Source organism: Benincasa hispida, chromosome 4 (genome assembly GCF_009727055.1).
Source record: "Benincasa hispida cultivar B227 chromosome 4, ASM972705v1, whole genome shotgun sequence".
Classification (NCBI taxonomy): domain Eukaryota; kingdom Viridiplantae; phylum Streptophyta; class Magnoliopsida; order Cucurbitales; family Cucurbitaceae; genus Benincasa; species Benincasa hispida.
The window spans coordinates 10292838-10364926 of NC_052352.1; the positions used below are offsets into that span (position 1 = coordinate 10292838).

The 72089-nt window shown below is 35.7% G+C and overlaps 3 protein-coding genes across 3 annotated transcripts; 1 reads left to right on the forward strand and 2 right to left on the reverse strand.

The window, feature by feature from the left end:
- Positions 1-15329: 15329 nt before the first annotated feature.
- Positions 15330-18761, reverse strand: LOC120076342 (probable LRR receptor-like serine/threonine-protein kinase At3g47570). Its single transcript, XM_039030151.1, has 2 exons — positions 16048-18761; positions 15330-15934 (listed from the first exon to the last, which is right to left on the reverse strand). Exons 1-2 carry the CDS (start codon positions 18695-18697, stop codon positions 15546-15548), a joined length of 3039 nt encoding a protein of 1012 aa, XP_038886079.1. The 5' UTR covers positions 18698-18761; the 3' UTR covers positions 15330-15545.
- Positions 18762-23598: 4837 nt separating this feature from the next.
- LOC120075143 (cytochrome P450 81Q32-like) lies at positions 23599-25680 on the forward strand. Its single transcript, XM_039028317.1, has 2 exons — positions 23599-24789; positions 24894-25680. The coding sequence occupies exons 1-2, from the start codon at positions 23854-23856 to the stop codon at positions 25509-25511; spliced, it is 1554 nt and encodes a 517-aa protein (XP_038884245.1). The 5' UTR covers positions 23599-23853; the 3' UTR covers positions 25512-25680.
- A 5176-nt stretch (positions 25681-30856) lies between these two features.
- Positions 30857-31386, reverse strand: LOC120076307 (peamaclein-like). The gene is made up of 2 exons (XM_039030070.1): positions 31180-31386; positions 30857-31102 (listed from the first exon to the last, which is right to left on the reverse strand). The coding sequence occupies exons 1-2, from the start codon at positions 31271-31273 to the stop codon at positions 30918-30920; spliced, it is 279 nt and encodes a 92-aa protein (XP_038885998.1). The 5' UTR covers positions 31274-31386; the 3' UTR covers positions 30857-30917.
- Positions 31387-72089: the final 40703 nt, after the last annotated feature.

Below are 72089 nucleotides of genomic sequence, written 5' to 3' on the forward strand. Positions count from 1 at the left end.
CTCCCAAAACCGAACTAATCTCTCAAATTTTACTCTATTCGGAGGTATATTGTAGTATGAATGAGATTTCTTGAAGGCTGACTACGAGCATCTTATTTATAGGTTTCGTGCAGCATCGCAATGCTTGGAAATAGCGTTGTAATGTTGCAGCACACATTGGAAAGCGTCAAGAAGGCGTTGCAACGGTGCCTCTATCGCTGGGTTGCATTACGCATTGCACCAAATTCCGTCAATCGTCGTAGTGTCGCAACGCTCTGAAGAAGCATTGCAATGCTGAGTGTTCTGTCCTCAGGTGTTGGAGTGAAGCGTTAGGCTGCATTGCAACGGTGGCGAGGTTGACCATTTAGAGCATCGTGACGCTTGGGGCAGCATTGCAACGCTGAGTATTCTGTCAGAAACTCGCTACTCGATGCTCGATGACTCGATACTCGATGCTCAATGCTCAATAGCATTTTACTTGATTACTCGATAGCCTTTTACTCGATGGTAATTGATGACGCTCGATGGCTGATCATACTCGGTGGAACTGATGGTATTCTGGTAATTTCAACTCCTTTAAAGTCCAGATGTTCAAATCAACTCCAAATTTCTTCAAATTAACTCTGTTCTTCACCAAATGATTAATTCTACCTCTTGATTGTTTGGTACCTACAAAATAGGGAAATAAACACGTAAAATTTGATAATGAGTCCGAATTAATCTAGGAATAATACACTTTTTGAGAGCTATCAAACACCCCCAACTTAAGACTTGATCATCTCGAGCAAGATTGTAACACTCAATCATGGAAATTGATAAGAAAATCGTTCACTCCATTCATCGAATCCTTTCTTTAATCTCTACAGTCTTAAGGGTCACATCACATATCAAAATCAAACAATCACTCAATTGAGACTTGTTATAAAAGGTCATTTTTCAATCAAAGCCATGTATGAATGAAACACTAAGACATGAAACTTTTTCGTAAATCGAAAAGTACCCGAAAAAATTTTATCCTACTCCCATTTCATCTTCCCTCTACTCTAGCTCGGTCATCAGCTCGAGGCATACTGTTATTGCATATCAAAGAGCAACACTATCTAGGAGTGCCCAACATCTACGCACACAAAACATAGAGCATCGGTTTTACCTAGAGGGCTTAGCTTTCATACTCAATTGTCGGGAACTTATCACTCTTTTCTCGCGGGCCCTAAATAGACACGACGGAGGTAGCTCTTTTCACCTCTATCCTTGAACACACACACACTTTTTTTCTTTTTTCTTTTTTTTTTTTTGTAGGCACACTGTTTATGCCTCATTTTTATATGCATTTTGTTTCTTTTTTTTTTAGAAGAGAAAAGCAACTAATATAATTCTCTCTTCTTTTTTTTTTTTCTCACACGCAAGGCTTCTATTTTTTCACTAACTAGTTTTACTCTCAGACACTAAAAATTGCTCCCAAGCTAATAAGGAGCTTTCGAGGTGACAACAAAAATCCGAGATGGATAATCCGTTTCTAAGACTTTAAGGGATTTAAAATAGAAAAATTTTCAACCTAGGTTCATTTTACATAGTTCTCGTCAATTTTTTTTTTTTTTTGAATAAAAAACTCAAAATTGTGAAAATTACTCATTTTTAAGAACAAGTAACCCATTGAGTGTATCATCAAATTTTCATTGGAAAGAAATGTCAAAACTAAAGTCTACAAAAGTAATAACATTATTTACGCCATATAAGCCACCAAAGTCATTGTTTTTACTTCATCTATGTTACAAAAGTTAATTATATCCTCTCGTAGGACACAACTCTTTCGATTGATGCCAAAAAGTCCAATTGGAAGTTATAAAGAAATACTAGACTCTTTGGCCATCACCTTCTCAGCATATCTAAGAATGGATTTCAAAGATACTGGAAGAACCGATGTTAAGTCACTAACTTCTTTTTTCTTAGTCATTTTCACTGAAGATTTCTCCTAATGCAGCAAAATCATAGCAACAAAAGTATATAAAGCAGAAAAATTAGACATTTGATGAACTTAATTGATTTTATTAGTATCACTTACCTTAAATATTTTAAATCTTTTGCATTGCAATTTACATTCACCTTTATCTTGTCTCTTGTTTTTCTGGAGACTTAATCTCCTCCACCTTAATCATCTCTTTCTGTTTCTTTTCATATGCAGTTTTCATCTTGTCCTTTTGTTTATCTTGAAATTCGATCTCATCTGCTAAAAATTGCCTAGAGCAACTTCCACGTCCAAAAAATGTTGTAAAAGATGACATTTGAAGACGAGCTTCTAATGCTCTAACACGCTGACGAAGTGTTTCATTCTCACTTACAATTTCCTTGTTTTCATCCTTCCCATGTTTTGATTTTCGTTTCATTGCATGAAAGTAAGCCGTTGGAGTAACAAAACCACCAACCCCATGCACACGCCTGTGCCTTTCTTGAGTACCTAAAGATTGTGTTAAGACATCATTGGGAGAGTGATGTTTGTGGCATAATGGATCTGTATTATTTTGATATTTCATCCTAAAAAGAAATGAAATTTAATATAATTAAGTTATATGTCACATACTTCATGTAAATTTAATATTTGTCTTACTATTCGATTGACGACTTCTTGAACATCTTTATTGTCATATGCTCCTTTCTTATTGACTCGAGCCTTCTCCAACAGGTTAGCTCAATCGAAATCACTTTCATTTGAAGATACTTTCTTCTACATCCAAATGAAAAAAAAAATAAATATTGTGATAAATTTAGGAATTGTGAGAATATATACTAAATTCTTACCATCTCCTCAACAAGGTTAACATAACCTTTCCTTGAAATTCGATGATTGTACTTATTCTTAGATTGATGTTCTTGTTGCAAGCGTATTTTTCCCTATACAAACGTAATGATTATTAGTAGGAATGACATAACAAATATTTAAAAATAAAATGAAAATTATTCATACCTGAAACTTTACACACAATCTCGATCTTACAAACTCTTCCCAATGACTTTGATCAATAAATGAATACTTTTCTGGTAGAATTATTAAAAGTTAAGGTTCATCTTTAAATGACATAATGTATTTTGTTGTTAACCAATTCTTAAACTGACGAAAAGCTATGCATGCAGTTTTCATAATGTTCTTCCTAGAACTTGTATCAATTACAAAGGCGGCCTAAACATCGAAAAGTTAGTGAAAACATTACATATACATCTACAATATTATCAAGATAAAAATGTTGAATATATATATACCTCAACTGTACCATATATCTTATCTTTCAACTCAGTAGGCATACGTTTCCAAGATGTATATATAATAGGTATATGATAATGCGTAGAGGACCCAATGAAGGACTTTAACTTAGCTCCATTTTCACCAATGGGCACACCATTCATTGTATTCTACAAATTTCTTTTCTCCTACATTCCTAATACGTGTTACATCAAATATAATAGTAGCTCCCCATTCTATCTTCTTTTGATTGGTAGTTTCATTTGACCTAACAACTACTATTTCTTTGTCACCAAGCTCTAAATCTTCGTCACCCACTGTACTATGCTCCATGTGGTGTATAAATTAAAAACTGCAATCAAAATTAAGAAACAATTAGAATTGTATACATATTAAGCAAACAAAAAATCAAATGTGATTGATAAAAATTATAAATTAAAAAGATAATTATAATATTACACAATATAGAACCTACCCATAGAATGTTATGTAGGTATCCATGTGCCTTCACAATTCGATCGTATACATGTTGACATGTTCTCATCCAAGTCATTATTTACATCAACATTCGACATATCATTGGATATTTCTTGATAGTGTAATATTGTATCTCCAAGTTCGTCATCATTATATCTATCTTCAAAGTCCCTTTGTGGTGGGATAAGCACAATTGACCATCTAACATCACTTGGGTTCTCAACATAAAATACTTGTCTTGCTTGGGTTGCTAGTATAAAAGAATCAGACTTCTAACCTATTCTATTTAAATCAAATAAAACAAAACCGAGCTCATCGATTTTGATACCACTATTGTTCTCAACCCAATCACATCTAAACATAGAAACATTAAACGTATGATAATTTAGTTCCCATATCTCTTGTATCACTCCATAAAAAGATATATCTCCAATGATGGGATTTTTATCTTTTGAACTAGACACTTGCATCGTTTTTGTAACTAAACTAACTCCACTATTTTGTACACTTTGATCCTTATCACAAAATTTTGTGTGATAGCGACATCCATTAATTACGTAACTGCCATACGCAATCACAAAAGCATGAGGACTATGAGCAATCCACCTCAAGTTATCTAAAACTTCAATATTTCCCATTTCAAGCTCATTTGCAACCTACCATGAGAATTTCTATTCTAACTCAAGAATTAAAATGTGTATGTAAAATAATAGGTTGAACATTTTACCTCTTCTCGTAGCCAAGATATAAAAGTCCAATTATGTTCCTCTTGAATCCATTTTTTATTTTTGGACTTATTTCGATGTTGCAATTGCAAAGTCATCATATGTTTTCTTTGAAGTGAACATTGAAACATTGTATAGTTAGATTTATATCATAAAACTAAATGAAAAAATAAAACCAAAATCATTGAAAAACTTACTCTGAATATGGTTGCACATCAGTTGCATTTTCCAAAACATACTGATGAGCTTGATATAAAAGTTCTTGTTCAGGTTTGAAAGAAACTCCTTTGGACAATGGTCTACCAATATTTGAATTGTTTAAATAGTCTTGTGAATTACGAGTGCCAACCCCAATAGGATCTACTCCAGATAGGAAATCAGAATAAAATTCAATAGCTTCTTATACTATAAAACTTTCAACAATACAACCTTCTGGACGTTATCTATTTCTCATGGAGTTTTTAATGACTTTCATGAAGCTTTCAAAGGGATACACCCATTGTAGATATATAGACCCACAAAATTTGACTTCCCTAATTATGTGTACTGTGAGATGCACCATAATTGTGAAAAAAAATGAAGGAAGAAAATACTTCTCCAATAAACATAATATAAGCACAATATCTTCTTCCAACTTTTCTAATTGTTGCACATCTAGGACCTTGTTGCATTTCAAATTGAAAAATGTGAAGATCGAGTTATGGCATACCGAAAATGTTTTGGTAGCACTAATCTTATCACAATATGAAATAATTGTTGTAAGAAAATATGACAATTGTAAGATTTTAAACTATTAAGCTTTCAATCTGTCATTGACACAAGGTTTTTAACATTCGAAGAGTAACCTTCAGGAACCTTTATTCCTAACAACGTCATTAAAACACAACATTTTTCTTCCTTTGTAAGAGTATAACACGTGGGAGGAATGAAGATTTTTTTTGTCACCGATAACAGGTGCAAGCTTTGGTCGAATTTTTAAATGAAATAAATCATGTCTAGCATTCAATCCATCCTTACTTTTCCCTAGAATATCAAGAAGCGTACCTATGATATTCATGCAAACATTTTTTTTTCAATGTGCATCACATCTAAACAATGTCTGATGAAGAAAATTAATCTCAAGTGAAGCCAACAGCTAGTTTCTTTCACAATTTTTATAATAGAAATGTATACAAATATAAATAGTAGTTACATTTACATACTATGATGTACTTTACATTTTCTAAGAACAAGCTTGTAAAAGAAAATTATCTCTGTATAATCTTCAAGAAATAAACATCACCCCTTCCCGTGGATGTAGGCCCTGTGTTAGGCCGAACCACGTACATGCTCGTGTTCCTCTTCTCTTCTTCTTTCTTCTCATCAAATTGCATGCTTGATTTTCTCCTTTGATCTCTGCAAATCACAAATTTGAAACAATGAAGGCAAGGGTTTTCGAGAGAGATTTTTTTTTTTTTTTGTTTAGAAAAGAAAAGAAAGTTTGAAGAATACCATCGAAAATATTGGGTCGAGTTAGTGGAGTTTCCCACATGTTGCACAGCCAGCTGAGAGGTGTGGCACTTTATGTGCCTTTCATTTCACCTACAAAGTTGAATTGGGCTGGTCTTCTTCCTCCTCGTGGGCCTGAAGTCAAAAAGTTAACCCAACAATCTGATATCAGAGCAAAAGACATTCAAGACTTCAATTCTTGTAGCATCAAGATTACAAGATTCATTCAAGATGGCAGTAGCAAGGTATGAAGTTGAGAAATTCGATGGTAAAGGGGACTTTGGCCTCTGGAAGGCAAAAATAAGAGCAATTCTCAGTTAGCAAAAGGCTCACAAGGCCCTAGTGGATCCATCTACTCTCCCAAATACTATGGCAGCTCAAGAAAAAGAAGATTGAGAGCTGGCAGCATATGGTACGTTAGTCCTAAACCTTAGTGATAATGTTTTAAGGCAAGTTATTGATCAAGAGACTTCCTATAGGATTTGGATAAAGCTGGAAGACCTATATGCCACTAAGGATCTTACTAATAAAATATATCTTAGGGAGAAGTTTTTTACTTCTAAAATGGATTCTTCAAAAACTATTTTTGATAACCTAGATGAGTTTAAAAAGATTGTTGCTGAATTTAAAAATCTAGGGGAGAAAATAGGAGATGAGAATGAAGCATATGTTCTTTTAAATTCCCTACTTGAATCCTATAGGAGATTAAAAATGCCTTGAAGTATGGAAGGGATAGCATAACCACTGATGCAATAGTTTCTGCCTTAAGAACTAGGGAACTAGAGTTGCAAGTAGTCAAGAAGAAACAATCTAATGGAGAAGAATTGTTTGTAAAAGGAAATTTTAAACCAAATCAAACTAAAGACAGAAAGCAATCTCAAACAGATGAAAACAAACCTAAGCATAAAGTCAAGTATAAGTATTGCAAAAATAAAGGGCATTTAATCAAAGATTGTTTCATACTTAAAAGGCAAAATCAAAAGAAAGAAAAGGAATCAAAAGGTAAGTAACCTGAAGCTTCTGTAGTAGAAAGCTCCTATATCTACTCAGATGCCTTAGCCTCAACTCTTGATAAGGTTACCCATGTCAACCCCCTTGGTAAACATGATTGGGTTTTGGACTCTGGATGTACTTACCATATGACACCTATAAGACCCTGGTTTAATTTATACAAAGAAATAGATGGAGAGATGGTTTACATGGAGAATAACCAAGGTTGTAAAATTGAAGGTATTGGGTCAGTCTCCATGAAACTAAAAGATTGGACTATCAAACTTCTAAGGAATATGAGACATGTCCCATTTCTTAAAAGAAACCTAATCTCCCTTGGTATGCTAGATGCAGTGGGGTGTGAATACAAGGGCAAGGGTGGAACTCTAGAGGTTCTTAAAGATTCTAAGGTAGTCCTTGTTGGGGAAAAGGTAAATGACTTGTTTGTAGTTAGAGGTGTAGAAATGATAAAAGGGGCATATGTTGCCACACCTAATGATCTAATAAAAGCTGATGTATGGCATAAAAGACTGTCTCACATAAGTGCCAAGGGGCTGGAAGTTTTGTCTAAATAGGGAATTCTACCAAAAGGAATCTCAGACAAGCTAACTTTATGTGAACATTGTGTTTTGGGAAAAGCAACTAGACACAGCTTCACCAAAGCACACCATTCAACTAAGTCAATCTTAGATTACATTCACTCAAACCTTTGGGGTCTAGTTCAAACTCCTAGCTTAAGTGGTTCTAGGTATCTACTTTCCTTCATTGACGACTTCTCAAGAAAAAGCTGGGTTTTCTTTCTTAAATCTAAAGACCAAGTGTTTGATAAATTTATAGAATGGAAACTCATGATTGAGAAGCAAACCTCTAAGGAAATTAAATATCTAAGGATAGATAATGGGTTAGAGTCTTATAGTGAAGAATTTAATAATTTCTGTATGGAATCCGACATAACTAGGCATAGGACAGTCAAATATACTCCCCAACAAAATGGGGTAGCTGAGAGACTTAATAGAACCATTATGGAAAGGGTTAGGTGCTTACTCTTAGATGCTATGCTCAGTGAGAAGTATTGGGTTGAAGCTACTAACTATACAGTTTACACCTTAAATAGGTGCCCTCATACATCCCTAAACTTTATGACTCCTGAAGAAAAATGGACAAAACATCCTCCTAACTCGGATAACCTAAGAGTTTTTGGATGTGTTGGTTATATACATCAAAATCAGGGGAAGTTAAAGTCTAAGGTTGTGAAATGCATGTTTGTTGGGTTTACTGAAGGTGTAAAGGGCTTTAAGATGTGGAACCCAACTGAGAAAAGGTTTGTAGACAGTAGGGATGTTACCTTTAGAGAAAGGGAAATATTCATGCAAAAGGAGAAGACTACAATAGAGGTTCCTAAAAGCCCTTTAACTAGGATTGAGGTGGAGGCCCAAAAGGACAAGTCAATAGACCATAATTCCCCTAATGAATCAGAAGAATAAGGTGTTATTGAAGATCAACAAGAAGAAATCATTGAAGCACAACCTGATTTGAGTCAGTACTCTCTAACTAGGGATAGACAGAAAAGAGTGATTGTTCCACCAGCTAGGTATACAGAAACAAACTACATGAACCTAGTTTTAAATGCAACCATAGCTCCTAATGACTAGGAACCCACCAATTTTGAGGAGGCTGTGAGCTGCCCTGAGGCTTGGAACTGGATTGAAGCTATGTGTGAAGAAATGCAATCACTAAGTGTATATGACACTTGGACTCTAGCACCACTTCTTAAAAGGTGCAAAGCAATATCTTCTAAGTGGATCTACAAACTAAAGGAAGGATCCTCTAAGGATGAGAAGCCAAGGTTCAAAGCTAGGTTAGTGGCCAAAGGCTAAACTCAGAGGGAAGGCATTGACTACTCTGAAATTTTCTCACCAGTGGTCAAGCAAACATCTATTAGACTACTACTATCACTGGTTGCTCAGTATAATCTTGAACTCGATCAACTAGATGTTAAAACAGCTTTCTTACATGGTTATTTAGATGAGGTCATTTACATGGTTCAGCCTAAAGGTTTTTTTGAAAAGGGCAAAGAGGATCTATATTGTCTGCTAAATAAGTCCATTTATGGGCTTAAACAGTCTCCTAAATATTGGTATAGGTGGTTCAAGGACTACATTGAAAGTATTGGTTTTCAGAAAAGCACTTATGACATCTGCACCTATATTAACTCTACCTCTTATAAGAATAAGGTATATCTTCTCCTTTATGTGGATGACATGCTGCTAGCTGGGACCACAAAAGAAGATCTAAATCATGTCAAAAATCTCCTAAAGAGAGAATTTGACATGAAAGATATGGGTCAGTCTAAAAAGATCCTTGGGATTGAAATAAACAAAGACAAGGGATCCTTTATCCTAAGCATTAGCTAAGCAAACTATTGTGAGAAAGTAATCAGAAGATTTAATTTGTCTAATGCTAAACCAGTGACTATTCCTATTGTTGAACACTTTATGTTGTCCTCAGATAATTCACCTAAAGAAACTGACATAGAACACTTAAGCATATGCAATTGGTGCCCTATAGTCAGGCTGTAGGAAGTCTAATGTACCTCATGATTTCTACTAGGCCTGACCTATCCTATTGTGCAAGTCTTGTTAGCAGCTTTATGTCAAACCCAGGGAAAAGACATTGGGAAGCTACTAAGTGGATCCTTAGGTATCTAATTTGGTCTAAGCAGTCTAAACTAATCTATAGAAGTGTTAAACAAATAGAACTTGAGCTCTATGGATATGTAGACTTTGATTTTGCTGGTGATCAAGATAAAAGAAGGTCTTTAACAGGGTATCTTTTCTTATATGGCCCAAATTTACTAAGCTAGAAAACTAACCTACAATCTATAACAGCCCTATCCACTATCGAAGCTAAATACATGGCTCACTCAGAAGCAATAAAAGAGACATTGTGGTTAAAGGGCTTGATGGAAGACTTTGGTATCAATCAAACAGTAGTTAAGACCTACTTTGATGGAAGACTTTGGTATCAATCAAACAATAGTTAAGATCTACTGTGATAACCAAAGTGCAATCCATCTTTCCAAAAACCCACAATATCACTCAAGGACAAAACATATCGACATTAAATACCATTTTGTTAGAGACAGAATTGAAAAAGGGCAAATTGAAGTTTTAAAGGTCCATACCTCAGAAAATGCTGCAGACATGCTTACCAAGCCGGTTTCAAAGCTCAAGCTCAGCAAGTGCCTTGACCTTATCAGCTTTGTTCTACGTGAAAAAGGTTAATCAGAGGTCAAATTCGAAAGGGAGAAGATTTACAAAGCTGAGATTAAGGTGGAATTTAAAGAAAATTAATCTCAAGTGAAGCCAACGGCTAGTTTCTTGAACAGTTTTTATAACATAAATGTATACAAATATAAATAGTAGTTACATTTGCATACTATGATGTACTTTACATTTTCTAAGAACAAGCTTGTAAAAGAAACTTATCTCTGTATAATCTTCAAGAAATAAACATCCCCCCTTCCTGTGGACGTAGGCTCTGTGTTAGGCCGAACCACGTACATGCTCGTGTTCCTCTTCTCTTCTTCTTTCTTCTCATCAAATTGCATGCTTGATTTTCTCCATTGATCTCTGCAAATCACAAATTCGAAACAGTGAAGGCAAGGGTTTTCGAGAGAGAATTTTTTTTTTTTTTTGTTTAGAAAAGAAAAGAAAGTTTGAAGAATACCATCGAAAAGATTGAGTCGGCTTCATCTCTCCCACTGAATCGAGTTAATGGAGTTTCCCACGTGTTGCACAGCCAGCTGAGAGGTGTGGCACNATCACAAATTCGAAACAGTGAAGGCAAGGGTTTTCGAGAGAGAATTTTTTTTTTTTTTTGTTTAGAAAAGAAAAGAAAGTTTGAAGAATACCATCCAAAAGTCTTGGTCGGCTTCATCTCTCCCACTGATTTGAGTTAGTGGAGTTTCCCACGTGTTGCATTACTAGCTGAGAGGTGTGGCACTTTGTGTGCCTTTCATTTCACCTACAAAGTTGAATTGGGCTGGTCTTCTTCCTCTTCGTGGGTCTGAAGTCAAAAAGTTAACCTCACACCTAATATGGAGATCTTTCCAGTATGGCAGTTGAAAAAAGAAGACAACCTATTCCAAAAATCTTTGAACTTCCTTTTGTGGTTTTTTTTTCTTTTTATTGGTCTTCTTTCCTTTAGGAAAGTCAAGATCTTTGACTTTTAAATATATAGCCTCCCCAAATAGTGGTTTTGGAATTGTACCAAGTTTCTTTTGACAGTTAAATGACCTTTTTTTTTATGCCGATACGGATGATTTCGTGCTAGAAATCTTTGATGTCCAAGGTATGCCATTTTCCCCATATTTCAATCTTATAGAAGATGTATTGTCTCCACAAATTGGACACGCCTTATACGCTTTCACAAAACATCCATTTAGGTTACCATATGTAGGAAAATCGTTGATTGTCCATAACAAAACTGACCATAAATTGAATAGTTCTTCTCGATAAGCATCATAACATTCAACACCATTTTCCTATAAAAGTTTTAAATCTTCAATTAGTGGTGCTAAGTATATGCCAATTCGTCCCCTGGTTTTTTTGGACCCGAAATCAACATTGATAACATCATGTACTTTTTTTCATACACAACCATGGTAGAAGATTATAAATAACCATCACTATAGGCCAACAACTATATTTTGAACTCATTTCACCATGTGGATTAACTCCATCGGTTGACAATGTTAAACGAAGATTCCTAGGTTCAGAACCGAAGTCTAGCCATTTAGAGTCTACTAACTTCCAAGCTGGAGAGTATGCCGGATGTCGTAACGTATCGTCTACTATTATTTCATTAACGTGCCAAGTCAAGTTTTAGCACAATCAATACTTCTAAAAAGCCTTTTGAATCGTGTAATTGGTGGCAAGTACCATATCACTTTTGAAGGTATTTGTTTTTCCCCTTCATTTGTATCCTTCCCATTTTTCCACCTTGATTCACCACATTCAGGACATTCAATTGCATCTACATATTCTTTTCTATACAAATAAAAATCATTAGAGCATGCATGAATCTTCTCATATTCCATTCCTAGTGCATCTAAAGATTCTTTTGCTTCATACATTGAATTTGGGAGCTCATTGCTAGTGGGCAAAATTTCCTTCAAGTTTTTTAGTAGTTCTGAAAAACTAGTATCCACTCCATCTACATCTAACTTTTAAATTCTACAATTTGACTAATGTAGACAACTTAGTGCATTTTTTACACCCTTCGTATAATGATTTTTCAACATCATTAAGTAACTTCTCAAATTCATTCGGATCTCTTGAATATTCCTCGTGAGCAACTTCAACCATTTCTTTTAAACTTCCAACATCAGTCTCTTCATACATATGGGAGTCAAACTTAGAAGATTCTCCACAAAATGATGAGTTAGGAAGTTTTCCCCATGCCAAAACCAAATTTTATAACTTTCATCAATTGACATATAAATTGTCTCTAATATCCTTGCTACTATGCTTTTTACAATTCCCACATTTCAAACAAGGACAACGAATATAAGAGCTATTTGTATTAGAAAATCAAAATTTTATGAAGTTTTCCACACCCAATTCATAATCTTTGGATAATCTACTTTTGTGCATCCATGATTTATCCATGATTGTAAATCTAGTAAAAAAATTATAAGCAATTATCAACTTCAAGAAACAAGTTGTGAAAAACAAACAAGTTCCCAATACACACAACTTATCATTTCTAGCTCTACAACATTCCAACCTCAAGAAAGTAAGACAAATCAGAGAACAAAGACAAACATATCTAAAATAATTGAACCCAAGGTGTAATCGAACCACAAAAACTTGAACCCAAGGTGTACACGTGCTCTAATGTGCTAAAAATATATTAATTCCAATAACTGAAAATTGAACCCAAGTTTGGCAAAGCATTACTTAGTTTATAAAGCCTTAACAAATTAGACACATTGACTTATCTAACTTTGGGAAGCATTTAATTAAAGAAAAATGATAAGTTCTTGCAAGTTTTCTAAAATTAAAGTCCTAATTTTGGCAAAGCATTGAACTAAAGTGGCAATCCCAACTTTGGCAAGTTCTCTAAAATTCAATCTCATTCAAGAACAATATGAAACAAGAGTTTATTATGAGATTCAAGAATATATACATGAGAGATTAAAATTTGAAAGTTCAAGCCCTAACTTTGAAAGTTCATGCCTCAAACTAAGAAAATCAAGCCCTAACTTTGAAACTTCATACCTCAAACCAAGAAAATCAAGAATTAACCTACTCTAAACAAGAAAATCAAGATTAAGCCCTAACTTTGAAAGTTCATGCCTCAAATCTACTTATCTCAATGAAAAATCTCTTCAAGATTGATGGAATAACAAAGATGCATCAAAGGGAAATAAAAAGGCAAGAAGATTTCGAGTGTATTGCGCAAAAAATCGACTAAAAGCGTTGCAACGGATAGACTGCAAATCGGTGCATCAAAGGGAAGTGAAAAACCAAGAAGATTTCAAGTGTATTGTGCAAAAAATCGACTAAAAGTGTTGCAATGGATAGACTACAAATCGACTGCTGGAATTTCTTTTAAATCTGTCTGATAGCGTCGTGACGCTACTAAAAGAGCATTGCAACGCTGTTCAAGAGGCACGCAATTTTCCAATCAGAACCCGTAGCGTTGCAACACTATTGAGATTATTGCAACGCTGCATGCGTGAGGCGCACACGTTTTTTCATTTTTCAATCAAAATACGTAGCATTACAATGTTGCCCTGTATATTCTACAATTTCTTAAAACGTCAAGAATCCATTAATTGAACTTGACATTTTTAAAACGTTAGTACTACATTTTCTAGGAAAAATGTACAACCCCGCTTTTTAAAATCAATTCTTGACCTTTTTCATTAAAATCACCTATTACTTGACAATTTTTTCATAAAAATGTCAAGTATTTAAAATTGCAAACGTCAAGAAAGGGGGGTTTTCTTGTAGTGAAAGGTTCTTTGGCTCTATGACCTTTTCCAGTAAAATGTCATTTTGTCATTTTGTCTTTCATGCATGACTCACATACTAATAAAGAGTTTCTTCTAACTCGATTAGAAGTCCACTCTTAACCAACCTTTCAATCATATGGAGATTTATATGACCTAATCTTAGATGCCAAAGATGACCATTTTTCTTAGGATAAATCTTTGGTCTTTTATGTTGAGTTGTTATAGTTTTGAACATTTCAGTGTCTAACAATGCTTTAGATGATAACAATCTTCGCACATATAAACTACTCTCTAAGCTTGCAGAACAAATATTAACACCATTCTTATAAATAAACGCTTTATTTACATTAAAAGAAATGTGTATTGTTGTTCTAACAAAGTTTTACATAAATCAAATTCTGTTCAAACCTAGAATCACATAAACATTGTTTAAAAGAAGAAAAGATTTTTGGAAGTGTAATTTCATGTCTCCCACTGCAACTACTGAGATGACATGCCCCATTCCAACCCACATCATCATCTCGCCAGTCTCGAGTTGCTGCCAGGAATTAATTTCCTAAAAAGAGGAACAAACATGATTAGTGGCCCCTAAATCAATTATCCAGACCGAATCATCATTCTCCACTAAACAGGTTTCCAAAACTAGTGAATCATATTTACCTTGCTTGACCTTCTTTTTCTCTGCCAAATACTTGAGACAATTCATTTTCCTGTGTCTCTCTTGGTTGAAGTGGAAACATTTTCCCTTGGCAATCTTGGTCTTCTTGCCCTTCTGGGCTACAGCAGGGTTAGCTTTATTCCCCTGATCTCTCTTCTTCTTCTTTCACTTTTTAGCACCAGATGAAGAAGACATAGACTTAGTTATAAAGGTCGAACCTTTGTGGAACTTCTTAAAGGAAGTGGCAACATTTGCCTCACCCTTCTGTTCCTTAACTTTCATCAAGGTCTGGTAAGTTTTTGTTTATTAAAGAGGGTGGTCAGGGTGTAGTCTAGTTTGTTCATAACAACATTACCATAGAACAGAAGGAAACTCTCTGGTAGAGTTTCCAAAATAAAGCTAACTTGGCTGGCCTTATCAATGACGATTCCGTTCATTTTGGCCACATTAAAGTGGACCATCATATTGAGAACGGGTTTTCGTACAAATGTCCTCTCTTGCATACAAACATTGAAAATGAACTTAAGATTGTCGTGCTTGAGCTATGAGGATGGTTGTCAAAACATCTCTCTCAATGAATCTATAATCTCACATGCAGTGACCATGAATTTTCCAAACACACTCACATATTGCTTACCTTTCATATCTTGCACAGAGACCTCAACCGAGAAGGGAATAAAGTAGAAAATTCATCTAAATCATAGTGAAAGATTGTCGACAATTAAAAAAAATCCGTCGACAATCTTCCAAATATTGAATAAAAGAGTTCACATTTTATTTATAATAATCGAACATTAGCAAATACTTCATTTAAAATATCCACATACACAAATACAACTTGCAGATGCAGATTGCACACACGCAAACAATGTACATTAGACAAACTTTTATTTTGCTTGACCTTTGCTGCAGGGATGAAATGAAACCATAACATATTTACCAAATTATAGACCATACAACTCTTATCAATCAAAGCAAACCTCTTTTCTTTGGAGGACGAATAAGGTTGTCTTTGGCACTTTTGAGCTTTGAAACCGCATCCACCATGTCAATGCGGTTTACTGGAGTATTTACGGTGCATGAGAGTGCAACTTCAATTACTTTGATCAAACAATCTTTTTGCATTTCCAAACTGATGGTTAGACCTTCATATTCCAAATCCACACAAAGCTCTAACAATTTATGATCAATCACTTCCATTATATCTTCTGGATAGGATGACTCCACCCATTTTATCAAATTCAATTCTCCTGTGAAATATTCATCTGTTGGACTCTTTCCTGTAAAAAGCTCCAGCAATGTTACTCCAAAACTGTACACATCTCCGGCTGTTGTTGGCTTCACCCCAAAACCATACTCTGCAACATCAAGATTAATCCTTTAAAGTTAGTTAATTAACATAAAAAGCCCTTCAAAAGTGGTTGATAAAGTAAGGGAATTTTATTCATGACATGACATATGATGGACAAACCTGGAGGAAGATAACCAATAGAACCTTTTAGGACATGTGTGGAAGTGATGGAAGATTGAGTGTTTGTATTTTCCATTAGCAACCGAGCCAATCCAAAATCTCCTACTTTTGCAGTCATGTCTGCATCTATAAGAATGTTGCTAGGCTTTAAATCACAGTGAACTATAGGAAGTTCACAATCATGGTGCAGGTAATTTATTGCTGAAGCAACATCGATGGCAATGTTTACTCGCTCAAGGATATTGAGCCCATTTCCATGTTCATGGATTCTTTGGCCATGGACCCACTCATCCAAGCTCCCATTGCCCAAAAGTTCATAAATCAAAGCTCGAAATTCCATGTTTGAGAAGTCAATGCTAGAGCATGATGTGATGAGTTTAACCAGATTTCGATGTCTCACATTCCTCAAAGCTTCACACTCAGCCTTAAAGCTCCTTATAGAACCAGTCCTGTTAACGTCAAGAACCTTAATAGCTACAGGGATATCTTGCTTTAAGTTTCCCTTGTACACAGACCCAAAGCTCCCTTTTCCAATCAAGTTTTTCTCGCTGAAATTCTCTGTTGCCAAACGTAGCTCATCATAAGACACCATTTCATGTTGACTCTTTAGCAACTCAGTGGATGGTGCAGTCTTTGCCTTCTTTCTCAAGAAATGGATCAACGTACCAATGATAAAGCAGAGTGCCAGTGTTGAAAACACAGCCGATAAGATTATGACTTTCACTGCTTTATCATGTTTAGAATCATTCCTTGTACATGAGGAATGCCAGCAAAGCTTTGAGTTTCCTTGTAAACTGACGTTGGCCCTGCTTTCAAAGATTCCCCCTTTAGGAACTTCCCCCTCAAGGTCATTAAAAGAGAGATTCAGATACTGAAGAGCTAATAGATATTGAAGATTATCAGGGATGGGACCAGAGAGAAGATTTGAGGAAAGGTCAATAATTTGGATGGCTTTGAGTTCTCCTAGACTATTGGGAATGGGACCTGATAACTTATTTCTCGCCATATACAATTTCTCTAAGCTCCTCCAACCTTTGATCGACGAAGGAATCTCTCCAGATATGAGATTGCTGGAGAGATCAATCTGAAAGAGATTTGCAAGGTACCCAATTTCCTCAGGGAGAGGACCAGTAAGGAGATTGTTGGACATGTTCAATCTAGTACTGGCAGGGAGATTGAGGACCTCTTTGGGTATGCTTCCATTTAGCTTATTGTTGGATAAATCCATGGAAAGAAGCTTCTGGAAGTTGTCGAAAGAGGTCGGAATGCCACCAAATAACTCATTGCCAGATAAATCAAGGTTGGTCAAATTTTGAAGATTTCCTAAGGAGCTTGGAATCCGACCTGAGAACCGATTTTTGGCCAAAACAAGGCTTTGGAGGTTCTCCAATTGGCCAATCTCAGATGGGATTTCTCCTGATAATGAATTATAGCTCAAATTCAGCAAAGCTAAGCCATTTAAGTTCCCAATTGTGGGAGGTATATTCCCAGAGAGACGATTCCCTCCCATGAACAATATGGAAAGAGATTTAGAAAGATTCCCAATGGACTCAGGAATTTGACCTTCAAAATTGTTGCCATCAATGGCAAGAAATGAAAGGCGAGAGCTTTTTGTCAAAGAAGTGATGAAATTAACCCCATCCTTGCCGGAGCTGAGCTTATTGTACCCAATATTATACATAGTAAGGTTATGGAGATTCTCCAAACCTGGTGGGACTGTCCCTTCAAGAAAATTGTAGGCGAAACGGATGACTTGAATATTAGTGATATTATGCAAGGAAGGAGGAATTGTTCCTGTAAATTCATTGAAACATAAGTTGAAGACTAAAAGATTGGGAAGTGTATCACCAATATCCATTGGAAATGTTCCCCATAGTTTGTTGGAAGCCAAAGCCAGAGTAACTAAAGAAGTCATGTTGTATATGGCAGGAGGAACGGTGCCAGTGAGATTGTTAATGGTGATGATAAGATCCTTGAGATTTCGAAGACGACTCAGCTCGGTTGGGATTTGGCCAGTAAGAGAATTCGTACCAAAATTTATGGTGACAAGAGAAGAAAGGTTGCCAAATGAAGGTGGGATTTCACCAAAAAGATGATTTTGTGCCAATCTCAAGACTTTGAGGTTGGTTAAAAGACTGAGCTCATCAGGAAGAGTGGTTGTTATGTTATTGGAAGTTAAGTCAAGGGTCTCAAGGGCAGCCATGGCACTGATATTGGAAGGGAATCCACCTTCAAGGGAGTTGAAGCTCATGTTTAGGAGACTGAGGCGAAAAAGGTTAGAAACTTGATTTGGAACTGGTCCTGTTAAGAGGTTGTTTTGAAGCTGAAGGGAATGAAGGAAAGTGAGGTTGCCAATATGAGGGTCTAAGGAGCCTGAAAGTTGCAAGCTTGAAAGATCAAGACCAACAACTCTATTACCATCTTTGTTGCAACTGACACGAGTCCAGTTGCAAGGGGAAGAGTTTGAACTATCCCAAGAAGACAGAGGATTTGAAGGCTTGAGATTGGTAAATCCAGATCTGATTGAAATCAAGGCCTGTTTGTCTGTTTCAATGCTAAAACTGGCTGATCCAACCAAGGAAAATGAGGCTGTGGAAGCTAAAATTGCAAACAATATGGCAAACTCAACAACAGAGGTTTGAGCTCCCATGGTTCTAGCTGAGCTATTGGCTGTGTTGTGAATTTGAACAACAAGGATCAAGGAAGCTTCACTATTTATATTAGTACAACAAACTCATGCATCAAAAACTATGAATGTCTCGAATACTTCCAATTCTTCTTCATGTTTGTCTGTATTATCTCAACAGGTTAATGTGTCAATGTCAATCCACTGCCAGACTGCCAGTCAATTTAACATAGCTCCTAGAATAATGATGGAAAGACAGAGACAAGAGAATTTGAAATTGAGTATAGATATAGAAAATACAATGACGGTCAAACATATGAAGCTATGAAAAAGAAAGGCATTGAAACGGGAGTCCAGCGCAATGTCACGGAGAAAGTCAAAGGTGTGAGGTTTGAAACGCTAAGGCATTATTAGCAATGTTTATACTTTATAGAGAATGAACATTTATTCCATTAATAAGAAAATTGAACAACGAATACTTTCATATGGGCTTGATTACTATTCAATAATCTTAGAGCTAAGCAAGAATTATCTTCTTGACCAACGTTACAAAATGATGTGCCTATGTGGTCAAATCCTTTATTTCTGTATTGATATGATATTATGTGGTTTTTATTAAATTATATAGTTGGTTCAATATTTTTCTTTTGTCGTGGTATCTATTAAACTCAAACTTTAATGTTCATTTGGTAACCATTTTGTTTTTGTACTTTTGTTTTTTAAAATTAAGCCTATATCATCTACATTTCTTACCATAATTTGCATATTTCTTAAGTACAATGGTTGAATTCTTAGCCAAATTTCAAAAACAAAAACAATCTTTTGAAAGCTATTTTTTTAGTTCTTAAAATTTTACTTGGTTTTTTAAACCATTAGTTAAAAATGGATAACAAAAGAAGAAATTTGGAAATAGAAGTAGTGTTCATAGACTTAATTTAAAAAAAAAAACAAAAAAACAAAAAACAAAATGATTACCAAATAGGACCTAAAGATTTCATTATGTTTTTCGATACAACAAGTGAGGTATAGAGATTTAAACATTTGATCTTCATGAGAATACAACTTGGCATTAAGCTGGAGTCACACAGAGAAACATGTGAAGCATTCCATGGCATACTTCTACTGAGTTAGATGCATAGCCATCGACTTTTGAAACTTCAATCCCGATTAGAGGACCAAAATCTTTTATATGAAACTACTTGCCAAGATATTGCTTCGTGAAAGATAGTACATGTCAAATATCTATTGAGATATGCTTATTTTGACAATTTCACTTTTTCGTTAAACTTTGAACGTAACAAAAATTATAATTTATCTTGAATAAGAATGTGGTACTCAATTGTCCTATCCATTTATTTGTAAAAATTAAAATCTCAACTGCAATCTTGGAAGTATATAGACCAATTATGCAATTTGACCTCAGTTTTATTTTAGTTTATTAAAACTTATTGGAAGATTAATTACGTAATTTATATTTCTTAATAAAACAAATTATCCATTTATCAATTCCGATAGTTTAGCCCAATTAATTTAGGTATATACTATGATAAAAAAAAATTAAGAGAATTCGAATCTCACTCACCTTAAAAAAAATAAAAAAATAAAAAGGAATTTGTGTAACTAATTATTTTATTTATCATGAAATATTGAATAACTTTATTTAGCCAACATATTATATAGGTTAAATTATACAAAATATCTCTACTTTGTATTTTGTGTGAAAAATACCCTTCAACTTTTACCAGTTTCAAAAATATCCTTAAACTTCCAAAATGAGTTTAAAAATAGTCTTGTTGTTTGGTCTAGAAAAAAATTGTTTTGTGTCAAAAATACTTTTAAACTTTTAAAAGTTCAAAAAAACACTCTCTAACTTTTTTTTTTAANTATATATATTCTTACGGTTATTATATGAATTAAACCCGTCAATACACACTTACTTCTCTATTTTCCCTCTTTTTTCTCTCCCATCTTTTTCAATATCTTACTCCTTTTCTTGTTAACTATTTGACATTTGTTTATCTAAAAGAACTAAATAAAGAAAATTACCCACTTTAGTTAAGGTATATGTCCTATAACAAGAAAAAAAGAATAATGAAATCACCAAGAAATTTTAGGACTTCAATGTTTTAATAAGGTTGTACATTAGTACTTGATTGTATGATAATAGTCAAATTAAACCATTTTTTTTATTTGGCTATTTATCATTTTGATAATGGAAGATTTTGATTTCGAAATTTTGTGAGATTTTGTGGGATTTTATGTTTTAACTTACCGTAGTTTTGGTTTTTGGTTGCTTAGAAAATTGGGTTAAAAATTAGAAAAGTGAAAGAAAAATAATAGTATCCATATGAAAAAAGATGATATCTATATAATTTGTTTTAAAATTGGTTCTTTTCAAACTTTTTAAAAAAAAAAACTCCAAACAAATTAATCATTATCCTAACAGTAGAAGCATTTTTATTTTTATTTTAACAAATAGAGTTATTTTTGTAACGAGGTATTAACGGTTTCTGTTCAAACTACAAATAAGGGTATCTTTGATTTTTTTTAAGTTTAAGGGTGTTTTCTAAAACTTTTCAAAATTCAAGGGTATTTTTTGGGTTTTTGTACGGAAGACCTAAGGCCAAATTGAAATTTTCCCAAGTTTTAAATTTGATCGAAAAATATTCTTTTGCTTATGTCAGCCACATGTGAAATTACCATTTCGTCCTTAGACTGCGCGCGAGGCCCTAGCGCTCAAACAAATTCTTATTTCTCACTCCTTCCTATTGTTTAGACACAATTATATATTTTTTTTCTTCGATTTTTTTCCTTTGTTCGGATTCTTCCTCTCATTTCTCACTTCTACCTCTTGCTTCTCGCTCCTACCTCTCGTTTCTCGTTCTTACCTCTCACCTCTCGCTCTAGCTTCTCGCATTTTTTCTTGTTCCTCATCAAATGAATCTGTAATTTTTTTTCTTTGTTTAGATTCTTCCTCTCACTTCTTCCTTGAGTTTCTCGCTCTCGCTTCTCGCTTCGACCTCTCGTTTCTCTCTCCTTTGACTTGTTCCTCGTGAGACGCAACTCCAATTTTTTTCTTGAAGAGAAAAATTGTAGAACGAAGAAGGAAGAGAAAAAAAAGTGAAAAAGAAGAAGAAGAAGAAGACGACGATGACAAACGCAAGAAAATGTTAGAAGAAGAAGATTACTACGCAAAAAAAAAAAACGAAAAAAGAAAATGATGACGACACAGAAACAAAACATAAAAAACACAAGACGAAACAAAAAGAGGAAAAAATGAAAAGCAGAAAAAATGAAAAAAGGAAAAGAAAAAGGAAAAAGGTTGCAAAAGGAAGAAGGAAGAAAGGTTAAAGTTGTAATTTTATCATGCCAAAAACATTTGTTTTAAGAGTTGAGGCTACTTTTTATTTGGGCCCCTATAAAGATACATTTTACCCCAATGTTATAGTGGCTCTAGCTAAGGCTACAGCGGTCTAGATAAGAGGCAACACAAGACTCTCAATTGAGATAAGCTATGATTCTTTAATAAGGACTACCTACAAAGACAACAACGACAACCCATCCGAAAGATAAAGTCTATGGCCAGAACTCAGAAGGCACAGGAAGATCGTTCAAAAGCGAGTAGCTAAGACCCCGATTTGGGAAAACATCCAAAGAACAAGGTAGAAAGACAGGATGACATTGAAAGTTTATGAGCCAAGCCAAAGGAAGGTGACAAGGAAGATGGCAATCAACCATTAAGAAGAAGATGATCAGTATACTGAATTTTTTAAACAAAATACTAATGGTTTTCATCCAAAATTAATGGTAAGTGTATTTTTTAAAACTCTTTCTAGAAAGAGAAGAATATTTTTGAAACTTTTAAAAGTTTAAGAATATTTTTTAAACAAAATACAAAGTTGGTTTACTTTGTCAAATAAGAGGTTAGAAATGTTTTCACAAGGAAAATCACATACTCAGGTAAGAGTAAGTTTGAATCAATTCAACATTGAAAAAAATAATTTATAATGAGATAGAGTGTTTTTCAAAAGTCTTTTTGGGGGAAAAGAAAACTTCAATCGGTGATGTAATCTAATAAAGGAGTTTTGAAAGGAGAAGCTTTAAGTTTATGCATAATATATACTTCGTTTAGTATATGTCATTTTCAGTTTACATATGATATACTTAGACCAAACCCCACATTTAATTAGAAACTATATTAGTAGAGTCTTATACGGATGAAAACTGTAAATTAATTCAATGCCAATGAAGTCAGGATCTAAATATCTAAGGTTGGATATAAGTATATTAAAAGTTACCTTGCAACTTTTCAATATTATGTTAATCATAAATTTGTTGAAGACATAAATGTGAGCTTTTTAATTAAGCACATGTAGAGGTAATATGATTGAAAGTTATGTTTTAGAGTAGAAAATCAAGGTGTTATTATAACGTGCAATATAAAAAGGAAGTGTAAAAAGCTATATGATCAATAGTCCAAAATTCGGTCCATCATATTTAGTTTTTTAGTTTAGATAACTTTTGTGATCTCAACTTTAAACTTTTAAAGGTGGTAATTTTAATAATGAGTTATTGATCGTTATAAAACCTGTTCCCATACATTCAACAAATCATAAGAGAATGCATGATACAAATTTGCTAAACTTTTAGTACATTATAATCGATTTTGTTTTATTGAAATTTATGAATTTTGATAAAATTGTAAATGATTAATTTGTGTATTGTTTAAATACATTCTTTTTTGGAAAACTTTATTTTTATTAAAATTAATGAGGGAATTAGTAAACATTTAACTAATTAGTGAGAGTCCAAATTGACACAAGTGGGTAAAGTTTTTCCTAAATAAAACTAAGGGAATCAAATAAAATCAATGAGTTCACTTCAACTAATTAAAGTATGTTTTGATGTTGTGTTGAAATAATAATAAAAGAAACTAAATTAAATTACATGGTTTAACAAAGACACAAGACAATTCGTACGGTCGATTTTTACAAGGAAATCATATGTAAATTTACATTACAAGCGGCTGTGCCTGCAGGGGCATCTGAGACAGAAATATTCTTCTTCTTATCATTTCAATACAAAGTTAAATCCTTTGTTTGCCGCACTTAGACAATGTAACCCTATTCCTACATCAGTTGCAACTTCCATATTCATCGCAGAATCTGCTCTCATCTAAGATGTTTCAGTTCGTCGAGTTGTCTCTTCCATTCCTTAACTATCTTCTCTTCCCAACAATAATAATCTTCCTCCTCTTCCATTTCCTTCAAACCAAAAACCCCGGCCGGAGGCGCCTCCCACCGAGCCCGGTCGGGGTCTCCTTCCCCATTCTTGGCCATCTCCACCTCCTCAAGAAGCCCCTCCACCGAACTCTCGCAAAACTCTCCACCCAACACGGCCCCATTCTCCTCCTCCACTTTGGCTCCCGCCCCGTCCTACTAGTCTCCTCCCCATCCGCCGCACAAGAATGCCTAACCAAAAACGACATCGCCTTCGCCTCCCGCCCTCGCCTCTCCGTCGGAAAACACCTCGGCTGCAACTATACCTCCCTCCTCTGGGCCCCCTACGGACCCCACTGGCGCAACCAAAGGCGCATCGCCACCCTCCAGATTCTCTCACCCACCCGAATCCAGATGTACGGCAGCGTGAGAACAGAGGAAGTGAAGTTCTTGATCTGCAGGCTGTGCGGAGGCACCGGAGAAAATGGGTTTCGAGCGGTGGAGATGAAGAGGGTGTTTTTCGAGACGGTGCTTAATGTGATGATGAAGATGATCATCGGTAAGCGGTATTGTGGAGAGAGAGAATCAGAGGAGGCTGAGAGATTTAGAAAGATTGTGAAAGAAGGGTTTGAAGTGAGTGGTGCTACGAATATGGGGGACTTTTTGCCAAATTTTGTGAAATGGGTAGGATTGTGGGATGGAATTGAGAAAAGAATGGAGAGATTGCAAGGTCTGAGAGAAAGTTTAATGCAGAATTTGATTGAGGAACGACGAAAGATGAGAAGGGACGATGATGGAGAAATGAAAGGATGCAGAGTAATGGCAGATGTTCTTTTGGATTTACAGGAAATTGAACCTCACTACTACACGGATGCCTTCATTCGAGGCATGATGCAAGTAAACTTCTTTCCTATTACTAAATACCATCTCCAACAAAAACATAATTTATTCCAACAATTAGTTTTATTAAATTAATTTTTGGATGATATGCACATAAACAGGGGATGCTATCAGCAGGTACAGACACATCATCAGCAACAATGGAATGGGCACTTTCACTACTACTCAACAACCCACATTCCCTCCTCAAAGCCCAAGCAGAAATCGACGCTCAAGTCGGTCCCAACAGACTCCTTCAAGAATCCGATCTCTCCAACCTACCATTCCTCCACTCTATTCTCAAAGAGACGCTCCGCATTTACCCAGTCGCCCCATTGCTGGTTCCTCACGAATCTTCACAAGACTGCGTCGTTGGAGGCTTCCACGTGCCTCGAGGTACAATGTTGCTTATAAACAACTGGGCCATTCAAAACGACCCCGAATCATGGCCAGACCCATCAGAGTTTAGGCCAGACAGGTTCCAAGCAGGGGAAGTGGAGGAGCTGTGGCGGTGGCTGCCGTTTGGGGCGGGGCGGAGGGGGTGTCCCGGTGAGGGATTGGCGATGCGAATGGTGGGGCTGACTTTGGGGTGTTTAATTCAGTGTTTTGAGTGGCAGACAGCGGGGGAGGAGATGGTGGATATGAGTGAAGGTGGTGGCCTCACAATGCCTAAAGCTAAACCATTGTGGGCAAACTGTAGGCCACGCCCCATTTTGCTCCGTCTTCTGCCCACGCTGTGATGCCTTACCACTCCAAAAACAAAAAGTTCATTATTTTTCACTATCAACTTTCATCTATACATATTTTTACAATATTTGTGAATGTGAATAAAACCAAAGTTCAGGTCAATAGTACAAGTGTAAACTCCTAAACTCAATTTACTAGTTAATTATGCTTAAATTCTCTTAATTATGTGTTTAGTGTCATTGTAAGTCTGTATTTATGATTATTGTAATATTTGTTATAATATGAAGTGTGAGAGCATGTATGTGATGTTAAGAGAGAAAAAAAATTTCTAAGTGTTAAAGGATGGCTCTCAAGCATTTTGAAGGTAGAAAATATTCTAAATATGAAGTGTGAGCTCTCGGGTGAATTGAAGAGGGGTTCACACTTAGAAGGAAAATAAAAGGTCTATGCGACAAAGTTATGTCAATATATGTGGCCAACCCTTCCAAAACGCTATGCGACTAAGTATTTAAAGAAGGGACCCAATGCCAAAGTATAGCCCATGAAGTATGTGAAAGGTCATGAAGGAAGTTAAGTTAGCTGTTGAGTTTGATATTTAGCCGAGGTTGGTGAGAAAAGTATGTGACCAACTTCACCTAATGTGGAGAAGACTATATAGGCAGTATGCAAATATCTAAGTTGTCTAGACACGCACTACAAAGGGTATGCTAAGGCAAAATGCTAGGATGGTCGTAAGAGAATCAGTGACCGTGAAGGTTAGAAGTTGGCAGGCAAGACTGCCATGGATAGATGCGATGATGGGCCACTCAGTTGATATGAAGAGGTGTGTTAAGGAAGTTAAGATTGACTACATAAGGTGTGCTAAGAACACCTAAGACGAGGCGATGTGATTACGGCTAGGAGTATACGATAATCAGTGATGGGGCCTAAGTGATCGCAAACTCTATGCGATGAAATTTAAGTTAAGCATTCGGCATAATCACCGGTTAGTAGGCTAAGTGGTAACCTTAGAAATGCTAAGTTAAGGATTAGCATGCCAGGTGGCGATTAGTTGAAATTGGCTCACATGCAAGCTCAAGTATAAATATGGCTTGTAAAGAAGAAATCAGTTTTGTCAAATTTTGCTTAAATCAGTTTTGCCAAATTTTGCTTACACCTAAAAGGAAGTGTGAGTGCCTATGAAGCTCTAAAGGTGCTAAAGGATTGGTGAACAAGCTTGAAGGAATTTGAAGTCTTCTAGCCAAATCAAGAGGATTTATTGCTCATATTCTAAGGTAAGCACGTTAAGAAGTTTTTTAGCACATTCATGGGAAGAATTTTAGTTAGTTGATGGCTTGAATTAGAATTATAAGGTTTAAAAGATTGGAATCTGAAATGATATTATGGATGAATGAGTAGGGAGTTGAATACGAAGAGCAAGCAAGTAACTGACTTGCCAAGGTATGTGACAACACGCAGGCGTGAAGTAAGGCATGCAGAGGTTGATCAATGCATAGGCATAGAAGTGTGTCCTCGTGACCATTGAGCACCTAATAGAGAGGGTAGCCAGTTTTTAGCCAAAAGGAAGGTAAAATGGCTAAGTATAAGTGATGTGATGAACTCAGTCATGATGTTATAAGATTTTTGTACGCGATAATGATAAGTTAAGTGTTATGTTAAGCTCAAAAGGAGGCCAATGATATTTACCAAAGAACCTCTTCTTATTACAGGGCAAACACAAGTGGGAGAGGCTTACAAACCCCTTGGATAAGTAACTTAAGACAGTGAGTTACAAGTTTTTACAATGTTTTCCAATGTTAGTTTTTATGAATGAATTTTAATGCATAGGCAGTTTAAATGAAGTTTTATATCATGATTTTCTCAATGCATGCCTTACAATAAATGTTGATCGCATGATTCATGCTTTTTAATGATAAAGTTATTTATAAGTTAAGCATATGTTTTCTGTAAGCCTATCTCATGTTTTATAAGCATACTTGATGAGGCACTATATGACGATATACAATTTCTAATGTATAATCAGCTCAAATGGGTATTTTTTTTTTTTTTTTTTTTATGTTCATTAAATGTTTTCAATGTTTGCACCTTGTATGAACCCTACTCCAATGTTGGTATCAAATGTATGGTAAAGTACCAAGATTTCAATTATGTTAAGGATCCTCGACACCAAAGGTATGGTAAGGTGGTCAGGACCCAACCCAGCCTTGTATGCACATATGGCTTATGTTATTGAAGTTGATGGGATCGAGCAAAAGGGCTCTCTCTCAACTCAGGTTGGGAGGTGATTGAGCAGGAAGGTTCTCACTCCAGTCTAGTAGGGATTGAGCAAAAGGGCTCTCCCCTATGTTTAGACAGTGGAGTAGTGGTATTTTACAGTGTGATACTAATAAACTTTATTGTAGGATTTTTATTTGATTTGATTTTATATTTTCTAAACCTGATTTTGACCATGTAAATACTTATGAAAGTGTGTTTATGTTATTTATGAACGAAAGTAGATTTTCCTAAATAGTCACTCACCGAGTATTTTAAGCTCACGATTTTAAATGTTTTCATTCCCAAGTAGCGGTCGACGTCCCAAAGCTAAGTAGATTTATCAATCAGTCATTATTCAGAATTCTTTATGGAAGTTGAAGCTTAGATGGTTCATCATGTCTATTTAACTCTGAGTTGTCTGTACATGTCATTGGGGTTCAGGGTAAGATTTTGAGCTAAGGGTTGTAAATATAAACGTTTAATTTCGTTATGTCTGTTATGTAAATACATGTGAACTTCTTTGCATGGTAGTACCTGAGTTAATAAGTTGGTATGGAAGTTATACATATATTTAGTATAAGATATGAACTATCAGGTTAACAAGTACTTAGGAAACAGGATTACATGAGTATGTTGGGCAGTTGTTGTCATAAGAGCATTGACAATTGTTGTCTTCACATTTCTTCTCGGATTAAGAGGTTAATCTAGGAAGGAGTATGACAAGAAGTCTTTTTCATTAGTTAAACTATGTCTATTTAGTGTGGCAGATTTAGAAAATTTATTGATAGAATTTTATAATTAAATAAAAATGATTTATAAGTGAATAGTTCTAAGGATTCATAAATTTACTAACTTTTGTACATCACTACGAAAGAATAAATTATAAAAATAAAATAAAAAAAAAAAAAAAAACTTAAGACTCATTGAAGTTGAAGTTTTATTAAAAAAAAACAAAAAAAAGTAATTTAAAAATGAAGTTGAAAAATTGATGACTTCCATCTTAATTTCTAATTGTATTTGGCAGAGATTAGTGTGTAATTATTTGTTTTTTTCTTTTTTTTTTCTTTTTTGAAAATAGAAGGTTTTGTTAAAGGAAGAAAATTTGAAAAATAAATAAAATTAACAAGATTCAAACTTGGATCTAAGGGCTAAGAGACAAACTTACCATTATGGTAACTAAAGGTTTTAATACTATATTATTTTTTCATATATATATATATATATATACACACATATATATATGCCGAAAGAGCATAAAGTTGAAGAGAGTTTGAATCCCCCAAGCCCATATTAGATTCGTCGGTCTTCTTATATTGGTCTATTCAGCTTTTGGTTATGAAATTTCAGATTATTATTGACAATTTATGATGTGGAAAAAATGAATCTCTAACTTGGACCTTGATAATACAAGCACTATACTAATTGAGTTAGACTCAATTTGAGATAAAAAATGGAATAATCTAAACATTATTTTTCAACCTTCTCCATTACTAGAGCTTTAATGAGAATAAAAAAAAAAGTAATTTTCTCTTCAAAATTAGTTCTTACCTCTAAAACTAGTAGTTAGATTTCATTTTTTTTTTAAAATAAATAAATAAATAAATTGATTCTTACAAATTTTACTTGTGAAATCCATATTTAAGAATGGAATATATTTTCTAGTAAACAATTATAGAAATTGAGAATTAAATCGAGCATGTGAATTACCACTAAAATATGGTCATTATTTTGATAATTGTATTGCATATTCAACTACATGTCCAGTAAAAAATTGATTCAACTTAGTCACATTTATGCAATGAAAATCGATATAATCGTAATGAATTTTCATTGATAGATTAATTATAATGAATCTAAATCTTAAATATAATTGAATTTCTTTTGATTACATTTACTTAAAATTTATGAATTTTGTCACATCTACTGTTACTATTATCTCTGAAGGTCAAACGATAATAGTAAAGGTGTCATAATTCATAATTTTTTCTCTGAAATAATAACAATAATGGTAACCATAGTAATAACGATAACATTATGACGTAATTTTCAGACGCAATTGGATTGTTAGCACTTCACTCCTCAATCACTTTCCAATTTTTTTATTACAAATTTGAGTACATATGCCGAACATGAGTAAACAAAACCCAAAATAATCAAATAGCTATCGCTAGCAAGCTAGTCACTGTGCTGTTCAACATGCCGAGAAGTTCCTACCAAGATATTATTTTTTACATTATCATTGATTTATTACACTACCTTATAAGAAACACACAGTAAAAGTAAAAGTAACCTTTTTTTATTTTTATTTTTTTAAAATGTATTTAATCATCATCGTTGCACATTGGAATTTAACAAAAAAAAAAAAAGAAAAATTATAAACGCTACTGAGCTTATTTAAATTTAGAGTTCAATTCTTGCTGAAAAGAAGAGTATTCAATTCAAGAAAAAAAAAATTCAAGTGCTCCAATTCAAAGTAAACAATTTTTCTTCATATTTGATAGGCGCGTAGTGAGGTGATATATGACAGAAAAAATTGTAGCACTATCATAATACATTATAATAGTAGCATTTAAAAATAACATAAGAACTACAAAAATAAATTGAAAAATATTTGAATCCATTCCACTATCAATGTTTATTAAGCGACCATTTTTTTCAAAAAAGATGATCGTTTTTTTAATCGTAATTAATAAAGATGCATAATTATTATTTTTGTGGGAAACACAAATATTACTTTTGGTATAAAATTTCCCTGGATATGACAATTAAAGTTTGAGGAATTAATTATGGTCAGAAAAAATAGTAAAAGTGTGGCTCCCACATCGTACACCGCACGTGAACACGATCGTCCTTTACCAAACAACTCGATCTTCACTAAAAGGACCTCCCACCCACACACACCACTCATATTTCTTTCTTTCTTTTCCTTTTTTTTTTTTTTTAATTTTTTTTTCTTAAACTTCATAGAATAAAATATAGTGTAATTATTAGGTAATTTACATGAAAAATTAAAATAATTTTAAAAAATTAAAACTGACACGTGACAATATTTTATTGGATTATATTAAATTTTTCTCTAAAATAAATTAGATAGATATTTTTAAAAGTTTAATTATATATTTATATAGATAGATAAAGATAATTGAACTTAAAAAGGCCCATATAGAGCATAGAACTTAGGGAAAAGGCAAGAAATTAAGTAATTAAGGACATTTGGGTTTGCCCTTGGAGTTCTTCATGTTGCCATAGCAAGGGCATTCATGTTTATTCCCATAAGTTCCGGATGGCACACACCCGCATTTTGCACAACATATCCCACAGTACTTCATGCAACGATCTTGCACCCCAGCTTTTGCACATCTCTTTTTACATTTAGACCTGCATAAACCTTTTACATACAAAAAAAACACGTATATACATAAATATTTTTACAATGATATGATATTATTTACTTTAAGACGTTACCTGGAGCACTCGAAGAGAGCTCAAGAAAGGAGGTGAGAACAAGAAGCCAAGTAAGTAGATGCAGGAACTTCATTTTCTTGGGAAACAAATGCATGAAGAGAAATTTGTGGGCTTTTAGGGTGGTTTTGAAGGGTATTTAAAGTGGAATTTTTTCTTCTTTTTTTCTTTTTTTGTTGGTTTCAGGAGGGTGGAATTATTAAATGAAAGTGTAATCCACCAACACATTCCAGACTGTCATAAAGTTCTCTCTTTTTTTCTTTTTTTTTTTTTTTACGGTAGTAATATGATTCCTTTTACCATTTTTGCGTTTATGGTAAGATTCCTTTTACCATTTTTTACGGTAGTAATCACGATATTAAAAAAAAAAAAAAAAACTCCCTTCTTAATGGATATAATTACTATGGAGACCGACCAATCATGGCTTGAAACCTTGTGATCACTGCAGTTTTTGTTATTGTCGACATCTACGTGGCTTCCTCTCATTGCACCGTCACCTTCACTCTCCACTTCTAAGGTGAACGGTCATTATATGTTTCATATTCCAGAAGATTCCGCCGATTGACCGAGTGAACGATGAGTGGAGGCAAAAAATAAAATAAAAATTTTACAAAATATCATGAATTTTGTGATAAGTTGAAGACTTTGATTTTTTTTCCTTTTTTTTTTTTTCAAAATAATATAGTAAAATTGTTCTAAAAATATAATAAAGAATGAAAATTGCTTGTTTATGTGAAAAATTATAAGACGTAGATGTTATCGTTTGACTATATATAATAGAAGTTTAAGAAAATTAATAGGTATTTGTGTTAAAATATATCAATAACATTCATCTACATAATTCTTTTTACATGTCAATTAGTCAATTTATAAATAAATAATATTAATGAAAATTGATTATTGAAGGAACAATAGATAAGTCCTCAGTTTGTGTCAATTTCCTTTTAGGTCTAGAAACGCTTAGCACAATGTTGGTGGTACAAAACTAATTTATCATTAAGATAAATTCATGTGATTTTTAATTATTCTGTATAACTATGGGAACATGCTCTTATTATTACAGATAACTGTTTCCAATGCTGAAAAGATACATTCTCTCTCTATATTTTTTAAATAGAATTTGGTTACCATGGAAAGAGTTTTTTTTTTAAATAATGTTATTTTAATATTTATTGATAAAATATGGGTTGGTTTGAAAGTATTGACAAAAATAAAGTTGTAAAATCATGGACGAGGTCTACGAGTGTCGACTCAGATAAAACGTGTATCCGGTCCACGATTTTAGGCTAAAACGTGAATGGTGTCCACGATTTCCCAGACACATGTTAAGTAAAGTTTTAAAGCTAAATCATGAATGATATTTGATTATTTTGAAAGAGACATTAATATTTGACCATTTAAAAGGATAAAAAGAAATAAAGGAAGGGACACTAATGTTTCACCATTTTTTTACCATTAAAGATTAGAATTTTTTTTATTATAAAATTTTAAAATATTGATTTCCATATTCTATTACTAATGACATTATATATACCAATTAAATTTAAAATCTATTTATGAGAATTTTTTTTTACAATATCTACTTATGTATTTTTTTAGAAAATTTATGGATTATGAATTAAAAACAAACATTACATTTGACTCGAATTTAGTTTTAGGATTTTTTTTTAAAAATAATATTATTTTAATATTTATTGACAAAAATATAATTGATTTGAAAATATTGACAAAAATATAGTTGGTTTGAAAGTATTGACAAAAATAAGGTTGATTTTAATATTTATGAATTTTGAAGGCAAATCCTTTCATTTTCTTTTTAAAAAATAAATTGCTACCATTAACATGAAGTCGAGTTTTTTTTCTTTTAAGTGAGAACCTGAATATAATGTTACATTAACAAATTTGTTGGATGAAGTAAATTTTAATTTACGGACTTGAACAAAAATTGAATCTTTTAAATGTTTCAAATTTTTACATCAAATTTTTTTCATTAATATATATATATATAAATATAAACAGCTCATATATAGGAAAATTAATATAATAGCGACATGTAATTAATTCAAATTTTTCTCGAATTTTTTTAGGAAAATTTTTGTAAATAGAAAAATCCCAAAAATATTTATACTTTATAGCAAAAAGTTCCATTATTTTTGGAACTTTTTATTATAAAGTGTAAATATTTTTAAATATTTTTTTATATTAAAAAAAACCCCTTTTATATGGTAACTTATTAATACGGAAAATTATGAAAATAATTAAAAAAAATAAAAATATGGAAATCATGGACCCCTTCCACGAGTTTGGTCTCAAATTTATATGGAAACTTATTAATATGAAAAATTCTGAAAACAATTAAAAAAATAAAAATGGAAATCATGGATCCTGCCTACAAATTTGATTTTCATTGACCAAGTCATACGCTGATATGAAGGCCACAACAATAATCGTGTAGCGAGTACACGATTTTACTATCATATTTTTGTCAATACTTTTTTCTTCCATCTTAGTTTTACAATTTCTTTCCTATAAACACTATTTTTGCAATTACTTTCAAAATTATATTATTTTTGAATTTAATCCCAATAGAAAAGTACAAAATGACTTGGCTACCCATAGCTGAATGAAGTCCACAGTTATCCTCTCAAATTTTACAATCATGTGTCCTATAGGCAGAGTTGTTAAATGAGAAGTTATTAAGTTTGGAGAATTGTTTGATGGGTGATTTCATGATTTATTAAAGCCCAACAAACGACTATTAGGTTTTAATATAAAACCAAAGTCAGCAGTCGGTCAGTGTACATTCATGCAAATCGAGAAGAAGAAAACGACAGTGAGAAGAAAATTAGAAAACACAGAGAAGAAAATCCATTTCATACAGTAGCATTTTTCAGCTTTTTGGGAGTTGATTTGTGATTCAATCAAGTTGAAATTTTGACACATTCTTGACAAAGGGTCTTCAATAGGGAAGATAGAGATTTCTTTTAGAGCTATCTATAGTCAGATTATAGTGGATAATTAGTTGCCATTTTGAATGAGATCTTTCTAATTGACTGTTTTCTTATTTTTGTCATTTGTTTCCGAGATTATTAATCTTGAGATATTTATTGTATATGTCTATAATTGTGACTACGGAGAACTCGTGTAACCTATTATTAATTATAATGGATTTTTTTTTTACTTCAATTCGTGGTTTTTTACTCTTGTCTTGAGAAAGTTTTTCCACATTACAATTGCTTATCCTTACTTGATTATTATAATTATTTCCAGTTGATTAATTTCCTACTAGATTCACATAAAAGAAAATAATTTATCCTAAAAGTATAATGTTTATCTAACCATTGTTTAGTCATGAGACCTACAATGTTAAGGAGTTAATAAGTCATGAAATTGATACTTTTCAGTCTAGAGCCACAAACTATCTAGGGAGCGAGTGGAGTTGCCTCTTTTGGACCAAACATGCCCTTAATGAATAAAGAAAATTACTTTAAAAGAATCCTATTGATTTAAAATCTCCCATTTATAAAAGAAAACACTTCAATGTTGAGAACACTTCAATATACTTTAATCATAGTCATATCAGTATCATACTATAATCATCGTCATATCAGTAACATATTTTAATCATCATGCTCATAAAACAGTTCTAGTCATATCTTGCTTCTTAATATTATTCAAACAAATCTATTAAATTATATTGTCTAGGTCGCCTAACTCGAGAGTAGTTCCAGTTGTAAGATTACTTACCTTGAATTAGGTCCAAATGATCTATTCAAGCAAAGCAATCTCCAACAAAAAAAATTCCAAACTAGAACCTACACATGAAACAAAATTTAAGCCCAAATTTCTAGGACCCAACTCCAACCCTCAACTATCCCAGTGGCTCAAAATTAACCTTACTTAAAATGTCATTTAATCTGAAATCGCTTCCAATCTATCCCATAACAAGATTCAAAAATACCCAAAAACGATTCGTAACAGTTTAGGAACAACATGTTAACTAATGGAACGAACACATGCGCAGCAGAAGAAATAATGAATCTAAAGTACTCTAATTAGGTTAATTTCAAAGAATAAGCATGCAATTAAATTAAGAATAAAGGGAAAGAAGAAATACAATCTTTGTAGTCTCAAATCTTCTCCAAATCAGCTCCAATCACCTCACGAATGGTTCATAGACCACCACAAGAGTCTTCCTGAATATTTTCCAACCTTAGAATGGGATGGTGGGATCTGGTGAGTGACTAATTTGGAGAAGAAAAAATTAAGGATTTTAGAGAAAATAGGTTGAAATTATCAAATAACATCATGAAATCCACTTGGCCAAGAGAGTTAAAAATCATAAAACTTTTCTTTTTATAGGTCATTTCATGCAAAACATGCAACTTTGAGTTTGATGAGAATTTGACACTAAAAAATCCACTAACTCAAAGTGAGATTAGTGGGGCAAGTATCTTCAATTGAAAACAACACTTAGCAATGCGATGTTGGAATTTCCCACTCAAAATTGTTGGATCTTTCCACTGACTTGGTTAAAGGTTAAAGTTTGACTCCTAAAGTTCAAAGTTAACCATTTTGACTTTTTGACTTTCAAAGTCAAAAGTCAACATTTTAACTTTCATTTTATTTTTTATCTAGTCAACAATTTTGACTTCTAATGCAATTTTGACCAATTCCATTTATTTTCAAAATTAATTCTAATAATTAATTTTAAAATTAAATTAATATTAAATAATTAATTAATTAATTTAATTTAATATTAAATCGAACACTAATCTCAATCAATATGAATTCCTATTCATAATCTTGATATTTAAATATTATTTAAATATCTTCTATTTTCTCTCCCTTTATGTTAATTCAGAATTAAACATTAGGTTAAATATATCGTATATATTTAATGCTTTGCTCCAAAAATCGAATTCGAACACTTCAAATTCGTTCATCACACTGTTCTGAGGTTTAGTTCGATATGAGCTAGTAAGGGGACCTTATAGACCTACAGATCATGGGCTCCAACGATCCGAGATTAACTGGTTAAACTCTTTAACCCAATTAACCAACATTTGTTAACTACCAGGTCACTCCACTAAAGCCCAGTAGTTGCACTTTCTTCATTGTAGATATATTTTTGTCCACTCAATATAACCATAATCAATAAGTCAACCCTTCATAGGTTGTTCATAATAACGGTTGGGTCAAAAGATGTTTTACCCCCGAGATTACATCTTGCTCCTTAAATCCCACTAATCCTCTAATGAACAATTGGTTTGTGATCTAATCACTAAACCGAGTCCCTATCGGACTAATGAGAGGGTAGGGCTCTTTGTTCAAGACCTGGAGTCAGTACTTAAGGGAACAACCTCTTTACTATCCCTAAAAGCGGTAGAAGTCAATTCCGTCTTGCACCCTATGTCCCTAACTATATACCTGATCTTACCCCTGAAATGGAAGGCTTATTGAGGTGGCACTGTTGAGTCAACCCTCACCCATGAAAATCTAAAGATAATCCCAAATAAACAGGAGTTCATAGTTAGCTCGGGATTAAGGTGAAGTTACCTAGGTCATCGCTTTGAAATAGTCAGTCTTAAATAGTAAACATCATTATAAAGTAAGAGTGACTTATTTCTTGGTCCAGTCTTATATAATCTCTTTGCACAAGACACCCCCACTCGCATGTCTCCGTGAACGATTCAGGATCACAACATTTGTACTAAATACAAAGTGGGTCGCATCCGATAGTGTCCCCAAGATAAGGTACCCAACCTTATTCATATACTATAGACTGTTTAGACTATTTACTCGTAGTTGATCCACTTTTATGTCACTATATAAAGTCCAAGTATTCATGTAATAGCCATGGATCTTAGTTTATTGGATTTAGGTTCAATCTAAAAGGAAATGAGCAATTTATATATTCAGTAACAATTTTATTGAATAAAACCTCAATAACATCTTTATTGATAACAGAATAAGTTTATTGTTTACAAGCTACAAGTTTTAGAACATAAAACCCAACAAACTCCCACTTGGACTAAAACTCCAGTGGTAACACATGTCTTCACATACTGTTGAGTTGTTTGAGTTTTAGAGAGAAATCCAATAAACTAGGGCATCACATACTCATGGTTTTTCTTCACTAGGCATTATATACTTAAGGATTCTTCTCCTACTTGTCCTAGATTATACAACTCATAGTCTTAGATTCATTAGGTGACCCTCAAACACTTTAGCCGTGAGGACCTTTGTAAACTAATCAACATATAATAGATTTCTAACTTCAAATATATATAGAATGCATCTTATATCCTCAACTCTTTGAGGTGATTCTCGATGCCTTCATCAAATATTGATGACATAAGTTTCTAGTAAACCCATGTTATGGTTAGACTATCACACAACCTTCCCACTACATCAAGGCATTCTCAACTCTTGAGAAAGATGCATCTGACTAGTTCTAACAACTCTTGTTATAGGACCAGCTGAATCAACAACACTTATTGATTTTCTGTAACTTCTACAGAAACTTTTAACGCAATACTAGCTTATTACAAGATTGATGATCTTTCATGTGATCTTCTTCAAGAAAAATATCATTTGTAGATACAAATACTTTATATTTTCTTTGAAGAAGTATTCAGTTTTTAGGTAGCCTACTAATAGGCATACTATTGAATGACGTTCCAATCCTTTATGGTTTTGTACCAACACATGTGTCAGTCGTCCCTAAATTTTGAAATAACATAAACAACTTTTACGTGTCATAAACAAATTTTACTACTTCTCCATAACTCATATAGAGTTTTAGAAATCATTTTAATGGAAACTATGTTCAAAAAGTATATAGCAGTCTCTACTAAGTATCTCCAAAACTAGGCAACTGAGCATAGCTCACTTATCAACCAAACCATATCTAACAGGGTTTTGTTTTTTCTTTCTAATACATCATGTTGCTGAGGCGCCAAGTGCAGAGAGTTGTGACTGGATTCCATGTTCTATAAAATAGTCCAGGAATCTAAGGTCTATGTACTCTCCACCTCGATCTGATTGAAGTGTCTTAAATGTTTTACCTAACAAGTTCTCGACTTCAGTCTTTATATACCTTGAACACTTCAAGTGCTTTAGACTTATAATGAATTTAGGTAAACATAATCGTACCTTGAATAATCATCTGATGAAATATTCATATCCTCCTTATGCTTTGACATTCATCGAACCATAGAGACCTGAATGCACAAGTTCTAAGTGTTCTATATGGTTTTGGATAAAAGTTTACTTAGGTATATTCTACTCATAAAACATACCCTAATTCTAGGTAATTTTTCCAAGTATAACGTTTATATTGGAATTAACCCTACGATGTCTAAGTGATAAACAAACTTTATTACCTCATATCGCCCATGCATGCTCATAAAATCGGGTTAACCTAACTCATACGCTGACTCGATCCCCAGGTAGCAGATGTTCTGTAAACTATCAACTTAAATACCTCTAACTTTAGTCAGGATCTCACCGGGTGAGTTATTCTTGTAACCACTAGTTTTACAAGATATCGACCTATTTCAACTATTGAAACAGGATTGTTTGGATTCCGTTAACCCTAATTAAGCATGTTTTTATCTTTGTTATAGATTTTAAAGTCTATCTCTTTTTATAACACTTATAAAAAAGACAACATACCTATAACACGCCTCTAATATGCTTTATATAACAATTATATAAACATTCATTTCATGCATTAATATAATAACTTATATAAAAAACCATGGAATTCTATACACACATACTATACATTATAACACTTATAATATACTTGCAATGCATGCTACATGCTTATCCTATGGTGGGATTTTAAATCTACATGGCATACAATATGCACACAATAGATAAATTATTTAATTCTTTCAAAATGTATAATTAAATAAACATACTAAAATGGACCGATTTTGACATCTAAACTAGTTAAAAGCTAAAATTATTGCAAAAATAAAAAGAAACCACCTTCGAAGACCCTCAAAACACATCGAATCAGCTCGAACCGCTTGAAAAACACTTGAACCAGCTTCAAAACAACAAAACCGGCAAAAAAAACCACCCAAAACCGATCAAAACTGGTCAAACCAGTCGAACCGAATCGGTCCAGACCATCTGGACTGGCTCAGCCTCCAAACCAGGTGCGTGAGCAGATGGGTCGGATGAGTCGGGCAAGACGCAGGTCGGCTGGCGAACCAAAACACGGGTGCAGGTCGGTTGGAGTGGCTGAAGACGCGGGCCGAAAACTAGGCTAGAGACGTGGGCCGAACACGGACTTGGGCCTGGACCATCGAACGGATCGGACGAATCTGGATCAGGTCTGGAGCTCCTACACGCATTAGCATCACCTCACGGTTCAGGCACCACTTCAGGTCGGGTCATCGGGTCAAAACCGAGACTGGGAGCAGCTTTCGGGCCTGTGAGCTTTTCTTCACCTGAAGCTGTCCACTTTGATGGAACTGAGCAATTACAACCTAAAAACAACTCTAATGACTCTAAAAAAATTATAGACCCTTCGCAACATGTTAAAGCACATAAAATTACATTAATTATTACAATCCAAGAGAGAAATTTGGTTGCCAAAATCGAGATTGTCCCTTTTAGAACACAAACATTCATAACATGAATCAATACCCACCATATGCAAAAATTAACCAAAATTGAGTACTTTAAGTATTCTCTGATACCAATTGATGGAACGAACACATGCGCAACGGAAGAAATAACGGATCTAAAGTATTCTAATTACGTTAATTTCTAAGAATAAGCATGTAATTAAATTAAGAATAAAGGGAAGAAATACAATCTTTGTAGTCTCAAATCTTCTCCAAATCAACTCCAATCTCTTCATGAACGATTCCTAGACCACCATGAGAGTCTTCCCGACTATTCTGTGGCCTTAGAATGGGATGGTCGGATCCGGTAAGTGATTAATTTGGAGAAGAAAAAATTAAGGATTTTAGAGAAAATAGGTTGAGATTATCAAATAACCTCACAAAATTCCACTTGGCCAAGAGAGATGAAAATCATAAAACTCTTCTTGGTCATTTCATGCAAAACATGCAACTTTGAGTTTGATGAGAATTTGACACTAAAAAATCTACCTACTCAAAGTGGGATTAGTGGGACAAGTATCTTCAATTGAAAATAACACTTAGCAATGCAAATGTTGGACTCAAAATTGTTGGATATGTCCACTAACTTGGTCAAAGATCAAAGTTTGACTATTAAAGTCCAAAGTAAATTTTTTTACTTTTTGACTTTCAAAGTCAAAAGTCAACATTTTAACTTTCATTGTATTTTTGATCTAGTCAACAATTTTTACTTTGAATGCAATTTTGACCAATTCCATTTAATTTCAAAATTAATTCTAATAATTAATTTTAAAATTAAATTCATATTAAATAATTAATTAAATAATTTAATTAATTTAATTTAATATTAAATCCAACACTAACCCAATGAATATGAATTCCTATTCATAATCTTGATATTTAAATCTTATTTAAATATATTCTATTTTTTCTCTCTTTATATTTGATTCCCAATTAAACATTAGGTCAAATATATCTATTTAACGTTTTGCTCCAAAAATCACATTCGAACACTTCAAATTCATTCATCACATTGTTCTAAGGTTTAGTTTGATAAGAGCTAGTAAGAGGACCTTATGGACCTACAGATCATGGGCTCCAACAATCTGAGATTAACCAACTAAACTCTTTAACCCAATTAACCAACATTCGTTAACTACCGGGTCACTTCACTAAAGCCTAGTAGTTGTACTCTCCCCACTGTAGATATATTTCTGTCCACTCAATATAACCATAATCAGTAGGTCAATCCTTCATAGGTTGTTCGTAATAACGGCTGGGTCAAAAGATGTTTTACCCCCAAGATTACGTCTTGCTCCTGAAATCCTACCAATCCTTTAATGAACAATTGGTTTGTGATCCAATCACTATCAAGTCCCTCTCGAGCCAATGAGAGGGTAGGGCCCCTTGTTCAAGACATGGAGTCAACACTTAAGAGAACAACCTCTCTACTATCCCTAAAAGTGGGTAGGAGTGAATTCCGTCTTACACCCTATATCTTCAGCTATCTACCCAATATTACCCCTGAAATTGGAGACTTATTGAGCCAGTGCTGTTAAGTCAACCCTCACCCAAGCAAATCTAAAGATAATCTCGAATAAACAAGAGTTCATAGTTAGCTCGGGATTAAGGTTAAGTTACCTAGGTAATCGCTTTGAAATAGTCAGTCTTAAACAGTAAACATCGTTATAAAGTAAAAGTGACTTATTCTTGGTCCAGTCTTATACAAACACTTTGCATAGGACATCCCACTCGCATGTCTCCACATGAACGATTCAGGATCACATCATTTGTACTAAATACAAAGTGGACCACATCCGATAGTGTCCCCAGGATAAGGTACCCACGCTTATCAATATACTATAGATTATTTAGACTATTTACTCGTACTTGATCCACTTTCATGTCACTATATAAAGCCCAAGTATTTATGTAATAGCCATGGATCTTAGTTTATTGGATTTAGGTTCTTTCTAAAACGAAATGAGTAATTCATACATTCAATAACAAGTTTATTGAATAAAACCTCAATAATATCTTTATTGATAATAGAATAAATTTATTGTTTACAAACCACGAGTTTTAGGATATAAAACCCAATACTAACACCCTCCAAGTCTTGAATCTAAAACTCAAACTCAAGGGGTGTAGATAAATCAACACAAACATCAGTGGGTATTCAAGATTTTTCAAGAAAAAACATAACACCCACCCAAAAGAAACCAATCCCTACCTATCCTCAAGATTCTGGCAAAACTTTAGTGATGGCAGCGCGGTCGTGATAGTGGCTAGGGGACTGGACGACGACCGGACGGAACCACACGATGGATCTAGAACAGAGAGATTGGACGAAGCGAGGAAGACTGACAACGGTGACTGGCAGTACGGGATGGGTCGGAGGGGCGATGCGGTGGGCTTGTTTGAGCCTTTGAAGGAGATGCAGGCGGTGGCTTGGTGTAAGCCCCCGATTTCTTTTTCTCTTCATCGAAGCTAGGAAGTCATTAACGAATCACTTGAGCCAAGGAAGTATGATAGGTGCATACTTGAATCTTGGATGCTAAGAATTTGGTTAATTGTTCAAACTACGTTTTGAAGGAAGTAGTAGTACTTAGAAAAATTTTCAAGTGTTCGGACCATGTAGTTGAACTTAGGAGTGAAGTATGTTGGGGTTGATGCCCTAAATCTCGTAGGGTCCTACAGTTTGTAAACTTTGTATGAACAAACTCTTATGTGATTAATAATATTTGATATTTTATTCACGTTGTCTATAAAATATGTGATCTTTTAGTTGCATTAACCACAAATCAATAAACTAACATCCAAGGTTATCATTGTAACTTAAACATGTATGTGGAGACATACAGGTGAAATATGTTTAAGTGATAACCTAAATAATCTATAGTATATGGATAAAGTTGGGTACCTTATCCTGATGACATTACGAGTATGTCCCGCTTTGTAGGTATTACAATTGTTGTAAAGTGCTACAAATGATCTAATCCTGATCATTCATGTATTAGACATGCAAGTGGGGATATTCTATACAAAGAAGTTTGTATAAGACTGGACCACGAAGTATTTAGTCTCATTATATAACGCTGTTCATAATAGACTTACATTTCACCAGGATGGCCATAGGTAACTATTGGGGATTATGCCCTAAACTCTTGTGTCTTGTAGTTTGTAAATACAGTTTTGAACAAACGCTTATGATGTATAATATATGATATTTTATTCACTTCTTGTTTATGAAATTGGATGTTTTATTTGCTTTACTACTAACCAATAAACTAAGATCCCTCGTTATCATTTGTAACTTAAGCATGTATGTGGAGATATATAAGTGGATCATGTCTTAAGTGATAACCAAAATGGTCTGTAGTATATAGATATAGGAGGGAAACTTTATCTTGGTAATGCTATGGATGCGACCCGCTTTGTAGAATATTACAAGTGTTGTGACTTGCTACAGATGGTTTGATCTTGATCATTCATGTGGGGACATGCGAGCAGAGGCATCCTATACAAAGAGTTTGTATAAGACCAGACCACGAAGTGTTATAGTCTCATTATATAACGTCATTCATGATAGAGACGTCACTTCACTAGGATGATGATAGGTAACATGACCTTAATCCTAAGTGAGTTGGGAACTCTTGCATTTGAGGGTGGTCTTTTGATTTGCATGGGTGCGAGTGGCCAGATCGTCGACTCATACCTACCACTTTGGGGATTCATCTGATTTGGGAGCTGGGAACTCAGCCACACAAGATGGAATTCACTCCTTCCCCGAAGCAGGGGTAAGTAGGTGGATTGCTCCTTTAAGGGCTGATCTTGGGGCTTGAACAATGTGGTGCCACACACTTTCTCATGGCCCGAGAGGTGTCCACACATAGTAGGACTATGTTGTATTGTTCATTAGAGGGATCAGTGGTACTTAAGGAGTTAGATGTAACTACAAGGGCAAAACGGAAAATGGCCCAACTGTACTTATGAGCATCTGTGAAGGGTTATCGTACTATTGATTGGTTATATCCGATGGACATAGAAATATATCTATGGTAAGAAGAGTTCAGTTGTTGATCTTTAGTGGAATGCTTGGCAGTTAATGGATGGTGGATCTCGTGGCTAAAGAGTTTAGTCAGCTATTCACGTAACATTGGAGCTTCGAACCATAGGTCCATATGGTCCCCTTGGCAGCTCAATGGATTCAAGTTGAGAATCAATTTTTGGGTCAGTTTGAAGTGTTCACATTGACAAGAGGGAGTTTGATTATATATGATATGATTGAACTGGTTAATTATATATGATATGATTGACATTATGTATGAGATACATTATTTGGAGGAAAATGATATAAATATGATTTATATCTAGTAGAGGAGAAAAGACTATGGTTAATGTATTGCATATGATGTGATATTAAACCATAGGTTAATGAATATAATATGATTATATTTATTATTTATTTTTGGACAATTGTAGGATAATTGTGCCAGCATTTTCTCCGTAACCGTGTGATAGTGGGAGGTTGCTTGTAGTTTTTGTAACTGAAGAATAAAACGAAAATCGTTTTCATTTTGCAAGAGATCAAAGAATTCGCTCACGAGTTGTATACTGCCTATCGCATAGCAAATTGAGAGTCTACACGATAGCTCAACGTTTCTACACGATCGTATACACACGCATTTCTTTATAAACCATTGCATAGGATTTGCTAAACGATCGTCTAGCTTTTTTCTAAACGATCGTGTGCCCGAGCGTTTACTAAACGATCATCTATACAATCACGACCTATTTACTAAACGATCATGTACCGTTTCCTAAACGATCAAGCATCATCTATACGATAGACATCAACCTTCTCCCACTTGCTTGGTCATGGTATACGATCTTCTTTTCCTCCTCCCTCAACCAAATCCAACAGAGCCCACACCTCTTGGATTCCCACACCAAGAATACCGAGGGTTCTAAGTGGTGGTGTCATCCCCGTGTTGTGTTCATGTGGAGTCCGTTCGTGGGTAGACAACGGTGATTTGGTGGATGATTGCTTGAACATGCTTAGCAGGAGCGAGAGAAGCAGTGCTTGGTGAGAGCGAGTTTAAGGCGAAGAAGGGTTCTTCAACTGGTATGTTTTCGTTCTCTTGTTGTTTAATTTTCAAAGCATGCCTGTAATTAGTTGTTAAATGCATATATGTTTTGTTAGATTGTAAATGTGGTAATTCTGTCATAATAAATTTGGAACGATCTCACTTCCGCTTAGAGATACTCTTGTATAAGAGTTCCTTCAGTAACATGACCTGAATCCTAAATGAATTGTGAACTCCTACCTATGAAGACGGTCCTTTGATTTGTATGGGTGTGAGTGGCCAGATCGCCGACTCAACAAGCCTAACATTTTGGGGATTCGTCTGATTGGGGATCTGGGAATACATCTACACCAGATGGAATTCACTCCTTCCCCGAAGCAGGGGTAAGTAGATAAATTGCTCCTTTAGGGGCTGATTCTGGGTCTTGAACAATATGGTGTAACATTCTCTCTAGGCCCGAGAGAGGGGTTTAGTTATAGTGGGACTATGATCTATTGTTAATTAGAGGAATCAGTGGTACTTAAGGAGTTAGATGTAACTATAGGGGCAAAATGGTAATTTGGCCTAGCTATACTTACGATCAATTTGTGAAGGGTCATTGTACTATTGATTGGTTATATCCAATGGACACAGAAATATATCTGTAATGCAAAAAATGCAGTTGTTGGTCTTTAATAAAGTGTCCGACAGTTGACGGATGATGAATAATGTAATTAAAGAGTTATTCATGTACCATTGGAGCTTCAAGCTATAGGTCCATAAGGTCCTCTTAGTGGCTCAAAAGAATGGTGAATAATGTAATTAAGGAGTTTAATTAATTATTCATGTATCGTTGGAGCTTCAAGCTAAGGTCCATAAGGTCTTATTGGTAGCTCAAAAGGATTTTGTAGAGAATCAGTTTTTAGGTTAATTTGAATTGTTCAAATTAATAAGATGGATTTAATTATATATGATATAATTAAATTGTTACAATTATATATGATATAATTGTTATAATGTATTTGATACATTATAGTTTAATGGGAGGAAATAAATATTTGAATGAGATTCAAATATATTTTCTATGAATTTGATTCATAGTTGTTAAATTTAATATAAATATGATTTATATTAAATACCATAAAATAGAGAAAATAAACTATAATTTGTATTGTATGTGATACAATATTAAAACTATAGGTTATATGTTATATTTGATATAATATATAATTTAATATAAATATAATATGATAAATTAGTTATCATATTTATTTATATTATTTTATTATTATTTGAATAATAACTTCCCGCTTTTCTCTCCAACCAACTTAGTGGGTGGTTATCATTTTTGTGACAAGAGGAATACAAGAAAATTGGTTTTCTCTTCTAACTCAACAACTAACGTTTTTTAGATTGCTAAATGATTGAGAGTTGCAGAAAAATTCTGTGTGTTCTTTCAATCTCCTTCCTCTACACTCAAACTTTCCCTTCTAACCAAAATAGTCAGAGCCCACCACTCCTGGGTTCTCACCCCAAGAATACCAAAGGCTCTTTGTGATAGTGTCCTTGTTTCTATTAGAGAATATCTTGAATAAGGTCTTCAAGAGTTGCTATTTCTATTGAGGGTCGTGACTATTCGAGGGAGTTCACAAAGAAAGGTTCTTCAAAGGTAATGTATCTTGAACCCTTTTTTCTATAAAAAGCATACTATAGTTTGTAAATGCATATCTATTTGTATGTTTGCTGTAAATTATGTTTCCAATAATTAATGGAATTTGGATGATTCGCTTCCGCTCAAGGATCTCTTCAATACGAGTTCCTTTAATTGGTATTAGAGCTAGGTTTTTGGTTTCTAATTCTAAATTCGATTCTTGTATTGAATTCGTTTATAATACTGGTGGGTTTTATAACCTGCATAACCTTGATATGGTAAATGTTTGTGGATGGTTTGTTGATGGATGTTTCGAGTTAGACATCTTTTTTTATGGCTTTCTATTTAATTTACAAAGTTGGTTTATAAGGGCTCCTGCATTTTTGGGCAATAAATTGCAATCGAGTCTATATTTGTTAAGTTTTGAGTCGCTCGTGAGGCTTTAGAAGAAGGGTTGTAGTGCGTTTTGATGGAGAAGATGAAAAGGAGATACAAAAGTAGTCGCATCGTGTAGCTAGGGCTAAACGATCGGATAGCTTTTGTTATGTGATCGTGTAGAACTACACTATCGTGTAGCATTTGCTAAACGATCGCATAACTAATGCTATGAGATCATGTAGAGTTTGCTACACGATCATGTTGCTTTGGCTGCATGATCGCGTAGGCGTTCATCTGGTGGACGATTGCGCAGTATTGGATACTTGATGCAAACTTGCGTGCTAAACGATCATGTAGACTATCATGCTCATCGCATAGTCATTAGCTACACGATCGCATAACATACGATACTCAACGCATGAATGCTATCTACATGATCGCGTAGACTTTCATGCTCATCGCATAGTCATAAGCTACACGATCACATATAAACAATCGTTTATACTCGACGCCTCGCTACTCGACGATCGGGCATTTGCTACACGATCAGCTGCATGGGTTCTTTGTGGAACGGTTCGATGCGAGTGGTTCAAGACCCAGATCACTTGTTCCAAACCGGTGGACTCAGTTTTTGTAATAGATTAGCCTTTTAATTTCCATTTTAGAAATGTTCTATCCTGGTCCATCAACTTTAGTATTAATATACATGTGATGAATGTTTATATTATATGTCATAATGTATGTCATATAGTTTTAAAACCCACTAAAGGTTATGCCTTTATTTTCATGCATCATTTTATATTATATGTGTTATATATATTAGTATGCATGATTTAAATTACATAAAGCATGCTCATGCATCATATAATATAAGAGTTATAGTATATGTATGCATGCATTATAGCATATCCATGCATCATTTATATTATAAATGTCATAATATAAGGTTGAATGATTGTATGGAATGTATGTTATAGCATAGTTCATTACTTAATTATATAAAAGTTATATATTAGTAATGAATGAACATTGCACGAAGTATGACACTACCTTAGGTTAAATTATAAATATTATAATTAACTTATGTATGTCCATCATACAATGATTAGTTTTAATTATTTCATTTACTTATAAGTGTTATAATAAGTGAAATTGAATTAAAATCAATAATAAAGAGTTGCATGTAAACCTTATGCTTTAATCATTTTTTAAAAATTGTTTTACAATTTGACTGAGATAGACCTAATATCACGTTTCTAATGAGATTAGAAATTTAAGTTTAATCTTTTAAATCAGTTTAATAGGATTAAATTGATTCCTAATAAAAGATTAAATATGTAACAAATTTATCTATAAGGGACCTTTTGTCTAAAGTTGGTTCTGGCTAGGCTAGGGTACTTAAGTTGATGGAAACATCGCACCCCTACTTGAGAACCTACCTAGAAAGGTGAATTAGATAGATTTGTTACTGATGCGTTGTAAATGTGATGCGATTATGATGTATGTCTGCGGTGATGAGTTATGCATTGCACATGCAAGTTTTCCTAGTAAAACCCAAGTATAAATCTCACTAGGTTTCCTGGTAAGTCCAGGGTCAAACACATGGACTATTAAGTTACTATGCGACATTGAATTTGATTCCTTTGCGGTGATAAAAAAAAATTAGTTGGTAGGTATTTTGTTTAAGTATAAATCCTATACGGTGGGTTCGAGTAAAAAGTTGATGAAATCGAGAATTACAATGAGTATGCTGATGGAACACGAGAATACACAGCGGAATTAGGATCTAATTACACTCTAATTGCTTTTAATTAAAAGAAAACTAGCATGCAAATCAAGGGAAAAACAGTAAATCAATAGGATAGGATACAACCTTTGTAGCTCCCGAAAACTGCTTTTCCTCGCTGAATCTCGAGCCGAACTCTTCCGGACTACCACTAGAGTTGACCTACAATCCTTTGGACTCAGAATTGGATTGTGGGACCCAATGGATGAAGAAAACGAGAGAGAGAAAGAGATGGAAAAAATAAGATGAAATTTTGGTTTTGGGTTTTCCCTTTTTTTAACCTAATTTTGAAAAACTAAATTTGACAAAATTGACAAAAAGTCTTTAAACCAAATTGAAAAACCCATTTTATAGAAAAAAACCATGCAACATTTGCATGAAACAAATCCATAAAAACCTAACACCTATAATCTACTATCTTAGTGGGCTTAATGTCTCCACTATAAGCCAACACCTAGCCCACTATTTTGTTAGTGGAATTATCGAACAAAAGTTTGGATTTTTCCACTAACTTTAGTCAAGGGGTAAAATAGTCATTTGGTCAAAGTTTGACTTTGAACAAAAAGTCAACATTTTGACTTTTATGATTTTTCCGTGTTGACTAATTTTGACCTCCCGAGCATGAATCCACATTCATTTTCTCGAAATTCAAATTACACTTGAATATAAGGTCGGTCAAAGTTTGACTTTTCAAAGTCAAAAGTCAACTCTTTGACTTTTTACATCTTGGACCATTTCCATTATTTCCGAGCTTCCGAATATGAACGTATTCATATTCTTGATATTTAAATCACATTTAAATATTAAAGTTGTATCTCTAAATTGAAAAACCCGACCACTATATCACATATACTTGTCGGTTTCTCTCTCTTTACCTATTTCGAACAATTCGAATTATTCTATCATACTGTTCTAAGTTTATTCCATATGAGCTAGTAGGGGAACCTAATGGTCCTATAGATCATGGGCTCCACCGATCCGAGATTAGCTGGCTAAACTCTTTAGACAGAGCTAATTAACATTCGTTAACTAACGGGTCATTCCACTATAGTCCCGTAGTTGCACTCCCCTCACTATAGATATATTTATGTCCATTTGATATAACCATCATTAATAAGCTAATCCTTCCCAGGTTGTTCATAATCTCGGTTGGGTCCTAAAAATCGTTTTACCCCCAAGACTACATCTTGTTCCTTAAGTTCCACTGATCCTCTAATGAACAATTGGTTTAAGGTCCAACCTATAAACCGAATCCCTCTCGGGCCAAGGAGAGGGTGGGGCCCCTTGTTCAAGACCTGGATTCAGTACTAAAGGGAACAACCTATCTACTATCCCTATAACGGGTAGAAGTGAATTTCGTCTTGCACCCTATGTTCCCAGCTATCCACCCGATCTTACCCTTGAAATGGGAGGGTTATTGGGCCAGTGATGATGAGCTGCCCTCACTTATGCAGATCTAAGGATAATTCCGAGTGAACAGGAGTTCATAGTTAGCTCAAGATTAAGATTAAGTTACCTAGGTCATCAATTAACGAAATAGTCAATTTTATACATAAAACGACGTTTAGAACATAAAAAGTGACTATTTCATGGTTCAAAGTGATGGAAAAGACAGAATAGTTTTTACACATGTCTTATGTAAACTATTTACAAAGGATGCCCCCATTCACATATCTCTATATGACGATTCAGGATCACATCGTTTGTACTAACTACAAAGTGGGCCGTATCCATAGTGTCCTTAGAATAAGGCGCCCAACCTTATTTATATACTACAAACAATTTTGGCGTCCAACCTTATTCATATACTATAGACCATTTTGGCTATATATTTGAACTTGATCCACATTTATGTTACTACATGAAGTTCAAACTACATTAAATAGCCTCAGGACCTTAGTTTATTGGATTCAAGATTACAATTTCAATAACAACTTTATCGAAAAACAAAACAGAATATGTTTATTAATTTACAAACTACGAGTTTTAGGATGTAAAATCCAAAAAACTCCTACTTGGACTAAAACTCAAAGTGGAGTATCACAATGTTGAATTTAAGTGAGAAACATATGAGTACAATAAACATATGAATACAATAAACTAGGGCATATACCCAAAAATTCTCCCACTTGTCCTAGTTTACAAACTTTGTAGACCTAGACTCTGTAGGTGACCTTCAAACACTTTAGCCGTGAGGGCCTTTGTAAAAGGATCAACAATGTTTTGCTCCGAAGATATTTGGGTTACTACAACGTCTCCACAATGTACAATCTCCCGAATTAGATGGTATTTGCACTCAATATGCTTGTCGCGCTTATGGTCTCTTGAATTTGCAACTGCACCACTATTATCACAATATAGGGTGATAGATAGATGCACATTTGGAACGACTTCCAAATCTGTCAAGAATTTTCTCAACCATATTGCTTCCTTTGCTGCTTCACATGCAGCTACATATTCAGCTTCCATTGTGGAGTTCGCAATACAGTTTTGCTTCACACTTCTCCACATTACTACTCCTCCATTCAGAATGAACACTGATCCCGATGTATATTTTCTTGCATCTTTATCGGTTTGAAAATCAGAGTCAATGTATCCAATAAAGATCAAATCTCCAATGATTATATCCAGGATTGGACTGATACCTACTGACTATCCCTACTGCGTAGCATATGTCAGGTCTAGTACATAACATTGCATACATTAGGCTCCCTACTGCGGAAGCATAGGGAATGCGTCTCATATCCTCAACCTCTTGAGGTGTCTTAGGACATTGATCCTTTGACAAATGAATTCCATATCTGTAAGGTAACAGACCTCTTTTGGAATTCTACATCTTATACCTAGACAACATTTTGTCTATATAAGTTGCTTGAGACATGGCTAGTGTTCTGTTCTTGTGGTTTCGAATAATCTAAATCCCGATAACATACTGTGCATTTCCTAAATCTTTCATTTGAAACTACGTTACTAGCCATTTCTTGATGCCAGTTAGGTAACCTACTTCATTCCCAATGAGTAGAATATCATCAACATATAAAACTAAGAACGCTATAATAGAATTGACGATCTTCTTGTAAACACAAGGCTCGTTAACATTCTGTTCAAAGCCATAAGATTTGATCGCTGTATCAAATCTTATATTCCAAGTTATAGAAGCTTGTTTCAACCCATAAATGGATTTTTGAAGCTTACAAACCTTTTGTTCTTGACCTTGTGCAATAAACCCCTCTGGTTGAGCCATATAGATACTCTCCTCAAGATTGCCATTTAGAAAGGTTGTCTTGACATCCATCTGCCAAATTTCATAGTCATAAAAGGTGGCAATGGGTAAGAGTATTCTAATTGACTTAAGCATGGTAACGGGAGAGAAAGTTTCTTTATAGTCCACTCCCTCTCTCTGGGTATAACCCTTTGCCACAAATCGAGCCTTAAAAGTCTATATTTTACTGGCTTGGTCTCATTTTCTCTTGTAGATCCACTTACAACCAATTGGTTTTACATCATTTGGTTGATCTACAAGTTCTTAGACAGAATTGAAGTATATAGACTCCATTTCGAGGTCCATGGCTTTGACCCACTGATCACAGTCCACATCTTTCATCGCCTGTTTATAGGTCGATGGATCCTCTATGCTGTCATTAGGTATGACGACTTGTGTTTCTGTTAAACCCAAGTAACGGTCAGGCTGATGAACAACCCTCCCACTACGTCGAAGAATTCTCAACTCTTGAGAAGGATGTGACTGACCAAATATACTAGTTTTATCTACTACTTTAGTAGATGAACTAGTTCTATCTGTAGCGTCTTTGGAAATTTCATTCAATACTAGTCTACTGTGAGGTTGATGACTTCTTATGTGGTCTTCCTCTAAAAATGTGGCATTTGTCGATACAAATACCTTATTCTCTTGAGGATCGTAAAATAGACCATCTTTTGTTTCTTTTGGATAACCTACAAATAGGCATAGTTTTAAACGACGTTCCAATTTTTTAGGATTTTGCACCAACACGTGTGTCGGGCATCCCCAAATCTTAAAGTGATGTAAACTGTCTTTACGCCCTTTACATAGCTCATAAGGTATTTCTGAAACACTTTTAAAGGGAATGTTATTCAAAATATAGACAGCAGTCTCTAATGCATGTCCCCAAAAGGAATCAGGTAACTTAGCAAAGCTCATCATTGAGCGAACCATGTTCAACAAGGTTCTGGTTCTTCTTTCAGATACACCATTCTGCTGTGGCATATTAGGTGCAGAGAGTTGTGACTTGATTCCGTGTTCTATCATATAGCCTAGAATCTTAAGCCCATGTATTCCCCACCTCGATCTGATCGTAGTGTCTTAATTGTTTTACCTAACTGGTTCTCCACCCCAGCCTTATATTCCTTGAACTTTTCAAGAGAATTAGACTTGTGATGCATTAGGTAAATATGACCATACCTTGAATAATCATCAATAAAACTGATGAAATATTCATACCCACCTCGAGCTTTGACATTTGTCGGTCCACAGAGGTCCGAATGTACGAGCTCTAAGGGTATTGTGGCTCTGAGACCTTTTCCAGTAAAAGATCTCTTAGTCATTTTTCCCTCAAGACAAGACTCACATGGAGGTAAAGAATTGTCTTCTAACTGATTTAGGAGTCCATTCTTAACCAATCTCTCAATTCTTTTGAGATTTATGTGGCCAAGTCTTAGGTGCCATAGATAGGTATTAGAAGAAACTTTTTGTCTTTTATTCTGAGTTTCGGCTGTTCTAAACATCTCAGTATTTAAGAAAAATTGTGCTTTAGTTGGTCTTAACTTATATAAGTTGTTTTCAGATATAGCAGAACAAATTTGAATACCTTTTCTGAAAATGAACGCTTTATTAACTTCAAAATATATTTTATACATTTGTTCCATAATAAAAGCGATAGATATTAAACTCCACTTCATAAGAGGTGCATACAGAACATCTTTAAGTATGATATATCTATCGTTGAAAAACAACTTCAAGTCTCCCACTACTTTGGCCGAGACAACCTTTCCTGTTCCAACCTTGAGGGTGATCTCACCTTCTTCAAGCTTTTTCCAGGAACTAGTTTCCTAGAAAGAGAAGCAAATATGATTATTGGCTCCTGAATCCAATATCCAGGTTGAGGTATCATACTCCACTAAGCATGTTTCAGCAACTAGTAAATCATATTTACCTTGTGCTTCTTTCGAGGCCAGGGGCCTGAGGACATTCCTCAGTTAAGACAAATCTCAGGTCATCTATTACTAGTGTTGAATTCAGATTATTTTTCCATGTTGAGTAATTATCGCCGTTTAGTTTCTCGGAAGCTAATAGTTGTACTAAAGAGCTAGTCATGATGAATACATATCCTTTTTAGTAAAAAAAACATTAATCTTTTAAATCCAATCAAGTTTAGCAAAAAAAAAAAAAACTAATAATGTACCCTTCATTATTATATTTTGCACCGATATTTCAACGGTTTAGAATAACCTTCACCGAGGGGTGATCAACTATTCCTCCGTTGAACCAAGACTATCTTGACTAGATACTATCACCAGAATAATTCTTATTCCTATAGTAACTCAGTTATCGCTACTTTGGTCAAGAATTTACTAACATTTAGTAATTCTCGTAAGTGTGACCCTCCATTTTCAGATCTCAAAGATCGGAATCATTATGCTCTTGAAGTTGGAAAGACAAGAATGAAAACGGACTTGAGAGACCCTATCAATTTCTAGAGTTCGCAGTGTTTCGAATAATATAATACAACCCTCTGATTGGTAAGGTCGTTCCAGGGTAGACATGCAGGCGCATTATAGGAATCTCACTGTGCGACCTAATGGAAGAGACCGTAAGATGTGTTGACACACTTCCTTCTCCCACTTACTATGAACAACTTCCCCTATTCACCTTGGTATTGACTCATGCGAACACTCTCCAAATGGAGTCCGCTCCCAGGGCGGCCCAAAGCTAAACATGAATCTCACAGTGTGAAATCTTAGGGACGCTAGAGCTAAAAGTACATTACTTCTCTCCAGCTGAAGTGTTCTAGATGGTTAGGGTATAAAATACTTAGCGATACATTTCGGCTAACTAAACATATCCTAAGTCTAGGTGGTTCATCAGAGTATAACTTTTATACTGGATTTTTAACCTACGATGTCTAGGTGATGAACAAATTTTATTACCTCACACCGCTCACGCATGCTCATAAAACCAGTTTAACCTAACTCAGACGCTGGCTCGATCTCCAGGTAGTAGGTGCTCTGTGAACTGTCAACTTAAAAACCTTCAACCTTAGTCATCTTATCTGACTTTTTGCCAAGATCTTGCCGGGTGAGTTTTCTTGTAACTTCGGCTTTACAAGATATCGACCTATTTTCTATGACAATTGGGATTGCTCGATGGTTAACCATAAATGAGTATGCATCTTATCTTTGTTATAGATTTTAGAAGTCTAGGTTATTTTATAACAATTATAAAATAAATTATAACAATTATAACCTTAGAGCATTCATCTATAACATGCTTCCTTCAATCAAACATGCTTTAATATAACACTTATATTAAAACTAAGCATTCATAGTATATATTTTATAACACTTATAATATATAACAAATGCACGTTATCATGGTACTAAGTTCTTAAACAATGTTGGATTGCATTGATAAAATATGTTAAATTACATCCATTAAGCATAAATTCTATAATATTGCGGTCGCATGCGTCCAACGCATTAGAGCAATTGATTTTTACATTTTTGTGCAGAAAATGCGTTAACGCAATGCAGAAATTGCGATCATAGGAATACATTGGTCGGGCGCAACTTCATCACAAGAATTTGCGTTGATCGTGCTCGCAAACATTCGCCCAAGAATCACCGCAAATTGATCAGCGCAACACGGTGGGTGCATCTGGGTGAAAGGACGATTAAGATCGATAGGATAGAAAGTTGACGGCAATCAGATTCAAATTAAGTTGACAGCCGATAACGGTCACAAAGTACATCCAGCTTTATCGGTGACAATTATCCGACGCATCAGTCAAGAATTAAAGTTATCCCATCTGTACAACCAAGAGAGGGAAGCCACCTTTCACCTTTGATGCCCTATAAATACAAAGTGCATTCTTCAGAGAAGGGGTTAAACAATCAATTACTTCATCACCTCACAAGTTCACACCTCTGTCCATAGTTTTATTTTATTTTAAGGCGGACGCGAGGAAGAAAGTTGTGCCGGTAAATCTTTCCGGTAAGCTTGGGAAAACATCAGAAGCTTCCAGACAGAGAGAGGGCCGAGCCTGTGGAAGCGAAAACATTTTTTTAGATCAGAATAGTGATTCAGTGTAAAAAGCCTCGGTTAGCAAGGAATGGCTACAAGGCTCTCTACCTTTACTTTCCATTGTCATTTTGTACTCAATTCATTTATAAGAATGGAATTTCTATCTCTATATCTGTTCACTCTCTGTTATTTAAGCATGAGTAGCTAAATTAGTTGAATGGGTTGAGAAGTAGTTAGCTAGCATAACGAGGGAATCTTCATCATTGCGATTATCTTGTTTATGTATGCTTCATTTGTCTATTAGAGATACTCGGGAGGGTAGTCTAAAGACAGGATCTAGGCTTGGAAAGGTCAGGTCAGAATCTAGGTTTGGAAGAACCAGATTAGAACGCATAAACGGGAAGTAGACGGTTAGGAATGAGCACTATTTGTTATTAACGCATCGCATGCATCGTAGCAATAAGGTATGATTGTATGTGATCACCTTGCTTTCATGTATTTTGCATCATCGCATAGGACAAGAGTTGAGACTTAGAGATAAGCTCTATGGACATTTTGCATTCAACACATACGTCCTAGACTTAGGAGCATCGCATTTACATTGGGAAATGACTTGCTGTGCATGGTTGTAACATGATCACAAAGTTTGACGCATTCCCGAGTAACGCTAGCTAAAGGTCTTCTCACCCCATTCATCGCATACTCATTGCATCTATCAACGCAACTATCTTTCTCAAATCATCTGCTTTTATTTATTTCTTTTTCATCAACGCAACAACACACTCAAAACTTATTTATTTACTTGGTTACCACAAAGTTTCATATATATTACTAACGTAACTATTTTCACAAGTCCCTGTGTTCGATCCTGGACTTACCAGGAAACTCGGAGGAATTTACACTTGAATTCCGCTAGGGAAACTTGAGTGCACAACGCAATCCACCAATGTATATCATCCATATTTTCATTCATAAAATAACGCATCAAGTTTTTGGTGCCATTGCCGGGAACTTCGACAGAATAGTTGATTAACGGTCATTTTTGTGATTTCTTTGCAGAACTCTCAATCTCTGGCGAACTATGACCCGGAGATTGAGAAAACATTTTGAAGAAGATTAAGAGACTGCCAATAGCAACCACAATCCGACAAAGAAGAGATGGCGGAGCAGCCTGGAAATGGAGCACCAAATGATAACAATGTCATGGCAAATCCAATTCTGTTGGCAAAAGATCGCAATAGGCCCATTAGGGACTATGCATTGCCAAACCTCTATGATTTCTCTCTAGGAATCATGAGGCCTGCCTTAGACGGAAGTAGATTTGAAATGAAACTGGTGATGCTGCAGATGATCCAACTGCAGATCAATTCGGAGGAAGGCGTGGCGAAGATCCGCACGCCCACCTCCGAAGTTTTATTGAAATCTGCAATACTTTTGTGTTCCCGAACATCTCTGCTGAAGAAGTTCGACTAACGTTGTTCCCATTTTATCTCTATGATCAGGCTAGGAAATGGGCTTATTCGCTCGAACCAGGAGAGATTACTTCTTAGGAGCAGGTAGTGGACAAATTCATGAAAAAGTATTTTCCACCTACCGAGAATGCAAGAGGAGAAAGCTTATTACTAATTTTGAACAAGACATGGACGAATCGCTCAGCGATGCTTGGGCAAGGTTTAAAAGATTTGTTCGAGATTGTCCGCATAATGGGCTACCAGACTGCCTTCAAATGGAAATTTTCTATCACAGTTTGAATCCTGCTTCGTAGACCACTACCAATGTAGCAGCCGCTGGTTGTCTACTTGACAAAACTTATGAGGAGGCGAAGAGAACCATGAAGACTGGCGGGAGAGTGACCAGAGATTAAGGCTCAAAGATTCTGACGCAAATAATGGTACCATTGTTTCGTTACAAAACCAAATGACCGCAATGATGAATTTGATTCAAGGAATGGCGATCAGAAGCTCAACACCGTAAGGTGGGCAAATCAATGCAATAAGTCAAAACACCCTAAGGTGTGCGACTTGTGGTGATGGGCATGCGATGGACGATTGCCCGCAAAATCCACAGTCTATATATTTTGTAAAGAATAATCCCTTTTCAAACACTTACAACCCCAGGTGGAGAAACCACCCCAATTTTTCTTGGAAGAATCAACAACAAAATTTTCAATCTGTGGCACAAAAAGAAGGGCCACCAGGATTCTTTCAACGCAACAATGGTCAACAGAGCAATCAAGCAAGTAGCTCACAATAACCAACGCAATCTTCTTCTCTAGAGAGCCTATTGAAGCAATATATAGAGAAAAACGAGACAGTGCTTTAAAGTCAGGCTACGTCCATCCACAACCTGGAATTGGAAAAGGCCAGATTACGAGTGAGCTGAAAAGTAGACCGCAAGGGGCATTGTCAAGTTCAACCGAGCTTCTACGCAACCCAGAGGGATCAGGTAAGGAGCAATGTGAGGTTGTGACATTGCGCAGTGGAAAGACTGTGGAAGGAGAAAAGAAGGATCAGAGTAAAACAACTTCCATTGCAACTGAGCCCGAGATTACAGTAATGCAAGAAGAAGAAAGAGAGAATGAAGCAGTGGAACCTGAGGTTGCGTCGACCTCAAAGTCAAATGAAACAGGAACCGTGAAAGTCCAGTCATCATCTTTCCCTCAGAGGTTAAGAAAGAAGAAAAACGAAGAGGTATAGTACCAACGCTTCTTATCTATGTTAAAGCAACAACATGTTAACATCCCTTTTAGTGAAGCGATTGAAGAAATACCTGCCTATGCTAAGTTTCTGAAGGACATGGTAACTAAAAAGAGAGACGCTGGAAAATTTGCCACGGTGGCATTAACGCAGAGTTCCAAATCTATTATTCCACCAAAGATGAGTGATCTTGGGAGCTTCACTATTCCTTGCTCCATAGGAGGACTCTATATTAGGCAAGCCTTATGTGACTTGAGGGCCAGCATAAATTTGATGTCGGTGTCAATCTTTCGACAATTAAATATGGGGCAACTTGTGCCCACATCAGTGACTTTCCAATTGGCAGATAGAACCATCCAAAGTAAGGTGAAGGATGTGCTGATCACGATTGATAAATTTATTTTGCCAGCTGACTTCATCATCCTAGATTATGAGGCCGACAAAGATGTGCCCATCATTTTGGGGCGATCGTTCCTATCAATGGGTCATGCTCAAATTGATGTGCACAAGGGAGAAATCACTTTGAGCATAAATGGACAGAAGCTCAAATTTAATATAATTCGTGCCATGAAATTCCTGGATGAGGAAGATCTACAAGATTCTGACGATGACCTGAATTTGATTGAAGAAGAAAATTCTGATGAAGAGTGTGAAGAAGAGGATGCCAATGCGTCCATAGCTGCTTACAATGCAATCATAGCAAAAACAAAGAAAGAAGAAGGAATGATCGCAACACAAGAAGAAGAACCAAAAGAAGAAAGAAAAACAACGTAACCTTCCCTCGTAAAACCACCAACACTTGAACTGAAGACCCTAACAACACATTTAAAGTACGCATTTCTGGGGCAGAATGAGAAGCTGCCAGTGATAATTTCCTCTGTGCTTAACGCAGATTAAGAGAATGCGTTGATGAGCATTCTCAAGAAACATGAGTGAGCAATTGGTTGGATGCTCGCTAACATCAAAGGTATTAGCCCCACGTACTGCATGCACCACATTCGTCTTGAGGACGACCACAAAGAAACTATTGAAAATCAACACAGACTTAACCCTACGATGAAGGAAGTCGTCAAAAAGGAGATTATCAAGTGTCTGGATGCGGGCATTATCTATCCCATTGCAGATAGCACGTGGTCAGTCCCGTGCAATGTGTGCCGAAGAAGGGCGGAATGACGGTAGTCCCCAATGAGAACAATGAATTAATACCGCAAAGAACCATCATTGGATGGCGCATCTGTATGGACTACTGCAAATTGAATGCGGCCACAAAGAAAGATCACTTCCTTCTGCTATTCATTGATCAAATGCTAGCAGACTAGCAGGGAATGATATTTACTACTTCTTGATTGTGCCAGATTGGACACTGCCATTCGAAATCATGTGCGACGCAAGTGGGTATGCGATGGGAGTTGCGTTAGCACAAAAGAAGAAAACTATTTTGCACCCCATCGCATATGCGAGTAAAACTCTGAACCCTGCTCAAATCAATTATACCACCACTGAAAAAGAACTCCTGGCTGTGATTTTGTTGGAAAAATTTCAAGCATATCTATTGGGGACCAAGGTACTCATTCACACTGATCACTCGACAATCAAATATTTGATGACAAAGAAGGATGCAAAGCCGAGGTTGATCAGATGGGTTCTCTTCATTCAAGAATTTGATATCGAAATAATTGATTGGAAGGGGACAGAGAATCAAGTTGCGGATCACTTGTCCAGATTGGAAAATCCCGAGGTTGACTACAATGAATCTGAAGTGAGTGCCGCGTTTCTGAACGAGCAATTGTTCCACATAGAAGAACTACCTTGGTATACAGACATCATTAATTATTTGGTTTATGAACAATTTCCTGAAGATTACACATACTATCAACAGAAGAAGCTCAAGCATGAATGCAAGCATTATTATTGGGATGAGCCGAATCTGTATAAAAGAGGTGTAGACCAAATCATTCGATTATGCGTACAAAACATTGCTCAGCAACGCATATTGTCACAGTTCCACGATTGACCATATGGAGGGCACTTCGGAGGACAATGTACTGTAGCCAAAGTTTTGCAAAGTGGATTCTTTTGGCCTTCATTATTTAAGGATGCTGCTGACTACGCAATAAAATGTGATCGGTGTCAACGCATCGGTAGCATTTCATGGAAGAACGCAATGCCAATGAACATTATCTTGGAGCTAGAATTATTTGACGTCTGAGAGATTGATTTCATGGGACCATTCTCTCCGTCGCATGGCAAGCATTATATCTTATTGGCTGACAATTACGTTTCCAAGTGGGTAGAGGCAATTGCATGTGCTGCAAGTGATGCGACGGTAGTCTCCCAGTTCCTCAAGAAAAATATTTTCACTCGTTTTGGCACTCCCCGTGCCATCATAAGTGATGAAGGATCACACTTTGTTAACCGTAATATAAAGGAGCTACTGCGCAAGTACAATATCCTCCACAAGGTGTCCACCGCATACCACCCGCAAACAAATGGTTAGGCTGAAGTGTCCAATCGTGAAATTAAATTGATACTTGAGAAGATAGTAAAACCTTCGCAGAAGGATTGGGCAATGAAGCTTGATGATGCGTTGTGGGCATACCGGACCTCATTTAAAACACCAATAAGTATGTCTCCCTATGCGTTGGTATTTGGCAAGCCGCGTCATCTGCCTTTAGAGTTGGAGTATAAAGCATTGTGGGCGGTCAAGAAACTGAATCTCGATTTAAAGAAAGCAGGAGAAGCGCGAAAACTGCAGCTAGTCGAGCTAGAAGAATGGAGGATCAACGCATATGAGAATGCTAAGATTTATAAAGAGTGCACCAAGTGCTAGCATGATAAACGCATATGCGCGAGAAACCTCCAAATCGGGCAGAAGGTCTTACTTTTCAATTCACGAATGCGGCTCTTCCTGGGGAAATTAAAATTGCGTTGGTCCGATCCCTTCATCATCAAAGCAATATTTCCACATGGTGCGGTGGAACTGACCACCGAGGATGGACAACGGATAAAGGCATATTGCGGAGGAGATTTCTAGCCAGACACAGTCCCTGCAAAGTTGAAAAACCCAGACTATCCATTACTCAACTCTTGAACATTTAACTCTTCGTCACCTTACTACTATCTTTATTTTACTTATTTTTCTTTCTTTAAAAAAAAAAAAAACTTTTGTTTTGTTCTAAAATCATTTGACCCTTTCCTTGTCTATTTACAAGGATTAAGGCACAAGATTGCGAAGATACTACAAGAAGAAACAATTGATCTGATTCCATCACCGCAATCCACACAAGCAAAGATCGCCGCAAGGATGGATGCATCGATACTCAATGCGGGTGACAGCGCAAAATTTGGGGGTGTACTCTTCCTTATCTTTATTTTAAATTTTGCGCTATCACATTGAATTTTATTTTTCAAAGTTTTATCACCGCATCCTCCCTGATTTTCACAATCATTGCCGAGTAGATAAATTTAGAAGTTTACCGCATGTTATTTCTTTACAAAGTATGATTTCAATGATGAAAAATATGCTTCTATCTCTTTCGTATATACTAGAGTCAACTTAAATCTTAAGATAGTCACCTCATGAAATATTTCTAGAAGTTAGGAGTTTGCTAGCTTTCTTTCAAACTTTCTTTACAATGCATTCTATGACCATCACATGACTTATTTTAATTTCTTTTGGCAATGAGGACATTGCCGTATTTTAAATTTGGGGGTGAGGTATTTATTTTCAACCTTGCTATAAAAAAAATTGAAAATAACAACTCCACTGTCAATGCAATGGGAAACCCATGTTGATAAGAGTTAAGTTGTGAAAGGCACTTTCCCGTAGTTGGATGTCCGCATGACACACGTGGGGGCAAGCCAAAACGAAAGTAAGTCACCAGGATCAACGCATAACCGCAACTCCACTACCAAATCGGTATGAGTTTAGTCTGAGAAAGAGTGCATTGCTCGTAGTTGGATGTCCGCGTGACACACGTAGGGGCAAGCCAAAACGAAGGCAAGGCACTCGGATCAGCGCAAGGTCAGAAAAAAAATAGCAATGAAGAAATTTTTTGTGCAAGGATAAATCATTTGACACCCTCGTGGAAAATTTTCTTTTTGAAATAAATCATGCGATGTTCCGGAATTTAGTAAAGTCCTTTTGAAAGTTAAGCTTGCAATCACTAAGTCGTAGAAATATTTTAGGAAGAGACTTGAATAAGACTTAAGGAAATTCTGGCATATAGGATTTGAACTAAGTATCCTTGAGAAATCTAGGGAAAGAAAACTTTGCGGTTAACTTTCTAAAGGAATCTGTAGCTTATGCTTGAGGACAAGCATTGTTTAAATTTGGGGGTGATAACGGGCAGAAATGAACATTATCATGGTACTAAGTTCTTAAACAATGTTGGATTGCGTTGATAAAATATGTTAAATTGTGTCCATTAAGCATAAATTCTATAATATTGCGGTCGCATGCGGCCAACGCATTAGAGCAGTTGATCTTTACATTTTTGTGCAGAAAATGCGTTAACGCATGCAGAAATTGCGATCATAAGAATACATTGGTCGAGCGCAACTTCACCGCAAGACTTTGCGTTGATCATGCTCGCAAAAAGTCGCCCAAGAAGAATCACCGCAAATTGGTCAGTGCAACACAGTGGGCGCATCCGGGTGAAAGGACGATTAAGATCGATGGGACGGAAAGCTAACGACAGTCAGATTCAGATTAAGTTGACAGCCAATAACGGTCACAAAGTACATCCAGCTTTATTGGTGACAATTATCCGGCGCATCAATCAAGAATTAAAGTTGTCCTATCTGTACAACCGGAAGAGAGAAACCGTCTTTCACCTTTGATGCCTTATAAATACCAAGTGCATTCTTTAGATAAGGGTTTAAGCAGTCGATTACTTCATCACCTCATAAGTTCACACCTCTGTCCATAGTTTTATTTCATTTTAAGGAGGACGCGATGAAGAAAGCTGTGCCGGTAGATCATTTCAGTAAGCTTGGGAAAGCGCTGAAAGCTTCCAGACAGAGAGAGGGCCGACGTCTGCGGAAGCGGGAACATTTTTTAGATCAAAATAGAGATTCAGTGTAAAAAGCCTCAGTTAGCAAGGAATTGCTACAAGGCTCTCTACCTTTACTTTCCATTGTCATTTTGTACTCAATTCATTTATAAGAGTAGAATTTCTTTCTATATATCTGTTCACTCTCTGTTATTTAAGCATGAGTAGCTAAATTAATTGAATGGGTTGAGAAGTAGTTATCTAGCATAATGAGGGAATCTTCATCTTTGCGATTATCTTGTTTATGTATGCTTCATTCGTCTATTAGAGATACTCGGGAGGGTAGTCTAAAGATAGGATCTAGACTTGGAAAGGTTAGGTCAGAATCTAGGTTTAGAAGAACCAGATTAGAACGCATAAACGAGAGGTAGGCGCTTAGGAATGAGCACTATTTGTTATTAACGCATCACATGCATCTTAGTAATAAGGTATGATTGTATGCAGTCACTTTGCTTTCATGCATTTTGCATCAATGCATAGGACAAGAGTAGAGACTTAGGGATAAGCTCTATGGACATTTTGCATTCAACACATGCATCTTAGACTTAGGAGCATCGCATTTACATTGGAAAATAACTTGCTGTGCATGGTTATAACATGATCGCAAAGTTTGACGCATTCCCGAGTAATGCTAGCTAAAGGTCTCCTCAACCCATTCATTGCATACTCATTGCATCTATCAACAAAACTATCTTTCTCAAATCCGCCGCTTTTATTAATTTATTTTTCATCAACACAACAACACACCCAAAACTTATTTATTTACTTGGTTACCACAAAGTTTCATAAATATTACCAATGTAACTATTTTCACAAGTCCTTGTATTCGATCCTGGACTACCAGGAAACTCAGAGGAATTTACACTTGAATTTCGCTGGGGAAACTTGAGTGCACAACGCAATCCACCAATGCATATCATCCATATTTCCATTCATAAAATAACGCATCAACGGTCTTGCATCTGGTCAATAAAAGGAAAGGGAAAATGGTCCTTCTTCGTTGCTGCATTGAGTTTGCGGTAGTCCATGCAAATCCGCCAATTAGTGACGGTCTTTATTAGTATTAACTCATTGTTTGCGTTTGGAACTACCACCATTCCTCCCTTATTGGGCACACATTGCACGGGGCTTACCCACGTGCTATCTGCGATTGGGTATACAATGATTGCGTCCAACAATTTAATGATCTCCTTTTTCACAATCTCCTTCATCGCAGGGTTCAGTCTGCGTTGAGATTCGATAGACCCTTTTTGGTTTTCTTCGAGACGTATCCTGTGTATGTAGTATGTTGGGTTGATTCCTCTTATGTTTGCTAGCATCCACCCTATCGCTTTTATGTACTTCTTCAAGATGCTAAGCAGCACATTTTCTTGTTCTTCTTGTAGCGCAAAGGAAATTATCACTGGCAAAGTTTCATTTTGCCCCAAGAAAACATACTTCAGATGACTTTGTAGAGTCTTTAATTCCACGGTAGGCAGTTGTTCCAAGGAATATTTTTGTGTTTTTCTCTCTTGCTTCAACGTCAATTTTTCTTCTTTGTTTATTGTTTCCATGACCACATTGCAGGTTACTATGGATGCAGTCGCATATTCTCTTTCATCTTCTTCTTCGGTCTCTTCTTCTTCATTACAGCTGGGTTCATAGTCAGAATCAGATAGGTCTTCATCTTCTGGATACTTCATGGCTTTAATGATGTTAAACCTGAGCTTCTTCCCATTTGCATTCAACGTGATCTATCCCTTGTACACATCAATTTGAGCGCAACTAGTAGATAAAAATGGTCATCCCAATATGATGGGTACATCCTTGTCTTCTTCGTAGTCGAAAACGATGAAGTCTGCCGGTAGAATGAATTTGTCAATTGAGACCAGGACATCCTTCAACTTTCCCTCTAGGTGAACTAAAGACCTATCCACCAGCTGGAGAGTCACCATTGTAGGCATCAGCTGCCCCACATTGAACTGTTTGAAAATCGAAAGGGGCATTAAATTTATACTGGCCCCAAGGTTGCAAAGCACTTGACCTATATATATCTCGCCAATTGAGTAGGGTATTGTGAAAATTAGGGGTCGCGCATCTTTGGTGGAATTATGGTGTTTGAATTTTTCATTAATGCCACCGTTGCGAACTTTCCTGTGCTCCTTTTCTTTGTCACCATGTCCTTAAAAAACTTAGCATATTTTGGCATTTTTTCAATCGCTTCTGTGAAAGGGATGTTGATGTGTAACTGTTTTAACATATCCATGAAGCGATGATACTATACTTCATCATTTTGCTTTTTCTTAAGTCTTTGAGGGACTGGTAGTAGCTGTACCTTCACGGTTCCTTGTTCTATAGGCTTTGAAGTGGATGCAACTTCTGGTTCCATTGTCTCATGTTCTTCTGGTTCATCTTGTGTCAACGGGGTCTTAGATTCCATCGCAACTGGATTAGTCCTACTTGGCTCCATCTTCTCTTCATCTATTGTCTTTCCGCTTCAAAAAGTCATGACTTGACATTGCTCCTTTCTGTGTTCCCCGAGTTGCGAGGGAGCTCAGTTGAACTTGAAAATGCCCCTTGCGGTCTATTTTTCTGTTCGCCTGCAATCTTTCTTATTTGGATTTCGAGATTGTGGATTGAAGTCGCCTGATTCTGGAGCACCGTCTCGTTCTTTTCTATGCATTGCTTTAATAAGCCTCTAGGGAAGAAGATGGTGGCATTTGCGAGCTGCTAGCCTTGATTTTGCGATTGACCGTTTATTTCCGCCGAGAAAAATCTGGGGCCCTTCTTTTTTGCGCCATGGATTGATAACTCTGTTTGATTATTTTTCCATGCGAAATTGGGGGAATTTCTCCACTCGGGTGTAAGTGTTAGAGAAAGGATTCTTCTTTCCGAAGTAAATAGATTACGGGTTTCCTTGAACATTCTCCATGGATTGCTTCTCCACAAGAGGCACAATTGTGCTCGTACTGCTCGATGCATTGACCTGCCCTTTTTGCTTTCCCGGGCTATTGATTGCGATGCCCTGTATACTTCATCATCGAGTTCATTTGATTTTGTAGGGATGCGATGACCCCATTGTTTACGCCCTTCTCGAATTTTAAAGTCGTTTGATCGCTTTCTTTCAATCTTTCGTAATTCTTATATATGTGCATCAAGAATTTTTAGTCTCTATCAATGTTTTGTCAAGGCAACTCTAGCTACTGCCGCAATTGCAAACGATCTACGATGCAGGGTTCAAAACCGGTTGATAAATATCTCCATTTGAGACAAAGTCAGGTAAGCCAATTGTGCGGAAATCTCGCACTGTCTCTTAAAACCTCGCCAGGATCGGCTGAGCGATTTCAGTCAATTTCCTGTTCAAAATTTGTAATCACTTTCCTCCTTCTTGCAAGTTTCAGATAAGGGGAAGTTTTTCATAAACTTCTCTATATTTTACCTCCCAGACGAGAGTTATCTACCCACTGGATACAAGAGAACTAGACCCATTTCCCCTGCTTTGGTCACATAGCGAAAATGGAACAACGTTAGTGAATTCTTCAGCTGAGATGTTTGGGAACACAAAAGTAATTGCAGCATATCTTGAATTAAACTCACAAGATATGGCAAATGCGAGATTGTCGCCCACGCTTCCACTAAACTGTCCCAGGCAATCTGAATCATCTGCAACATAACCGGCTTCATCTAAAAACCGTCGATCCGTCCAAAGCTGCCTCATGATTACCTAGGGAGAAATAGATAGAGGCTTGGGTGACGCATAGTCTGGATAGGTCTAATTGTGGTTCGTTGGCAGGAGAAGGGGTTTGCCATGATGTTGTTCACATTTGCTACTTTGTCTTCTGGTTGTTCCGCCATTTTGGGATTTCTCTCTTATTGTTGTCAGCGGCGGTTTCTTCATCTTCTTCGAACGTTCTTTCAATCTTTGGGTTGTAGTTGTGCTCAGGAATGTGTCCTTCACTCATACGACACCTGCTTCTTCCCTTACCAAAGGAATGGCAGTGCATAGAGGTTGAAAGCTGCAAAGAAAATAAAAAAATTATTGTTCGTGCAATATGTACGGCTGTAGTCCCTGGCAACAGCGCCAAAAACTTGATGCGTTGTAAATGTGATGCGATTATGATGTATGTTTGTGGTGATGAGTTATGCATTGCACATGCAAGTTTTCCTAGTAAAACCCAAGTATAAATCTCACTAGGTTTCTTTGTACGTCCAGGGTCGAACACAGGGACTATTGAGTTACTATGCGATAGTAAATTCGATTCCTTTGCGGTGACAAAAACAAATAAGTTGGTTGGTATTTTGTTTAAGTATAAATCCTATGTGGCGGATTCGAGTAAAGAGTTGATGAAATCGAGAATTACAATGAGTCTGCGATGAATGGGTTGAGAAGGGATTTAGCTAACACTTCCTAAGATTGCATTCAAGTTATGTGATTATACTACACACACAACAGCATGTCATCTCTCAATGCAAATGCTATAGTTCCTATTTCTAGGACGCATGCGATGTATACGATAATGTCGATAGGACTTATGTCTAAGCCTCTATTCTTATCTATGCGATAATGAATGATGCACACATACACAAGGTGACCGCATACTATCATATCCTATTTCTGGGGTGCATGGGATGCATAATAGCAAACAGAACTTATGTCTAAGTTTCTATCTCTTACTTATGCGGTTCTAATCTGACTCTTTCAAGCCTAGATTCTAATCTGACTCTCTCAAATCTAGATTCTTTCTTTAGACTACTCTCTCAAGTATCTCTAAAGGGTGAATGATGCATACATAAGGCTAGATGATCACATAAAGTGAAGATCTTAGGTCATGCTAGCAAAGTACTTCTCAACCCATTCGAAAATTTAACTACTCATGCGAAAGGTGGAGAGATTGAACAGATATTGAAATGAGAACTCCATTTTCTATAAATAAAGTGCAGAATACAAAACAACAATGGAAAGTAGGGATAAGAAGCCTGGTAGCAATGTCATGCTTCCCTGGGCTTTTACACTGTCTTTTCACTCCAACTCTGCCCAGAAGAATATCCTTACTTTCGCAAGTGTCGGCCCTCTCTCCTTTTATAGCATTTCCGGCAGTCTTTCGAGCTATCTAGGTATGTCCTCTCAACGTCTTCTTCTCTTCACTCGCCTCCGCCTTCTAAGTATAAGAACAACTACAAACTAACGGCTATCTTTTTTTGTATATGATCTATCTTCTATATATGGCAAACTTCTTTAACGATGGTGGCCTTTGGTATTTATAGAGCTCAAGGTGAAGAAGTTTTTCTCTCTAATGATTGAAATGATGGGAGGTCATGAAATCTTCTGCTCTGATGCACCGATTAATGGTCACCAAAAAGTTGAATGTACTTGCTACGGTGTGTCGTTAACAGCTTGTCAACTAAATTCGGATTCGACCGTCATTAGCTTTCCGCCCTATCATGATTTATTAAGCTTTGACCTTGATGTGTGGTCTTTATGCGACCATCTTCTTGAGCAACTTCTCACGAGCGCATACGATCGCATGACTTTGTGGTCGCAATCTTTCAATGCGCGCAGACGCCGAATTCCTTGGATCGTAATTTTACTTGTCCCAACGCATTTTTCTTGCACAAAAAAAAGTAAATTAGCTTCTTTTATACGATGGGTGAATTTGATCGCAATATTCTCAGTTTACCGCTTTTGGACATGATTTTATATATTTTTACCATCGCATTCCCTCATTTTTTTACTTATTTGCATTGTAATAACGTGCATTTCTACCTGTTATCAGTTACATGCATGCAAATTTGATGAAAGTCTATTAAAGAGTTTAATAATACTTGAATCAAAGTTGTTTAATCATCAAAGACAGGAGTTGTTTTTTAGCAAATTAAACAAACACTTAGATAAAACCAGTAGCTGGATTTTCTAAGATAATTAACCCTAGGTATATGATACTTCACTTTAACCTCTACATGTTCTCCCTAAAAGTTTACACCATGAGATCTAGTCTCGGCCTCAAGGTACCATGGGTGTCCCCCTATAGGTGGCATTTGGGTAGGTCAATACCAAGGTGAATGGAGAGAGTGTTTATAGTAAGTGGTAGCGGGACGTGTAACAACATATCCCTCAGTCTGTCTCATTAGGTTGGATAATGTTTCATGCATCGCCTCGTGGCATCGTGGGTGTCCCCCTAAAGGATGACAGTTTTGCATGACGCTTTATTTGATCTCTAGAAATGGATAGGGTTGTTTTAGTCTCTTGTTCCAATAGACTTTTCCCTAAGGTTGGCTCATTGGGGTGGGACTCTAGAATTTAAAATGAGGGGTTAAACTTATACAGAATTGTTAAGGTTGTTAACAAATTCTGGACCGAACAATGGTGACTATTAGTTACAGTTACAAGGAGTTGTTTATGTCTAATGGTTGAAAATATCTCATTTCAGTGAAGGGATACTTGATCACCCTACAATGACTTTTGTCCTGCCTCACTGAAGCATCATTGCAAAATAGATGTCATTTAGGGTACAGTAGACTATTTTGCTAAAACATGATTGGTTTTCTAAAAGTGGTTTAATGCAAGTACACTAAATTAAGTTTGTTCTTTTTCAGCAATTTAAATGGCTAATGCTATACTTAGTTTTCTTGTCGCCATAAGTTAACTGGAAAAAATTATGCTAGTTGGAAAAACACGATCAACACGACTTTGATGTCGATGATCTACATTTTGTCCTGATAGAGGAGTGTCCTCCCATTCCACCTCCTAATGCTCCTCGAAATGTTCGAAACGCATACTAGTGTTGGACAAGGGTAAACAAGAATGCCCGAGTATATATCTTGGCAAGATTTAACGAAGTCATGGCCAAGAAGCATGAGCCCATGCTCACCGCCCGTGAGATCATAGAGTCCTTGAGGGGAATGTTTGGACAATCGTCCGTACTGCTCCAACATGACGCTCCCAAGTACACCTTTAATGCCCGTATGCAAGAAGGGACATTTGGTTGGGAACACGTTCTCAACATGATGATCCACTTCAACGTGGCAGAGATGAATGTGTCAAGTATCATGAGGCTAGCTAGGTTAGCATCATTTTGGAATCTTTATCAGAAAATTTCATGCACTTCTATAGTAATGCTATTCTGAACAGGATTGACTACAACCTGACTACTCTGTTTAACGAGCTATAGACTTTCCGATCCTTATTGAAAAGTAAGGAGAAAAAGGGTGAAACATATTTTGCTTCATCTTCCAAAAAGTTCCACAAAGGTTCGACCTCTAGAACTAAGGTTGTACCTTCTTCCTCCAGCACCAAAAAGTGGAAGAAGAAGAAGGGTGGAAAGGGGAAGGCTTCTGCTAACTCAGGAGTTGTTGCTCTAAGGTGTGGACAACCAGTGAGTGTTGACAAGGGAACATGTTTCCATTACAACCAGGACAGACACTTGAAGAGGAACTGCCCAGATATTTGGCAGAAAAGAAGAAGGTCAAACAAGGTAAATGTGATTTGCTTGTCTTGAAATCTTGTTTAGTGGAGAATGATGATTCTGCCTGGATTATTGACTCTAGGGCCACTAACCATGTTTGTTCTTCATTTCAGGGAATTAGTTCCTGGCGGTAACTTGATGATGGAGAGATGACGATATGAGTTGGAATCGAGCACATCGTCTCAGTTGTGCAGTGGAAGATCTCCGATTATCTTTATAAAACAATTTTCTCATTCAGAATGATGTATATGGTGTTCCTGATTTAAAAAGGAACTTAGTTTCTATAAAGTATCTTTTATGGTATAAAACCCAACAAGCTCCCACTTGAACTAAAACTCTAGTCAGTGGGATGTACATAATATCACTATCTCAAGCTACAAGAATGGTAAATAAATATAATAAACTAGGGTATCCATATACCCATTACACATCTCCCGCTTGTTCTAGATTATACAATATACAAGTCTCGCAGACCTAGATTCTCTAGTTGACTCTTGAACACTTTAGCCAAGAGAGCTTTCGTAAATGGATCAACAATGTTGTACTTCAAAGCAATCTTAGTAACGATCACGTCTCCTTGTTGCACAATCTCCCGTATCAGATGATACTTCCTTTCAATATGTTCTCCTCATTTATGGCTACGAGGTTCCTTAGAGTTGGCTACTGACTCATTGTTGTCACAATATAAAGTGATGTGCAAGTCCATGTTTGGAACCACTTCCAAACCACTTAGGAACTTCCTGAACCAAACTGCTTCTTTTGCTGCTTCATAAGCAACTACATATTTTGCCTCCATAGTGAAATCTGTAATGCATCATTGTTTGATGCTACACCATACTACAGCTCCCCTGTTTAGGGTAAACATTGATCCTGGCATGGATTTCCAATAATCCTTGTCAGTTTGGAAATCATAGTGTATCCCGTAAGGATC

Coding starts and splice junctions, on each gene's coding strand:
- LOC120076342 (XM_039030151.1), bottom strand. CDS start 18,697: ATGGGAGCTCAAACCTCTGTTGTTGAGTTTGCCATATTGTTTGCAATT. Junction 15,935..16,047: donor TATTGGTTATCTTCCTCCAG/GTTTGTCCATCA, acceptor TTGATGTTGCAG/AGTATGGTTTTGGGGTGAAG.
- LOC120075143 (XM_039028317.1), top strand. CDS start 23,854: ATGTTTCAGTTCGTCGAGTTGTCTCTTCCATTCCTTAACTATCTTCTC. Junction 24,790..24,893: donor TCATTCGAGGCATGATGCAA/GTAAACTTCTTT, acceptor GCACATAAACAG/GGGATGCTATCAGCAGGTAC.
- LOC120076307 (XM_039030070.1), bottom strand. CDS start 31,273: ATGCATTTGTTTCCCAAGAAAATGAAGTTCCTGCATCTACTTACTTGG. Junction 31,103..31,179: donor GCTCTCTTCGAGTGCTCCAG/GTAACGTCTTAA, acceptor TGTATGTAAAAG/GTTTATGCAGGTCTAAATGT.